Genomic DNA, 60,948 nt, shown 5'->3' with positions numbered 1-60,948 from the left:
TTTTTTTTAACATTCTTTAACCTCCTTGGGAAATTCATGCTTCAGCATTGCATGTGTTTTTTCTTAGTGGGCTCTGAAGAATATTCTCCTAAGCGCAAGGGAGTGATTTACCTCTTTATTGTGTTATCAGGCTGATTTATCTCTTCATTGTGTTATCATTCTCAGGACAACATGACTTCATACACCTAAGCATTAGAAATCTCTCGATACAGTTACAACTTAGCCTCTCCAAGTCAATACAGACTTGGAAACTCCAGCTATTTCCAAACAACACTGGAAGCAATTAAGTGAACACCACAATGGAAAAATCCAAGACGTAGGGAGGGATTCCAGAGGGACAATAAAGGCCTTGCCTTCTAACCCTAAGTTAAATGTATCATTCTTATACAATGCCTGTTAGTAATGAGTACCTGGATCTGAATTTAAGATACAGAATATGGTTCTGAATTTGGGGCACCATGCCAAGAAATCTCCATGGTGCAATTAGTTCTGGTGTTAGCTTTTCAGTAGATGGTTTCTTACACACTTAACTCAGTCCACAACATAGTGAAACTGATGAACTAGGACTTAAACTGATTCCGGCCTGTTATATTTCAGTATGGATAAGTGGGTGAAATCCAGGCATTTCTGATTAACTAACAGACTATCTGGTTTGGTTAAACAAATGCCAATTTATTGCTATAAGTCCTAGGCTCCCTGGATGCCCTGTGAAATCACTCAAACTATCAAAGTCTTTCAGTGAAGCACCTGTCTTACTGTAAACTGGATAATACAGCCAACCCTTCTTTCTTCTGTAAGGGACTTCCCCTGCATGCAAAGACAGGCTCTGGTAGATTGAGCAGACAAGATGAATAGTCGATCCAATGGTCAAGAAGGTGGTCTCTGCATGTGCTGTAGATGGAGCAGATGAGGCTTGTCATCCTGGAAAGATAGCCCATGTAGGAGAAGGAAAACTCTGATCCTAAACCTCCACTGCCTTGTGAGATATCTTCTGGAGAAGAAAAGGCTAAGGAGCAAACCCAACACAAATCCAGAGTGGAGTCCCTAAGGCACCTTGTATGCCTCCTTCTGGCAATTCCTGCAGCCAAGCTGGTGCCAAACATATTGCTCTGCTTTCCTTTGGGCCACATCAGTGAAGCCTAGGGGGGGGGGTTTGCCGCCTGGGCAGCCCAGGACCTCCATGCACACTGTCTAGGCTTGCGCCCTGGGAAGGTCACTTGGGGGCTGCTAACTCAGCATCCCAGGAAGTGCACTCATTGTTTCTCAAGACAGATGGATGGAAACAAAAACATTAGGGGAAATTGCTTGCAAAATGATATATTAGTGCAAAATGGTATACAAAACATGCATATTAGGAGAAATGTGCACTCAAATTCTGAGAGATTTCCATGAGGCCCTCTTTTTAAATAAATAAATCACAAACTGACATGGAAATGTGGAGAAATGAATTTTAAGGCTGGAAAAGAAATGAGAAATGGACACAAACTGAAACTGATGGTTTTGTCCATCCCTAGTCACTGGAGAAGACCCTGATGTTGGGAAAGATGGAGGGCACAAGGAGAAGGGGGCGACAGAGGACGAGATGGTTGGATAGTGTTTTCGAGGTTACCAGCATGAGTCTGACCAAGCTGCGGGGGGCAGTGGAGGACAGGAGTGCCTGGCGTTCTCTGGTCCATGGGGTCACGAAGAGTCGGACACGACTCAATGACTAAACAACAACAACAAAAGTCACGAGTCACTTGGAAGTGAAATGTGGTGGAAACGCTTTAGGAAAGAGAAACATTTTGTCCAGGAAGCAGTTTCTGGCATGAGCCTGCAATATAATGCTGGTAATGTGCAGCCCATCACTCCAGCATTGGTTTATCCTCCTGTCAGGGAACCATATGCCTCAGGACTTCTATAATTCCAGAATGTTACCTGAATAATGTTACCCAGATGAAAAATCAGCCATGGCTGTGGCTTTCAGATTTAAATAAGGATGCAGATTTCCCTTTCTTTGAGTGCATGTCTTTCTCTAAGAGGCAGGCTAGAGCTTACTAAAACTAGAAAAAGTATGCTCTTGATGCTGGAACAGCATTCCTACGAGCCACTTGCTTTATCATAGCTCATTAACATAGCAAACAAAAGTCCCCTGAGGATCACAATCTTGTTCAAAGTTGATGGAGAAAGGCGGCAAATGGCCTTCCACCACTAGAAGTGACCTTTCTGGTTTCTGCAACTCATGCTGATTTAGAGGAGGAATGCTGAACTGGGCTTAGAAGCATTTCAAAGATTTCATGCTGAAAACATTCATTCCAGCTCTATTTGTTGAACTATAACTCGCTACCACATTGGAGTTCAGCAGGAACGTTTCCCAAAGCCCCTGTAGAAGAAATTTATGGTTGTTCAAAGCAGCATTATAGGCCACAAATGTGTGCACTCCACATGTCTTTGTAATCACATAATGACTCATTTCCTTAATCTCCCATTTCCTATAGCCTCCTTACAAGCAACTCATAAACCCAGCTCCATCACTGCTCTCCTGGCTAGAATTGGGCAGAATTACGCCAGCTCCTGCTTCTGGTTGGCTGGCTGGGATTCCCTCTCTCTATTCCCCCCAGAAACGTTCCTTCCATTAGACTTTGTCCTCTGCTACAGTGACACCTACTGATGAGGTAAGAATGCATTAACTTCAGGATCCCCCGGCACCAAGGCCAGCCAGCATGTACTTCCTGACCTCAGCCAGATGTTTCTGTTGTGGAGCAAATGAAGTTCACACCCCATGGAGAGGAGCTTCCAACAGTTTTTTGACATGAAGATGTTGGTGGCCAGCCGGCATGACATCAGCAGTTTCAGAGAATTAATTGAGGAGGGGACAGGAAGCTCCAATGGCTTGCACTTCCTGTTTCTCCATAGTGTTGTCTCGCCCACCATGGAACTTTCTGCATTCTCCTCACACCTATGAGACAGGCACTTGCATATCACACAAGCGAGTGAGATGGAAAAAGAGTAGCAAGTGCAAAACAACCGCATTTCCTGTTCCCTCCATGACAATGTAACATTCAACACTGTTTTCCATCTCTAACCTCAGTGAGGTACTAAAAAAAGAAGAAAAGAATACAGTTTATGGCCTTCACAGTTTACCCTTCAAGACAAAGAATTCTCAAAAGGGATTACTTTATCCCTCCGAAAGGCTGGGGAGTGGAAATGACTGAGACATCTCACTGATAAATGAGACATACCCAAAGATAGTTCTATCAGCATTTATATGGTGAAATGTCTGGAGTGGCGGCAGTCAGCCAGGCACATGCTAAGTGACTTCAGAAAACAACATGGGCTGATAAAAGTTGGGCGTTCAGTCTGAAAGGGCTAGACTAAATTCTAGACCAAACAGATTTCTCAAAGCTATAATGTATTTGAATGCTCAGTCTCAACAAAAAGGAACAATTTTTGCACTGAGATAGATTAAACCTGGATTTAGGCCCAGGCCTGAAGTGCTGCAGCACATCAACATCCCAAGCAAGTCTTCTGTTGGTGAGATTTGTAGGCCGGAAATCAGGGCCTCTGTGAAGTGCTGTCTGGTGAACTACTCATAAGAAGAGCCCTGCTGGAGCAAACCAAAGACCTTGGTTCACAATATGTGAGCATGGTAGCCCTTTCCCACTTGCAATCCCCAGCAAGTGGTATTCAGAGCCATACTGCCATGGAGGGAGTGCATACATCATGACTCATAGCCACTGACAGCCTTATCCACCATGAGTTTGTTTAATCCCCTTTTGAAACTGCCCAAACTGATGGCCCGAATAATACTGTGTAGTAGTAAAGTCAATCATTTCACTATGTCAGGGGTTCCCTAAGTGGTCCGTAGGCCACCAGTTGCTGATGAGCTTCATTGAGGTGGTCCACATCACACTTGCAATTCAAAATCACACAGCATCTACCACTGTGCATTTCAATTTCCAAAGCAAGCAGAAAAAACTATGAAGCAATCCACTAAAACCCTCAACAGTTTTCAAGTAGTCCATGGAAGAAAAGGTTTGGAGACCACTGCAATATGTGAAGAAGCACTTCCCTTTGTCAGTTCTTTATCTCCCACTGTTCAGATTTATTGGTTCTAGTATTATAAGAGGAATGAGGTGGGGCTTCCTATCCACTTTCTCCACATCATGCATATTCTATCGCCTCTACCCTGTTTCCCTCTTACCCCTTTTTCTAAGCTCTGGGCATCTTCCAGCACCTATAAAAACTTAATAAAATGTCAAACATTAAAAGTTTCCTGTTACATAGAGGAAGAGGGCAAGTAGACCTGTGGAAAGGTGGGAGGAGGGGTTTGCCTGGCCACTAGAAGAGTTGTTTGTTCACCCATCAGCACTTGGGGAAGTGTGAAGTGATTGGATTACATGAATTGGTCAAACAAACAAAAGACACTGAGCTTAATTTTGAAGTGGAAGTCCAGAGACTGGGCGGGGGGAGAGGCATGGTATAGGTGTTTTATTTCTGATACGAAGTTGCAGAGGAGCATGAAACATGTACTTTCTATTCATATGAGGTGATAGAACATCCTAAGCAAGCCTCTGCCTGTAGAGCACATTCCTAAGCATAGAATTCTTTTCCTATCATGTTGGTTTTCTATCATTGTTTTATTTAGTATTTTATGGGACCTGGGGTTTATTTAATGTGTGTTTTCTATTGTGAGCTTTAAGCCATCTTGAGTGCTTTTCTCTCTTTTTTTGAGGGCAAAAGGCTGAGTTCATGGTAATAAATCAATCAGTAAAGTCAGCTGACCTGTTGATAAATGAATGTAATGCTTAGTACAGTCAATCCAACTTGGGTCAGCCTGACTCGGGTGGCAGCACCACAGTATTGAATGACAGGGAGTCACTTGGGAAGAATTTCCATAGCATGCTGGCGCATTGTCCTCCATGGTGGTTCTTCCTTGACCCAGCATTGTTCTGGGTCAGCCAGAAGGCAATAAATGTGAAACTATCCTCAGTGATTCGGGAATGCAGGCAAATGATAGGACAGCTGAACAGCATTAAACAGGGTGGGCAGGCTTCGTAGGTTAACACAACTATGACAGAACACAAACTTATTTGTTACATTTTTCATCCCACCCTTCCTCCAAGGAGCTCGGACTGGCACATAGGTTCTTTCTCACCCATGTTATCGTGACAGAATGAGATTTCATCTGCACACAAATTACATGAATATTTCAAAGATATGGTCTCGCTTGACACAGTAACGAAGTAGTTTATCACAGCCATCTTAGAATAGTTGGTAGTTTGTACATATCCAGAATACAATCAGCATTAATATACTAGGAATCCAAAGTGAGGAATCACAAAGCAGGAATTCAAGGCAGTGCCTACTTTTACTGCTGAGGCAATGTCCCGGGAAAACTTGGAAGCCTTGATTGTTGCTCCAGCTTAGATTAACCAGTGGCAGAGTCACCGCACAAGAGGGATATACATTCATTTTGTTAGCAAACGAAATGAATGGGGCTCATTTGCTACATTCATTACTGTGAAAGGGCTGAATGCCAGAATTATGAATGAGTTCCAAATGCCAGATATTCATTTGTTCTTCACCCAGAACTCTGCTTCTGTTCCCCTCTAGTAGCCTGAATACTGTAGGTCAAATAAAGGATGCCGGGAAGGGGAGAGAGGGAGGAAAGAGAGGGAGACTGACACCGTAAACTGTCCAAACATTGAAGCCAATGTGTAAAATATCCTAATAGGCCTTTTTTTCCAAAGTGAACCCTTGAACTTGGGGCCATCCCACGAAGCTGAATGTTGGAAGACTCGGGGCAAAGAAAAGAAAGTACACAGTGCACAGTTGAACTATGAAATTGGCTCCCACAAGACATAGCGATGGCCACCCACTTGGATGGCTTTAAAAGAGGGTTAGACAAATTCACGGAGGATAAGACTATCAATGGCTATTGGATGCTAGCCGCATACCTCTGTTGTCAGAGGCAGTATGCCTCTGAATACCAGTTGCTGCAAATCACAATTGGGGAGAGTGCTGTTGCATTCAGGTTCTGGTTGCAGGCTCCCCATAAGTATCTGGATGGCCACTGTGAGAACAAGATGCTGGACTAGAAGGGCCTTTGGACTGATGCGACAGGGCTTTTCTTATGTTCAGTGGGGAAGAAGTTGGGAAGGAATATAAAAAGGGAAATTAAAGGCTTGTTTGAGTTCCTCCTTGGATTTAGAATGTTTGCAGATTCCTGGTTTATTCATTCCCCATGTCTGTACCCAGTCAGTCATTCTTACCATTCTTATAAGAATTTTCAATCCATTCCATACTGTTTCCTCAAAATGCTTTCTGCTTAGTGAAGTGTACTTTCTTTGGGGATTTGGACTTCACTTCCCTGCTATTAGCATGCTGATGACACCCAACACTATCCCTTTCATCTCAGTCCAGGAAGGCCATGGGTGTTCTGAATCGTTGCCTAGAATCAGTGAGGGGCTGGATGAGGATGCACAAATTGATGTCCAGAAAAGGCAACAGTACTCTTGCTTAGCTAAGCTACCCATCTGGATTTCAGCAACCTTCTCTTGATTAGCCGTGTACTTCCCTCAAAGCCAGGTCTGCAGCTTGGAACTGCTCCTGGACCCAACTTACTTCCTAGATAGGCATAACATGTACACGTGCTAATTGATATAGATAGATGCACGTTTTGAGAGAATCACTATAATTTTAGTGATTTATGGATAATTTTAATTTAAACATAGTAAATCTTACCATAGTTGGAAGGACTGCGATCAGGTGACTTATGTGCCCATTTAATCTGCTTTCCAGATGGGCAACTTCAAGGCCCTTTATGGCCTGCACCATTCCACTATGCAGCAGTGATGCCGGTTTTTGTAGAGTGGCTTGGTGGCATCAACCCACTGTCCCAGCCACTTTTTTGCTCTGTGATGGTCCACCTTTGAAAAACATCTGTAGAAACATCAGCAAACACAATGCTACCATGGGCTCATTATTGGGAGTATAGGACTTCTCAGAAGTTGTGGGGGAGTGGCACCTGGGTTCCCTTTAAAAGTGAGGTGAATGAGTTCTTTATCTTCTTCGGCAGTTGGGCATCCTATTAATATCTGGCCTATAAAATGGGGACTTTCCCCCATCTGTCATAAATTTGGGATGTCTAATTCTTTGACCTCAGTCTATGGTGCTTTGACCTCAATCTATGGAAAACACAGATGTTAAAAGCAACAGAAGAGCACCTGGGTTTCCCTTGGAAAGCAGTGGGAAACAAAATTGAATAAGGAAACGTAATGTGATTTTAATGAATGGATAACCAAACAAATAAGATGTTAATAAGGAAACATTTTCCTTAGAGCTTAGGGACCTTCCACTGGCCAGGCAGATACCTGTGGTACCTCACCACATGGAGCAACAGGCAACAGATCACTAGATTCCAGGTTCTAGATCTACTTTCTTGATTTCTGTTTTTCATTTTGAATATTTCTAAAGAGGAAAGGCTTTCTGATTTGAAGAGAGAGATAAGAAGAAGTAGAACTTTAGAATTCCAAATTATTTAGACATTAATTTGTCAAGAAAGCAAAACATGCCATTTGCCCAAGGTTAATGTGGAATGTTATGCAGAGCAAAAAAGAAAAAAGGTCAAAGGCACAATTAAAAAACAAAGAGATAATTGGCAAGCTGGTAACACTGCTGAGAAGGAGCTGGAGGTTGTGCTAGAAGAAAAATGGATGTTAATTTAGTAATGTAACTCCCACAATCTGGGAGAATGTGGATCCCAGAATTTGCTGGAGGGTTCCGGAAGGGTTTGGAATGTTGCTGTGAATGCTGATGCAGCAAAGTATAAACCCTTTTTATTCTTTTATTGTTTCTGCTCTAAAAAACATAAACTGAACAGAGGCTTCACCTTTTGTGTTCATATGTATCTCTGAGCGCTAAATTCTAGTTTATCTCCAGTTTTCAACCATTATGTCGTAGTTGAAGGCTTTGAGATTAGGAACCCTTCTCGTGCCAGTAGTTTATGGATATTATCTAAATGAGGCTGGTTGTTTTTGTCTTTCTTTTAGTTTTTGAAGATGTTAAGACAATCACAGTGATGCTGGGGAAATTGTGCTATCTTGACTACAGTCAATAAACTTTCTCTTTTCCTCTTGATAAATCATGTGTATAAACACAATTTGAGTCTTTTAAAGTCTCTGTCTTGTTCCTGTGAAAAGTTGGAATTCAGCTCATTCCTACTGGTTGCACTGAAACTGATTTTCAGTGAACTTCCAGTTCATCGCTTGGAAAGCTTCAATGGGAAGAATGAAAATGCCCGCTGTAGTCTTTGCATCTCCTTTCTTATGACACTGACCCCTTCCCCAAGCTAAAAAGAAAGGAAAGCATTATCTCAAAAGAAAGGGAATGGGTGGAAACTGTTCAGTCGTCTAACCAACACCAGAGAGGCCACGTGGATCTTCTCATTGGCTGCAAATGTCAACGATGGTGTCTATTTCTTCCAGGGTTCATCGGGGTTGACTACAAGTCTCATCATTCCTAGGAAGAAATGAGGCTCCATGTTACATTTCTGAACAGTGGAGAGCCCTGTGGGACCTCACCCTCATTGGCACATGATGCATGGAGCATCATTTTCTGCCAGGAAAGATAGAGCAAGCCCCACAATATTCTTCATTATTTGTTTATGATACATCTGTGCCTCTATAACACGTAGTTATCTGGGTGGATGACAATAAGCATGAAAAAAGAGCACGAGGCCATAAAATATAAATCAGCATAAGGACAACAAAACAAAACTCACTGTAGTTATTTAAAAGGCCCGGGTGAACAGAAAGGATGGTGCCAGGTGTACCTTCCTGGGAAGACTTTTCCATAACTGAGGTGCCATCACCAAAAAGGCACTGGTGGTTGGCTGCATCACTTTGTTCAGCAGGGGCAGTTGGAGCAGGGCCTCTGAAGAAGATCTTAATATTTGGTAAGTATATATGGGAGAAGGTGGTCTTCCAGGTAACCTGGTCCTAACCCATTAAAACCACCACTTTATAAATGGGACCTAGTATTTTACATGTTGTTTGCCACTGAGGAGAGCCCCTACAGGCCCTGTGCGCTGTTTCCTGAGTTCATGGGAATCCTCTGTCACTGACAACCCCACTGTTTCCGAAAGTAAGTTTTTTTTCGTTTGTTTCCTAGTAAAGGAGATCTAGCAGGGGCAATGGGACAAGAGCCCCATTTTGAGACAGGCCCAGCTTAATAGGGTTTGGATTTTCAAATACACCCCACCCCCCAATCTCGAATATGTATCCCAAATCCAATGAAAAGTATGATAAAGACAAGAAGCCAGAAGGGACCTCAAATGTTATCGAGTCTAACCCATTGCTGGTTCAGGAAATTCACTGGTGCAACATCCCTGCTAGGGAGACAACTTCTTAAAGACCTCTAAGGACATAGAGCCCGTTACTTTCCATGCCAGTCTGCACCTTATAAACTCTTATACAATATATGTTTTTAAGGTACCTTTAACCCCCCCCCCCAAAAAAAAAAAACCACACCAAGCAAGCCAGAATATAATGCTTCTTAGTTGAGGTTCAAGCTACGCTTAAATAGCAAGGCTCTGTTTTAGGGTGTGTGTTGGGCATTATGATCATTTTATTTTTGGTCATCTTAATCCTTCTCTCTCTCTGCATTAGCCTTGTATATGCCAGGAACTGGAAAATTAATATCTTCCCATGGCCCGCAAACTAGCATTCTTTACACTGACAAGGTCCTTGCAAGTTGCGATCTTTCCTTTCGGTTTGTGCCAGGAGGAAAAGAGCCGGGCTTGCTTAAAGTCCTCCAAGGGCTGCTGTTTTATTTGATTTCATTGTGTTCCTCAAATCGCGCACATCGCCCTCAACGATACGAACACAAAGCTGCAAGCAGCCCTAAAATGGGTCAGCCGGATGCAAGCCTGGAAAACATCCACACCCCGAACACTTGTTCTCATCGGGAGTGTTTTCTCCCAGCTACCCTGGCACTTGCCTCTCAATCAGGGTGCGGTTTTGAACACAGCACAGAAGATTCCTCAAACAGTTCTTCTTGCTCGGCCTGCAGCCAAGTACAAAATAATTTATTAAACAGCCCAACCCCCAGCATATGGAAGGTTTTAATGCACCGAAATTTATGGAGATGCCTGTGCACAAAGGCACACACGCCCAGAGCTTGTGGCTTTATGGGCTGTGGACCTGCTCCTGCATGAAGGCAGTATGCCCTCGGTTACCACAATATAACTTTTTTGGGAAGAGGCAGGTAGGACTGCTCACAGAGCAACACAATCCCTCTGAAGCCATCGCATGGCATACTTGACAGATTTTTCTGGGTGCACACTGTTTTTGTATGATGCCCATCCACGAATGCCTTCAGAAGGGAAGAAACAACAACACATCTTTCTCCCGGAGCATCAGAATTCAGGTACCAGCAGTGAAAGCAAGAAAACAGCCCCATTCACACTAGGTAGGGAAATAGATGCTAAGTCCTCCACAAATACCTCTGCCCCAGATTCTATGCCTTGTCTGAGGCTTTTAGAAATCCTCATTACACAGCCCAATGCATTGTTGAGTTCCTCCTCCAAAGTGTTCAAGTTAACACTGGGTAGTTTTATAAATGGTGGAAATTGGAATAAGTTAATAGACCCATCCATGGACAGGAATTTTATGCTAATTGAGATTAGAAGATGCATCCAGGCACATTTCCAAGAGGCTGGTCTAGAGGATCTATGGTAAATGTTGAATCTCACAGAAAAGGAACTTTCCTTTCTCTTTTCACTACATCACAACTGATTCCTCTTAGACTGTTTCCTAGTGTGCAGCATGCTAGTATTACAAGAGGTGCACAATAAAATTCATTTTCGCTATAAAAAAAACCCTTTATTTTCCTTCATTCATTCCTTAAAATCACTTATCCATTTATCTCCAGCCCACTCTTGAAGAACAGTGATGAGTTGCTGTTTGTCCCATGAGTTGTTATGGACATCTGAGTTCATGGCCCCCAATTTCTTTCATTATTCATTGAAATTACACTTGTTTTTGTTACATTCAGTTTTGTTACTTCCCCCCTCCCCAGTTTACTTTCCTTTCCTAATATTTTAGCTTCTGCATGTGGTGGTTGTGATGGCAGAGCTGTTTTCAGCAGCCACCATGTTCATTCCTGGAATGCCCTGGAATGTTGTAATGTCCAAGATATTGTGGGAAAATGCAACAATGGCAGGCTGGAGGTGGTTACCAAATCAATTCCACTGGCACTGGAGAAGTGAAGCCCCTCTGCCCAAAACTGAATGGTAAATGAGTACAAATGAAATAAAGGAAATGAACCCATTTTTAAAAACTTTTGGCATTTGTATCATTGTGAATCAAAATGATGCTGGGTTTATCATGTAAACGCCATCTAAAGCAACCTGGAAATTGAATGTTTCTTTCCTAGATAATGAGGTGCTTAAAATCAAACTGCTAAATAAAACCAAACAGTTCTTTGAGATTAAAGTTCCAGGGCTTCCAGATCTTCCAAAATAATACTATGGGGCCCCTTTAAAAGATGCATCAGAGGGAGAGTAATTGCATATGAGTCTTACAAAAAGAAAAGGTATAATTCAAAATGCAATCAAATTGGGGGAGCAGAAAGCTGAAAGCTGTAAAAGTCAGTGCTGCTGCATCCTCCCTTGAACTTCTGAAGAATGCAATAGCAAGAATATGGAATTAATAAAATTTGTACAGATAAAGGCCAGGTTCCTTTGCATGAAACAAATGTATGGCCGACCTGTTAGCTCACAAATGGAGGTAAGCTTGATGCTCAGCACATACTTCTCTACTGAGGATCACTGATAATAAATAGCACACCAAAATAACTGAGCTTAATAATGTACTTAGACCCTTTTATTCAAAATTATACACTCCTGAGAGAGAATCAACACAAGAAGCAATTTATGCTTTCCTGAATAAAGTTCAGCTCCCACGGCTATTAGAGGTGCAAGCACAGATGCTTCAGAGGCCTCTGCAAGTGGAGGAAATAGAAAACACAATTAAAAACGACAAAGCTGGTAAAGCACCTGGGCTGGAGGACTTCGCAGCCAAATGGTATAAAACCTTCAACGATCCACTGGTCCCACGATTAGATGTCCCATATAAAAGACTTATGGATAAAATATGTTTTCTTCTTGATAAGGCTCACATCTCAAGAGTAAACTGGACAAGAATCAGGCTAAATGTGACAATTAAGGATACATCTCACTAATGAGTCATGATTATTGCCATTTTGGCAGAGAGGCTACGAAAGGGGAACTAAGGTCACAAGCATAAACGCTCTTACTAGGGTAATCCCCATTAAACACAGTGGAAGTTACTTGTGAGTAAATGTGCCCCACATAACTGCAATCTTATGCTCACTTCCTTGGAAGTAAGCCCCACTGAATTCAGTGTAAACCAGTTTGTAAATGAATAAATGCATAGCAATTTAGTGGAGGATAACAAGAACAACATCGACCAGTGGATTGATTTCATTACTATATGCAAAGATAAATGAGACCCAGCTGTTATTGTATTAGGCAAACACTCACTGTTAGTGTATTAGGCACACACTCGCACCCCAACACTGAGAAAGTTAAATAGAAAGTTGCATTCAACACTGCATGAGAGTAGTTTCACTCATGCATTAAGATTTCCTTCTCTTCTTCTCCACCCGTGACCTCCATCAATTTGCTCTAGAAGGCCACTCAGCAGTTAACAACAGATTTTAAGGCTGCACAAGAGCTGCAGGAGGGAGAAGAAGAAGGGGTTAGAGATAGGATGACAATTCCCAGGGATCCCTAGGGATTGTTAAACCACTCTGAGAATTATAGCTCTCTGAGTGGAAATAGAGGTCTCTTAACAATACTCAGCACCCTTTACAAACTACAGTTTCCAGAATTCCGTGGGAAAAGCCATGATGGTTTAAAGTGGTTTGCTGCAGCTTCAAATAGATAGTGCAGATGTGGCCATTCTGGCCCCCATTCACACCTGGGAATCTGTATTCTGCATCAGCTGAAGTTTCTGAACCATTGTCTATGGCAGTCTAATATAACTGTGTACATCTACTGAAATCCCATCATCCCTCATATGGGTCAAAAAGCCCTGATGGATTTGCATCCATCATACATTGCTCTGGCTTCTCCCTCGTCTTCCTTCTTCCCCTCCCTGATTTTCTTTTCTTCCTTCTTTGTCCAGTTATATGAATGCATCCCCAAGTTCTCCTGGTCGTATTGTCTGTCCAGCTTTTTGTTGGTTTATTGCAAGCGTAGGAATGAAATAAAATATGGATTTTAAAAGGAAAACATTACAAGAGCACCACACCACAGGCTCCCTTGAAAGAACCAATCTAAGATCTAAAATATTGTCTCTGCCTCTTCTCACAGCCTGTGGATTTGCTCAGCCTTTCTGTCCCCATTGTGCTCATATAATAACTTTGTGAGCAGGCCTTGCCTCCATATTCTGCAGCTGGAATGAATTCAGGCAAACTCAAATATTCAGGCAAACTCAAATATTCAGGCAAACTAAAAGAAGAACTGGCCAAGAAGAAACAAAGAGTTACAAGTCACTGGTGGCTTTGCTAATTTCATCCAGCTTGATCCTTCATGTTTACTAGTCAAAAGGCTCCTAACAGAGACAGGAAAACTGTGCCAGAGAGGGAGGAGGATGAGATGACAACGATGGAGAGGGGCTTCTTATTTTTGTTTCAGACAGTATATTTTGTCTTCTAGGCACTATTCAAAATGTTTGCTCTCACCTTAGGTACCTTGAATGCATCATACTTTAACAAAGACTGCTCCCTACCATTATTCCTTGTCTAGACAAAGAGGGTGCTTTTCACAGTCCCTTCCATGAATCAATACAGGGATGCTATGCATGGCAAAGAAAGTGTCTCGCTGGTGCTGGCTACTTCATATTGCAGGACCTAGTTCAGTCTGCTGTGGATTCTGTGAGGGGATGTTGTGTTTACTATGAGTAGCAGAGTCCTTCTTAGATATGTCTGACATTTACTACGCCCCATTTTTTTCCATGGGAATTTTTATGCACGTGCACCCCTTCCTCTATGCAAATCAACAGTGGTACCTCTCTTTCCCATGGAGGAAGAGCTGCACTCAGAGCAGCTCAGAATCTCCATCACAGATTGAAGAAATTAAGAGCATAGTGCATCCATGCAATGCCCATCTGGAGGCCTATGCACATCTGTAATATTTATAGCTCTTATCTATAATTCGGGGAACATTTTAAAAAGCTGCAGTTTCATACCCTAAGCCTTCGACACAGGGGAAGCTATAAATCTCATTAACTTACTACCTGTATCTTTTCCACAGTTTTCTTGTGCGAAGGTTTACTTTAGCAGAGTTAAACAATCCCCTTTGTAAGTTTATGCAGCGATCAGCTTGTTGCTGACTCATCTGAATTCTACTACTAAAGATGCCCTCCTGGTTAAAAATCCCTTTGAATCCCTCTTAAAGAATACACACATGAATCTGATTCATGTTAATATAAAACTATTTGGGTTGGTGAGCAAGGCAACCTCTCTTCATGCTTCTGTAGCTGCAACATACTCTGCTTCTGTGGAAGACAATGCTACACAGTTCTGTTTATAACTACCCCATGAAACAGGTCCATCCCACATTTTTCACCAGTTATGTGGCTAGAAACTTTCTTTTTCTTTAAATACTAAAATGAAATTCTGGAAAAGCAGTCTTCCTAGCCCTGTGTTGTTAGGTAACGAAGTCTGCAGGATATTCAGAGCCTTGTAGACTTCTAGATTCCTCAGTACCTGCCCATTATGATGTCATGACATGGTGGCACAAAGGCATCACCTGATTGCTCCTTCCCATAACCTTGATGTCAGTAATGTCTCTCATTTCAAGCATCATGTTTCCATGTTGCTTTTTTATGGATAACCCTGCAGGAAGCATTAAAAATTACAGTGGGCCAGTGGGAAGACTGTGGCCTTGGTTTCATGATATCCCCGCAGTAAAGAGAACACAAGCAGGGTGTGTGGGGGGGGGGTGGAGAGAGAGAAGAGAGGGAACAGTGTTTAAAAGTGGCTATTTCCTTCCTTTCTCCCAGATCCGAAACAGACCAAAGGGATGAAATATGCCAGCAGCTGGAGCTAATTTTGAGGTTATTTTACAGCAAGAGCTACAACACAATAAAGCACTAACCCTGAATGTGGCTTTGTGCTTTGTGTCTGACCTTCTGAAATTGTTCTGACTGGAGCTTCTTAGCCTCGTTGTGTCATGTCTGCTCCCTTGCCGTGCACACATGATAAACCCCATGTCCGTTTCTGGTAGCAAAGAATGCTGCAAATGTACACAAAGTGCTCAAGAGGTTGGTTGGGAGACAACAGATGCAGCAAATAGCTTGAGTTGTGTGCACACACAAATCAGATTTCAAGGGTAGCTGTTTGTGATATGACTGTAAATGGTTCCCACAATCTTGTTCGCTCTGGATGATGAAATCTTACCTACCTTGCACAAATTTTGTCAATGCAGAGCACGCGTGTGACGTCTCAGTGGCATGTGGGCAGGTTAAGGATTGAAAAAGAACCATGCTGGAACAGACCTAAACTAGCATCTCTAGCGGTGCAGTTTGTAACCATGGTGGCTAGTCAGATGCATCTGGGAAGTCCCAAAACCGGAAGCTGAGCAGTTCTTTTTTTTTTTAAAAAAAGAATATTTATTACCTTTTCCAACAATTTAAACACTACAAAAAATAAAAACCATACAATACAATACAATACAAAAAAAGAAAAAGCCCCACTACATTACACTAACAAAACACTAACATTAAACTAACAAAACAAAACAAACACAGTTTAAAACACATCAAATAATTTCAATATCTTATCTTTCATTCACTTATTTCCGCGACCTCCTCACACCTCCCTTTTTGTATTCCACTTCTATTAATTTTTCCAGCAATTCCTTTCCATCTTCCTCTATTTTTAATCCTATAATTATCTTAACACATTCTAACCTTATTTTCCCTTTAATACTCTATTAATCTATCCTTAATTCCTTATAACATTTCTACTAAAGCCATATAACTTCCTTCCAACATTTTACTAACATTCATTAATTTTACAGTATTTCCGTAAATAGTCTTTAAACTTTTTCCAGTCTTCTTCCACCGACTCTTCTCCCTGGTCTCGGATTCTGCCAGTCATTTCTGCCAATTCCATGTAGTCCATCAACTTCATCTGCCATTCTTCCCGGGTGGGCAAATCTTGTGTCTTCCAATATTTTGTGATGAGTATTCTTGCTGCTGCTGTTGCATACATAAAAAATGTTCTATCCTTCTTTGGCACCAATTGGCCGACCATGCCCAGGAGAAAGGCCTCTGGTTTCTTCAGGAAGGTATATTTGAATACCTCTTTCATTTAGTTATAAATCATCTCCCAGAATGTCTTAATCCTTGGGCATGTCCACCAAAGGTGAAAGAATGTACCTTCAATCTCATTACATTTCCAACATTTATTATCGGGCAAATGGTAAATTTTTGCAAGCTTGACTGGTGTCATGTACCACCTGTAAATCATTTTCATTAAGTTTTCTCTTAGGGCATTACATGCCGTAAATTTCATACCTGTGGTCCATAACTGTTCCCAGTCAGCCATCATTATGTTATGTCCAACATCTTGTGCCCATTTAATCATAACTGATTTCACCATTTCATCCTGAGTGTTCCATCTCAGCAACAAGTTATACATTCTTGACAAATGCTTAGTTTTTGGATCAAACAATTCTGTTTCCAATTTTGATTTTTCCACCTGGAAGCCAACTTTTTTGTCCGAATTATATGCCTCCATTATTTGGTAATAATGAAGCCAATTTCGCACTTTATTTTTCAATTTTTCAAAGCTCTGCAATTTTATTCTGTCTCCATCTTGTTCCAAAATTTCCCAATATTTCGGCCATTTGGCCTCCATATTGAGTTTTTTCTGTGCCTTCGCTTCCATTGGTGACAACCATCTTGGGGTTTTCTTTTCTAACAAATCCTTATATCTTATCCAAACATTAAACAATGCTTTTCTAACAATGTGATTTTTAAACGCTTTATGTGCTTTTACCTTATCATACCACAAACATGCATGCCAACCGAATACATTATTAAAACCTAAATCCAACACGTCAGTGTTTTCAAGAAGCAGCCATTCTCTCAGCCAGCAAAAAGCAGCTGATTCATAATATAGTTTAAGGTCTGGCAGGGCAAATCCACCTCTTTCTTTAGCATCAGTTAATATCTTAAATTTTATTCGAGGCTTCTTGCCCTGCCAAACAAATCTAGAAATATCTTTCTGCCACTTCTTGAAACAATCCATCTTATCCAAAATTTGCAATGTTTGAAACAAAAACAACATCCTTGGCAGCACATTCATTTTTATCACAGCAATTCGGCCTAACAATGATAACTTCAAATTTGTCCATATTTCTAAATCCTTTTTCACTTCAGTCCAACATTTTTCATAATTATCCTTAAATAAATTCACATTTTTGGCTGTCATATTAACCCCTAAATATTTCACTTTCTTAACCAATGTTAATTCTGTCTCCTCCTGAAACTTTTCTCTCTCATTCACAGTTAAATTTTTCTCTAAAACCTTAATTTTCATCTTGTTCAACTTAAAACCTGCTACCTGTCCAAATTCTTGAATCAGTTCCAATACCTTTTTAGTACTAGATTCTGGCTCCTGTAAAGTCAACACTAAGTCATCAGCAAATGCTTTCAGTTTGTACTGTTTAATTCCCACTTGTATACCTTTAACCTCTTGATCCTTTCTAATCATATTTAACAAAACCTCAAGGACCGAAATAAAGAGGAATGGAGAGATTGGGCAACCTTGTCGTGTCCCTTTCTCAATCTTGAATTCTTCTGTCGCCACATTATTCATGATTAGTTTTGCCTTTTGTTCTGAGTAAATTGCACCTATACCATTTTCAAAACCTTGGCCTACCCCCATCCCCTGTAGATTCTTCTTCATAAAACTCCATGAGATGTTGTCAAAGGCTTTCTCTGCATCCACAAATATCAAAACTGCCTTGGTATTGATATTCACTTGTAATTTTTCTAGAATATTAATTACATTCCTCGTCTTGTCAGACAAGTGTCTGCCCGGGAGAAAGCCCGCTTGGTCTTTATGAATTTCTTCTACTAAAACCTTTTTTAGTCTTTTAGCCAAGATGTCTGCAAAAATTTTGTAATCCACATTAAGCAGCGATATGGGGCGGTAGTTCTTAAGCTGTGTCTTTTCAGTCTCTGTTTTTGGTATAAGTGTAATATATGCTTCCTTCCACGACTCTGGTGCCTTTCTCCCTTCCAAAATTTCGTTACAGACTTCCTTCAATGGTTGTATTAGCCATTCTTTCAAAGATCTGTAAAATCTTGAAGTCAAACCATCTGGTCCTGGAGATTTACCTAATTGCATATTCTGGATGGCCCCTTCCACCTTCTGATCCGTTATTTTATAATTCAACATTAGCTGTTTTTCCTGAGAAATTTTGTGTAGTCCGTTTATTTTCAGAAATTGATCGATGTCCATTTCTTTCTGCTTCTCCTGTGTATAAAGTTGTTTAAAATATCTCTGAAAACACCTGCTGATCTCCACTGGGTTCTGTATATTCTTTCCTTCCACTTCCAAATTCGTAATAATATTTAGTTTTTGTCTTTTTTTCATTTGCCAGGCCAATAATTTTCCACACTTATTTGCCGATTCAAATGTCTTTTGCCTCATCTGTTTGATCTTCCATTCTATTTCCTGATTCATCAGCTTTGTATATTGTACTTGGTATAACTTTATCTCTTTCAGAATCTCCTGTGACTTTGGTTTTGCTCTCAGTTTCTTCTCTCCTTCCTCTATTTTCCCCAGGATTTTATCCTTTTTTTCATTCTGAGTTCTCTTCTCAATTGCATTCTGTTGTATTAGGAATCCCCTCATAACCGCTTTGCTTGCATCCCAAATTACTCCTTTTTCCACTGTAGTATTCATATTTATTTCAAAATAGTCTCAGAGTTTTTTGGGCTCTTTGCTCTGATCCTCTATCTGGTGATCTTCTATCTGTTACTCTTGACTCTTTTCCAAGTCCTTTCTGCAGATCTTCTTCGTATTTATCCAAAAACTTTACTTTATCTTCTACTGATCTTATTTTTATTTTCCTTCCTTTGAAGCTGAAAGATAGACCTTGGGGAAACTCCCACCTAAAGATAATTTTGTTCCTTCTCAGCAGGGCAACCAGATCTCTGTAGTTAGACCTTAGATCCAAAAGATATTTCGGGACGTCTTTAAAAATTTCCACTCTTGACCGTTGTACTTCTAGGTTCTTCTGATAATGCCAGCCCAATAGTCTATCTCTCTCTTCTTTCGTTCGAAGGGTAATCAAGCAATCTCTTATTCTGTTCTTCTCTTTTTTCCCTCCTCTTCCAAGTCTAAAGGCCCTCACAATTCTAAACTCTTTTTGGCCCAAGTCCAAGTCCCATAAGTCAGCAAATTCCTGTGTGAGAAAATCTGTCAAACTTTCCTTCTCAAATTCAGGTAGGGCTCTGATCCTCAAATTCATCTATTTTTCTTTAAGTTCAATCATAGCAAGTGTCAACTTATGTTCCTCAAGTTGCCTCTGTAGGGCTGGGACTCTCTCTGCCTCAAGTTCTGTTACTTTACATTCAGCAGCAACAGCTTTCTCCCTGGCTTCTTCCGCAGTCTGCCGTATCAAAGTAGATTCCTGTCTCAATCTCTGGATGGCTTCTGTATTGATATTCACCTTTTGTCCCAAATTATTTATACTTTCTGTATTTAAGTCAATTTTAGTAGTTGAAGCATCCACTTTCACATTTATCGCGTCTGTTTTCTTGTTAAGCTGTTCCAATGAATCATTTATCTTACTTAATGCAATCGCCAAGGCTTCTTCTGTCGACATTCCTCTTGATTTTGAGTGAACTGATACAGAAGCAGCCGCAGAAGGAGCAGGTAGACCTGGTGTTGAACATCTCCTGGGTTGCTGCAAAGTCCTCCCAGACCTTCAAAAAATCCGAAGTTAGTATCAATTTTCAGTTACTTTTACTCCTTTTTAAAAAGCAACCGGAGACAGTAGAAACAATGTATTTCTATTGTAGCTAACTGTCAATAAACATTCTAAGCGCTGTCAGTGTATATTCCAAAAGACGTCAGTCCTGCTAGCAGCTCATTTCCAGGGTCCGAGTGGCGGTATTTTAACACTCTTCACTCTCTCCTGCAGGCATATTTAGTCCACAACTTCCCCCCCCCTTCTCCTGCCTCCAAGGGGGGGATTTAATATTCTTTGCAGATGGAGATTCAGTCTTTTACAATAGGCTTTCCAAGACTTCAGCTTGCAGCCTCATTGCTTCAGTCTATTTACAAAAGGGGAAGGCGGACTTCCTGTATTAAACCTCCCCGTTACGATACCAAATTAAACTTTTAAAAATCCAGTTCTCCCGCCTCAGCTCTACTCACAGGTAGTTACTTTAAAGTCAAATTGTCCACAGGAAAAAGTCAGCGCTCTCTGGCAACAGCTATGCGGCTTCGCTCTGTGGAAGAAGCAGTCAATTCGAAGCACCGCGCTGCTCACCTCACGTCGCTCCGGACCCCCAAAACCGGGTTTCCCTGCGAGTAGGGGAGGCGCAAAAGGTGCCCGCTGAATCCCACGCTCACAGGCTTCTCCCGCCTGTGATTTTTTGCGGGTCTCCGCCTTCGCCGTGGCGGCCAGACCCAATTCCCACGGGGCAAATTCCTCCCGATCAGAGGAATTCTGCCATTACCGGAGGCACCAACCCGGAAGTCTTCTGAATCTAGCAGTTCTTTGGGGCTGGTCAATGCCTGGATGGAAGACCACTGAGAAATCCCATGTACACAGAGTTCTATTATGGAATAAAATCAGGCTATAAGCATATTTAATAAATAAGTTGTTTTGTGGATCGTAGTTGTTGTTTTTTTATTCAAGTGCACCTAATTGACACTGCAGCATGCACTGTTGAGCACTGAAGTCTACTTTGTCAGCTGCATCTGTTTTCCACAAAAGCTTATGCTGCAATAAAACTGTTGGTCTTTAAGGTATCACAATACATTTGGTTGTGTTGTGCTCATTTGTTGTACAATGTATGCCATTGTAATGGGTTGCTTTGAAGTCATTTTTGCACCAGGTAAAGTCATTTTTAGCTGCCCAGTCCTGTCCCCCCCCCGCCGCAAGCTGTCCCCTATTTTGCGCAACCTGTCCTTTATTTTGCTCGACCAAAGGTGGCAACCCTACCCTCTGCTGATGTCCAGCTCTGTAAATTAACATGGAACAAAAAAAGGTGATGGGCAATCCAGTGGCAGCATCCCCAGAAACAATCACAGGAGGTGTCAGATTTTTGTAAAACTCATTCATAAGGCATGTTGGAAAAGCTGACATGCCCATGAAACAAAATGTGTAATGTTTCACATAATGAGTGGCCTGTTTTCAAAATCCACCCTGAGCAACCACAAGCCACAGAATGCCTCCTTTAAAAGGAAAACTGCTGGGACAGGCTGATGAGGATCCCTCAGCTACAGTAAAGGGCAGAGAAGAACGTCCCCCCCAAACAGTAGTTGTGATCAGAGGCCGTTGCCTTGCTCCTGCTGCTATACAAAGTCAAGCAGCACCTGTTCAATCTTTCATCTGTGGGCAATGATTTGTTGTTTTCTCAAGACAATTGAATGGTGCAACTCTGCATAAAAGCTCCTAACATGTTTCCTTCCCTTTCTGAAGAGCTAATCAGAAACGCTCCCCTTTCCCCCGTGGGAGAGGGAGGAGGGTGTGCGCTAGAGGAACAGGTTGGAACTGTTAAAATAATTGGCAGCCCTGGATTTTTGCAGATCTAGCTGGCCGCACGTTAAAATGGGGGAGCTTTTAAGGTTTAATTATTTATTTCAGGCTTTGCCATAAAAATTGCCCCTTTACGACATTAACAGTTGCGAGCGAGCAGGAGTTTTCCTCATTAAAAGGAGGCCATTCCTCTCAAAGGCTCTGGTTATATCATTGTGGGCTATGGGCTTTGCCAATAAGGCTATTAAAGTGGTTGAGGACTCACGCAGCAATCTTAGAAGGCTGCTTCCCCAGTTGCTGTGGTAACGTACAAGCAAACTTGCCTCAAATCTCAAGGAGAGGGTGGCTTTTTTGTTGTTTTTGTTTTAATGCAGAGCTGCAAACACATGAGATGCATCAAGAGGCCTAGTTAGGCAATTGGCAGTAACAAATGTTTGTGGAAGGTATGATGCACAGTAGAAAAGGATAGGGGTCTCTGAAACAGAAAACCTAAGGATGGCAAGTTGCCACGTTCCAACACTGCCTGGCTATGTGGTGCAGAACACACCTCCATTTTGTTTCCTGTAAAGATTCAGTATCAGCCTAGGCCTCTCGAAGAAGGAGAAAGATTCATACAGCAAACCTTACACAAGGCTGGAAGTAAGTGAGCATTATTATGGGCTCGTCCACACTTTCGCTTGTCCCATGCCTAGAAAGCATGGATCTGAGTGGTTGTCTACTTTCCAGGCATGTGTTTGAGTGGTTTTGCATTTGGCCAACCTCTTTCTCCTGGAAAACCTGCTCTTTAGCAGAAAACTTTATTGCCATTTGTTCCGATTCAGCGCTAAACCGTCGGTTTCTCCAGGGGAAAGTGGTGGGGCAAATGGAAGCATGTATGAGCCCTGTGTCTTGCCCCTTCAATGACTGATACTCAGGAAGTTCCTGAAAGCTTCAAGGTGAAAGGGTAATGGAGCTATCAAAACTGGATGGACCACTGATGAGATGGGAACAAGACCGATCGATCCAAAGCAGTAGAACTCATCATGAGGCATCAGGGCTTGAGTAAACTCAGCCATGGAAGCAGAACCTGTGACTCTCTAGATATTGCTGGAGTGCAACTCCCATCACCCCTGGCTATTAGCCACGCTGGCTGAGGCTGATAGGAGTAGGAGTCCAACAACATTTGGCGGGTCACAGGCTCCTCACCCCTTATCTAGAGACCAACAATAGTGAACTAAAAGAAACTCCAGTTCTTTCTCAGCTATTGTGGTTTCCAGGGCCAGCCCTTACATTAGATAGCTGCTTCAGATGACAGAATCCATGAGCAGCAGGCCTCCACACTCACTCCATATGGTCCTCCCAAGCCAGCTCCTCAGCAGCAACAATCCTGGCTTGTTTCTAGCCTGTGTTGTCTGGTTGCCTCAGCCAGCTGGGTTTATACAGGCATGAAATAAATAAATAAATATTAACTATTGCCCTGTCTTAATGTCAGGAGCAGATGAGATGTGGGAACCTATGACGGAACCTTCCAAAATTTCCCTTTTCAAAGAAAAAGCAGAGTGGATTGGATCAGGACTGGAGCATTCAGGGTGGGCTAATCTTCTCTCTCCCACCCTCCATCATTTTCCTCATCTAAGTCCCCATTCCCACCCAGCTAGCAACTGCTATCTACCCTGTTGGGGAAACTATGTGGATACCAACATGATTTTTCCAATAGGAAAAGGTGTATCCCCTTCCCATCACTTCAGGACAATTCAGCCTCCCCCATGGCTGATATTTATTTGTTTGTTTTAAGCAAAAGAGAAAACACAGATTTCTCCTTGTCTGTCTTTGCCTTGGGTTATACTGTTTTTTTTGTACACAAATTTCAGTTTATTTGAGCTGTAAGAATCCAATAAAAATAAATTTTATTTTATGGTTGCTTGCTGTACTAGTCATTGCACTTTTGTAGAGTATTTTTGTTTTGTTTGATTTCTGTTTTTAAGCATGTAGTTATGACGTTACTGGAGGAAAATCTGTGCCAATTTATAGTTCTTTCATCTTTTTTTTTAAAAAAGAAGAAATTAATTTGGCTTTTCAGATTCTATCTTGTCTCATAAATGCTCAAAAATGGAAAGGCAAATAAAGAAAACCCTGTTTTTTAAAAATTATATTAAAAATGTAGTCATGACTCATGATTTTCAACCATTTGGAGAATGGCAAAGAAATTTTCTCGAGCAATGAAAAGTTTTGAAAACAAGGTCAATTCTATGGACAAATATTCATGAACGGATGTTCTCAAACCACATTTCAGCTGCTAGCTAGGAAGTATGTAAGCCACAAATAAGTTTTAAAAGATGTTAAGACTACATTCCCAGACCTACATCTGTCATTCAGAATCTCCATCTACTCTACCTTTATTAATCTATAGAAATTTTGTGTATGTAAACTATTCCTCCAAAAAAAGCACTTTTTAAAAAACAATGTTTACTGCAGAGATGGGTCCAGAACCACAGGAGTCCGATGCCATCTGACATTCCCCACAGCTTACAAATGTTTAATGACAGGAATTGAGGTTTGGTTTTCCTGCTCCTTAATTTTAATGAGGAAGCTGTTGTAACAAACTGTTGGTAGAGGGGTAACCAACATGGAAAAAGGATGCTTCAGAGTAGTTAACAACTGCTAATAAAGAAAAGATAACAAGGCCGCCCGTTCAAAAAACAGGGAGGGTGTGGCAACAGGGCTCATGGCAGAGGAAAGGATGCCTTCCATTGGTTAAGTCTCACTAGAGTGTGCATTCTGTGCCAAGACTGGTGAGTGATGATGTCCAGTGACAAGACAGAGAATAAGCCCTTAGTAGCTCCTGTCCCAGGCAGTTACTGTTGCCTGAGGCAAGACGTCCTCCCTATTCCCATTCCCTTTATAGAACCTGGCTAGTCTGTCAGAGAGATCGAACTTTAAACACTGGTGAAGGGACATCATCTTGCACTGTACATGAGAGCCAGATTCTAGCTCTAGGGATGCTTGATAAAATCAGTTTCTGCTCATTCCACTACAAACAGGCCTAACCCCCACTCCCAGACAAACGTGCAGGTCAGAATGTAATTATTCTTGAAGTGTCATACACCTTGGAATTTTGCAATCCAGCTTTCAGGTCAAAACCTTTTTTTCCAAACCAAGAGCAAGGCAAGTTTAGAAATGTGTGCATTGATATAAAATATATGATATTGTGACAAAAGAGGAATGTATTTAAATACGTCATTTTGGGACAAATGATGCCCTATTCAGAGTAAACCCATTTAAGTTAATGGACATCCATTTACTGGCTGGGTGTAGAGAGGTGGTGGGAGGTACCAGCTGGGGAACACCCAAGGGAAGGAGGCTCAGAGCCAGGGGATTAGTGGTGAGATGACAATTCATGATCAGAGGGAGAAGAGGAGGTGACGGAAGTTGAAGAGGTAACAGGGTTTAGTGAGCAGAAAGTCTCTGTGGAAGAGAGCAGGCCAGAACCAGAGGCAGAAGAGGAGGCTGGAGAGAAAGCAGTGGCCAAGAGGCAACAATGAGCTACACTGGTGAGGAAGCCAGGCTGACTCCACCTCCTGCTGCAACCAGCTCCACTCCTGGTCTTAAGAACCTGAAGAGGTATGAAGAGGGCAAAGCAAAGTCAGGCAAGACGACAGAGCCTCAGATTGTTTGGGAAGGAACCAGAGGAGGAGGAAACTGACTTAGGGAGCTGTGAGAAGGCAGAGACCTTTTGTCTTCACAACTGCCTCATGGGGGCAAGTTCTACGCTTTTTTTCCTTTGAATAAAGAGTTAACTTCATTGAAGCTGTGTGAGTTATTGCTGACCTGTTCCTGATGCCTGCTTCTGACACATGATGAACTCAGGTCCATCAGTTTCGATGGGACTACTCTGAGCATAACGTGGTTGGAGACAACCCACAGTTTTTGGAAGACATTTTAAGCAAGGGAAGTGGAAAATACCACCCATTAGACTATCAACTAGCATTATTTGTTTATTTTAAAGCATTTATAAGCTGCTTAATTTTTATTTTAAAAAAATCCTAGATGGCCATGTCCAACATCTCTGCAACAGAATAAAATGGAGCATCCCATTAATGATGGGGTTCCCTTATGGCACCCCTCAGCAGAAGCAGCTTAGGAAGTTACTGTGCTTAGAGAGTCTCCCTGGCTCGGCTCTTAAGGAGGCAGTATACACAAAAGAAACCATGTTCCCTTCCCTTTCCAGCACTTCCCCCTTATAGCTTGTTTCCTGTTCTCAGACATTTGCAACAATGGTGAGGGCCCGTTCCCATGGATGCAAGGAGTTTATGGGGCGAAGCAGGACACACACATTTGTTGCAAATATGTATCTCTCCTGCTTTGTCCCATAAACTTGTTGCATCCATGGGAACAGGCCCTGACCCAGCCAACGGACTGTGTGCTCTCCTCATTACTGCTGGGTCTTTTCTAAGCCTATTTCCTTGTGTGACATCCAGGTGAGCTTGCTATCCAGAGAAGAACATCTGGAAAAGCTCTTTTTTCTCTTTGCTGCTGTGTTGTCTTTGCCTTCCCTTCCCAGCCCAACTCCAAAATATTGTCCAATGCCACCCAACCTGGGGGGAAAAAATCCTCCAGAGATTTCTGGATATCGATCCTGCCAAATTATCCACACAGAAAGAAACAAAGCTGCTGAGAACCTGGATATTTTTCTGGCATGGATATGTGTAGGAAAGCAACATCTGCAAAATCTAAAAGACTGCTGACTTGACTAAAGTGCTGAAGGGAATGGACATAGTGCTTGGTACTGAAACTCAAAAATTGGTTTGGAACTAGGAAATGCAGACTGAAATACAAGTTCATCCCTGAACTGATTGTGTGGTCTTGGAAGATATACTCTCAGCTCCTGTTCCCCATCAGTAAAATGGGAGTATTTTTAAAGTTTGCTTTATTTGGTCTTCTCTGATGCTTTATAATATTCCATGTAGCTTACAATTTTATTTTATTTTATTAAAAAACTCATTACACACCTTGTGGTAGCAAGACTGTGTCTGTGTGGACTCATGGCTGCAACCAATACAGTGTATATACAGTCTTCTGTCTTTGCTATCTACCTGCCCCATCCTAGATGTGTCCCAGAAAGTGGTAGTGATGCTGATGTTGAGAGAGTGGTTCTGTGCCTCTAGCTCACTACACCAGATGCTAACAGTGACATGGATTATGCATATAGCAGTGCTTTCCTATCCACCCATCCATCATCTAAACCAGGGGTGCTCGAACTTTTTAAACAGGGGGGAACTTCACTGTCCCTCAGACAATGTTGGGGGCCAGACTATTGTTTGGAAAAAAAATATGAACAAATTCCTATGCACACTGCACATATTTTATTTGTGGTGCACAAAAAACAGGGAAAACATCCTCACTAGATGAACCTTGGGGTCCCTTCCAACTTTACAATTCTATGGGTCTATGAAGCATTCCAACACTGGAAGCAAAGCAGAATTTGCATTGCAGCACCCTACCCAAGGGTGGGGAGACCTCTCTTTTGACCATATTTTAGCATCTCCAATGTCATATGTGCAGAATTTTTCACATCTTTATCCACTAGCCAATCCTCACAGTTAGGCGCAAAGGTCGCGCCTTGAGAAGGCCCTGGTTGGTCTTGCACAACTTCAGGGCTTCCCCCGACAAAGAAAATGGGTCTTCTTTTGGGACAAGACCCACCCTTTCCCTGGCTGAGCTCAGAGCCGGCCCTGCTCCCTGGAAGTGTCACGTCCCCTTCCTTGCCACCCATCCCCAACAGCAGGGACCTCGGGCTCTTCGGGCTCCCCCAGTGGCTGCACATGAATGGCGGGGAAGGTGCCCAATGACTGATTCAGCATCGTGGCTGAAGGTGGGGGCTTTTTGGCAAGCCAAGTTGGGGCTGGGCAGCTGATTCTGCAGCCAGGGCCGCCGCCACTGCTCCATTGATGGGTGGCGGTGGCAGCAGCGGTAAGGAGGAAGAGGTTGCACACTGCTCACCCGCCTGGGTCTGCCCCGGTGCCACCTTTGATGCTGACACTGGAGAATTGGATGGGAGACAGCGATACATGCACCAGGCGTGCCTTGAGCCAACTGAGATGCCGGGCGCCTGCTGGAGGAGGTGGAGGAGGTTGGTGAGCCACGATTGCCGTACTTCTTTTTGCTATAGACCCATTAGACAGTGGTGGGTTCTGCAATTGCTGGGCGGGCCGGGTTCCAGACCCTGGAGGGCCGGATCTGGCCCATGGATCTATCTAAACAAATAATCATGGGTACCAGTGGAGGATTCTGTTAAATTTCAAATATGAGCTTTCAATCAGTGATTTGTGTCAGAACTAGGGCAGGGTGAGAAAGTTTCTTGTCGCCCACACCACCAACCTGAGACTGTTCAGATTTCCCATTGACTGCTATTTACATAACAACACAGGTGCAAATTAATTATACTCATGCAATTTTCACCACAAAGTGGTACCTATCGAAATGGTAATTTGGCACGGATCTCTTCCAGGACTTTTCCAACTCTGTAATTCTACAGCACCCCTACAAACCCACAACTGCAAAGGGGCAAGGCTATCCCGATTCATGACTTTCTTGCCACAAAGTTATAAAGACTCTGGCTCCCACTACAGCTTTTCGGTGTGTGCTGCTACCGTGTCAGAGGATGGGAGGTTCTGCACAAGACTGCAGGCAAGACACTCAGATTCAGGCCTCACAGTGTTTGTAAATTTGGCCTTGTTCCTACATAAAGATATCCTGCTGTGGAGGTTGTGTTTGCAGATCCCATCTCTGTGGTGATAAGATCTGCAAACCTTCTCTTCTTAGCTCTAATCCTGGCAGCCACGAGTTTTTATAAGATGGAAAACAACAAAGCCACTCAAAGTGCAAGGCAAAAAAGAAAGAAAAAGGAAGGGGGGAGCTGCAGCAGTAGCATAATGTCGATTTTCTCCAAATAGTATATAACAATTAAGCTTTTAAATACCAACCCCCCATCACAAAGTTTCTAGACCAAAGCTGTCCAAATGGAGGCAAGGCTATGTTGATTATCAGTGGTTGGCCCAACCTCTACGACTAGCTAGAATAACCAGCACTGTGAACAAGAAATAGCAACAAGAAAGGAGAAGCAAAAGTGGAGAATGTAAAAGTTTGGAGTTCAGTTCATAGGGATGCTGCAGCAAATGCCTGAATCCAGATTGATATCTGGGCCTCCCTACATTCTGGAAATCAATGCAGCAAGGTTTGGAGCAAAGCACTTGGAAGCAATAGATCAATCTGCCGCTTACATCCCTCACAATGCAGAAGAAAGAGTAGTCAACCATGCACAAGGGGATGTTCCTGGAGTGGCTGCCAGCTATTCTGTGGTCCTATCTTTGGAACTCTCGATCCCATCCTGTAGTCAGCTGCTTTGCCTGAGCCAGACTGTGTCCTGGCCTGGATTAAGCAGCCATGGAAGAGCCCCTTCTTCCACAGTTAGAACTATTTATAGCACGAGAAGCCAACTATCAGCTTAAATTACAGACACCACTTTCTTCAACATTCAAGAGTAATTGGATCCAGGTTTTTCTTAGGACTCATCCCTTTTGATTTAACAGGAGCTCTCAAATGTACAGGACGTGCTTATCGAATCTCTGGGGATACACGGGTTGCAAATCATTACAGCATGGGATTTTGCCTGCTTCCTGCATATGGTATGGCTGGAGAGGGATCCAGTGTCATCATTTCTCCAAGTGTGCCAGCAGCACACTGTTCTCGGAAGAACAACTTCAACGCTATCATAATGGCGGTGGTAGCCTTCTTCAACTATCTGAGGAGCTGTCACCAAGAAGAGAGCAAAGCAGCAGGATTCAAGCCTTCACAACAGCTGAAAAGCAGGGTTAAATCCTGCTCAGTACATTTCTATACATATCCACTCAGAAGCCAGTCCCATTGAATTCAGTGGAACTTATTCCCAGGTAAATCTGCAGTCTTTGTACCCATTTACTAGGGTGTAAGATTCATTCAGCTCAGTAGACATGTATAGGAATGCCCTGTAAGTCTTTCTAGCATAGGGGTAGCTAACATTCCTCCCTCCCAGCCCAGGGCTGCATTCCCAGTTAGTCAGTCCATCAGGGGCTGGGAGTTGTTGTGTGGCCACTCCAAACAGCTGCATGCACCTTCTCCCACAAACCTTTCCATCCACTCCAGCACCATATTCACCTTATATTTTTGTTCTTTTTGCTGCCACTGCAGAAAAAAATTGGGCAGTGGGACAGTTCAGATACCTAGATTATGAATTAGCCACCCCTTCTTAAGCATCTAGGGAGCAGGGGAGAGAAACATCAATTTAAGCGGAAACTCCACTCCCTATCAAAATGGGAACTCACATTTTGCCTGCTGCATTTGGTTTAAGTTTGGAAGTCACTATGTTCTAGCAGCTAAGGAAAACTGGATAGATGTTCCTGACATAGATTTATTTTGGTATATCCAGTTTCTGGGCTTTAGTTATCAGCACCAAAATTAAGGCCAAATATTTTAATGCACTGAGCAGTCATCAGTCATCCCTGGTTTATCCTCCCCAGCAGTCAGATTTTTAGAAGTACTCAACTGTGCTAGGAAACCGAAATAGATTACCTCAAAAAACATTTGTTTCCCTGCAATCATCTGTATTTGCTGGGTTTCCTGGTGTTCCTTTCTTCATCACACACTGTTATTGTTTACTTTGCCCTTTCCCTTTTGTACAGATGTGTGTATTTCTCCAAAGGAAAAAGGGTATATTACTGTATTTCAAGCAAAATGTGGCTGGAAAGCTACAAAAACTGTATTATATGGACATTTTCTAAACTGGTTTTCTTTTTAACTTCCCCAGAAGCTGCTATATGTTTTGCCACACTAAACATAAGCACATAAGACCACTCTTTTGAGGTAATGTGGCTGATTGGTGCCCGTCTATTCTAAATGCTTCAGATGACGCACATGGGAAAGATGGCAACTAGGAGGTGTGCTACTTCCAGATACATAATCTCCTTCCAATGATCATGTTGCATCCTCCAGTAGGAATGGGAAAATCTCTGAGTTTTGGTTTCCTTCAGTTGCTCATTGTTTTACATTTCTACATCAGTTTGCAATTTATTTGTTTTAAACCCTCATGAAAATTCACCAACATTTTGGTGTGAAATTCTTCTAATATCCAGTTTTGCCTAATATACCATTTTTTTACAATGCATTTTCCCCAAATATAATGCATTTTAATGTTATTTTCACTAATATATGCCTTTTATGAACATTGTATCTCAATCTATGCATTTCTAAAATGGGGTTGGAAAACTGCATTGCAAAATTCAGAGAACGGTGAACTCTGAATAGTGTTTTTTGAAAAGCACAAATTGCAGACAGGTTAGCATTCAAATGTGAAATGAATTGAATTTGTCCCCCATTCTGATCACCCAGTAAACTTTTCTTCTCTGATTTAAGTTTCTTTTTTAAAGTTGCCAGTTTCAAAAATCTTGGCATCTTGCCTGAGTGCTTCCAGGTATGTGTAGAAATTTTCTCTGAAGAATTTTTTTTTTTTTTTGTCAAATTACAGAATAGCAGAATGCCCCCTGCAAATATGTCCAGTACCTGTCTGTTATGAAATAAACTCTCCCTCACCTGGCTGGACATGCTATGGAATCCAGCCCCTTCCCTATTAAGAGCCATCAGGTTTACAACTGGGACCCCACATTTCTGTTAGAGCAACCCAGGGTGATAAGTCTCATAATGGAATATTTCCCTAGGCCATTGGCTATGCTTGCTGGGGCTGATGGAGTCCAGAGCATCTGGAGGGCACCAGGCTGGAGAATGCTGCTCTAAGTAGACAGTTCCTGGATACTAGAATGACTCTACCCAGCCAAGCTGACTATTGGCCCACTTCAATGGAAAGGGCTATGAAGGCTTTCTGTTCAGATTGGGACTTCAACACTATTTAGCAGCTCTGCATTGCTCTGACTCCTAGGCTAATCTGATCTCAATTCCTGGACCCCACCTCTGCTCTTATTACAGTTTGACCTTCTAGTTCATGGCTCCCACTCAATGTCTACCTCCAGCTCAGCTCTGACACACCCTATCTCAGTAGGGCAGACACACTTACCTGAACTGCTGCCAAGAGTGTCTCTCTTGCTTACAGGGAGAGGATGAAAGGCAAGGCAATGGGAAAGGCAGTGTGGTGCAAATGCACCAGTAGAGCCAATCTGGTGTTCCTGCTGGTGGGCTTGCACTCTGCCACCATCCTCTTCAACTTGCCCCTCTCCCTTCCTCCCTGTAAGCAGCAGTGACTCACCTGCCAGGAGGTCAGACAAGTGCTTCTATTCCACCATGGTGTCCACCTCTGCCCTAACAGCCTGTCTAAATTGGTGGTGGCCTTGATGGGTCTGTGATCAGATTGCAGTCCACCACCCACTGAAGACTCAGCTTGACAAAATGAAAGAGTCATGGACTCTAGTTTGGGTGGGTGGCTTGCTTCCACATGAAAGCATTCAACTTTACTGAATGCATTCTGCAGAGTTGTCCTTAGCAATCTTTTATCAAGCAACAGATGTGCAGACTTTTGCATCCACAGCATATGCTCTGCAAAAGCAACAAGTTCCACACAAGACTGTCAGTGTGCTCTGACAGTTCATACTTTACTTAGATTTCTTCCCCTGGCTTTCTATCCTCTGATTCTGTCATCAAGCCAAGAGAGGAACATTCTGCCAGGGCGTGTACAGTTTTGGCTGGTTGGCAGACTTAGCATATTCTGTGGTAAATGATATGATCTACATACAACCTGATTGATAGCCATGTTGGATGCCTCACCAGCCATTTATCAACATATTATTCATTAATATCATCTGTGGCCTGGCACATTTCATTTTTTTTAATTTATTTTTTTTGCCTTGAACACATGCTTGAAGAAGAGAAGTTCTGTGTGACTTGAAGGCTCACTTCCAGCATTTTGAATCTTAGCCGACCTTGGTGAAAGGCATCCATTTGCCCTTTCTAGAGTTTTGTTCTGCACAACAAACCAACATGGCTACTCAGATTCTGATCTTATTTATTTGTTTATCCAAGCAGGAGATCTAAGCATGGCAAGAATCAAAATGATCTGGCAGGTTTCCACCTGGCACACGATCCTCTTACTTAACATTTTCCCCACTCCACCCTTCCAACTGAATCATACTAGCAACAAGAGATCGAAAAGGTCTATAAGGTCATGAAGTCCATACAGATGCCACTGTGGGATTGTTGTTCTCTGTATAGAGATTTGGCCAGTCCAGCCTTAAGTGACTCAACCTGCGGGGTTTCCATCACTTCCCTTGGGGAGATTATTCCACAGGCTTCGCGGACCTCACGGTTAGGAATATTTTCCTTTGCTCAATTTTCATCCTGTTTCTCTCATTCATCCCTCTTCAGCAACTCCCTGAGTGATGGACCTTCTTCTTTCTTGGATGATCATCAGAGAGTTACATGGTGTTCTCTTGTCCTCCAGCTAAGCAGTCATGAAGCCAGAATTAATAAGCCTCTTTTCAAACCTTGTGTTGATATTGTGTGTGTGTGTGTGTGTGTGAAATGGAAATAACAAATGTCAAACCAAAATTAAAATGGGAAAAAGCCCCAAAACCATGCTCACTCCCAAACCGGTAAACCCTTTGCCAGATTTAATCCCTGAGTTAATTTACTATGGCTAAGTAACAAAATTTCACAAGTGAAAAGTAAAAACACAACTATTGGCATATAAAAAAATGCTTACTTGAAAGGATTCAGGCCTAGTCTACCCAACTGAAGATAGATGAATCGATGATTCCTAGATTAAATGACTTTGGACTGCAAGTGAAGGACTGCATGCTTGACTTCTCCCCCCGTTCTCCTTGGCTGCCACAAAACATTTCTTCTGCCTCAGGCAAAAGATGGTGCCCCACCCCACTTTCCATATACACAAACCAACCAGACCAGCTGTTGAATCTTACTCCAGTACTGGTGATGGAGGAACAGACTTCCTTGGAGAGGACAGGACAACCCTCTGCCGCCTGCCTTCTGCTGTCCAGAGTGGTATAGTTCAGAAACAGCTTTTTAGCTGCCACAAGACTTCAGAGATTGATCAGGCATATGTGCAGAGAGACAGCCCTGAAGTAGTGCGGCCCCAAGCCTTTTAGGTCTTTAGCTGTCATAGCCAGCACACTAAACTAAGCCCATTCCAGAAACGTATTTCTAGCCAGTGCATCTGGAACATACACATTTCAAAGGACCTTCCCTCAGCCTGGTACCTTCCTGAAGTTGTTGGACTGAAACTCCAGCATTGCCAGTGGTCAGAAGTGATGGAAGTTGGAGTCCAGCAACAATGGAAGAGCACCAGGTTGGAGAAGGCTGTAGCATGGGGAAAGTAGCGCATCATAAAGGAACCCCAATTCTCCATGGCTGTGCATGGTGAGAAACAGAGGTGTTTCCAAAATAACACCTCAAGAGATAGAGCGTGTGAACAACTGTGCTCAAATAAACAAATTGAATTCTTGACAATTAAATACAGGGATGTGGTCCATCACTTATATTAACATACTATAAAATAATGAAATTGCCAAAGATCTAGCTATACATATATGTTCATGACAACATAAGTGCCTAATGTGAATCGGATACGTGCATCTGGCATGCTCCTTTAAGCTACCATCCTGGTGTTAGCTATAGTGTACCATAGATCATGTAACTAATATCTTCTGCAAAAATAAAAAAATAAAAAAATCTCCTGTGCTTCTGTAAAACGTGAGAAATGGGGGAGCCTGCAGGATGTAGCATTGTTGTGTAGAGCAGACGAGCCGTATTCCTAAATGCTTTACAGATTGTAAACTATGCAGATGCTAAGGGCGAAGGGGAGGAAGTAGCTCCATCTGTAGTGTTTATAGCTTCCTTCCTTGCCACTCAGTCTCCTCCTTTCAGGGAACCGCTCCCACAAGGGAATCAGTTGTGGTGTTTTATGTCACTCTGCGCTGCCTGTGCATGAATATATGTGCCCACATTTTCACATATCCTTCCCTTGCAGGTGTACAGTTGCAATCGGTGAGGTGTGATAACTAAATGTTATACCTTCAGTCATGTGAAGTCTAGGAAGCTTCCTTAATCGGTCAGACTGTTGGCTCATCTATCTCAGTATGTCTACACACTGATTGGCAGCAGCTCTCCGGGGTTTCAGATACGAATCTTTCCTTGCCTGGAACTGTAAGGGATTGAATCTTGATGATATTCAGGTGCTGAATGAAGCTGTGTTTGTTTAAAAAGACTTTCTTTGGGGTATGACCCCGCCGTTTAGTTCAAATTAATCATACATCTATAGGCATGTATATTTCACAATTTTTACAGTTCATAGAAATGTTTATAATTGTTTTCAGAGTTTGTATTTTACCTTTTTAAAAACTTGTTGCACACTCCTTTGAAGGTCTCAGGCAATATATGTATGTGTGTGTATCTATCTATCTATCTATCTATCTATCTATCTATCATCTATCTATCATCTATCTACAGTGGTACCTCGCAAGACGAATGCCTCGCAAGACGAAAAACGTGCAAGACGGAAGAGTCTTCCGTTTTTTGAGTCGTTCCGCAAGACGAATTTCCCTATGGGCTTGCTTCGCAAGATGAAACGTCTTGCGAGTTCTTGCAAGTTTCTTTCCTTTTTCTTAAAGCTGCTAAACCGTTAATAGCCACTAAGCCGCTAAGCCGCTAAGGCGTTAATAGCCACTAAGCCGCTAAGCCGTTAATAGCCGCTAAGCCGCTAATAGCCGTGCTTCGCAAGACGAAAAAACCGCAAGACAAAGAGACTCACGGAATGGATTAATTTCATCTTGCGAGGCACCACTGTATCATCTATCTATCTATCTATCTATCTATCTATCTATCTATCATCTATCTATCATCATCTATCTCCATCTCTATATCTATCTATCTATCATCTATCTATCTATCTATCTATCTATCTACCATCTATCTAATCTATCTATCTACATACTGCTTGATTATAGTAAAACCTCAAAGTGGCTGACAAAAAGAATAAAACAGGGAAATTATCACTATTTTTTAAAATACTATTTGAGATATTCAAAAAATGTTAAAGATCAGTGATAAGCTAAAAACCACATTCAAACACATGTCCACAGTCTTCATGTCTGGATAGGCATGCTTAAACAAAAGTGCTTTTAGCTGGCCCCAAAAAGAGAGCAGTGAAGGCATCCACCTGATGTCAATTGTCAGGGAGTTCCGAAGTGTGGGTGCTGCCATGGTAAAATATAAATTTCTTACAAATGCGGAATGAGCCTTATGTGGCACCTGGAACAGTGTCAGTTCCTCAGATCAAAACAGTTGAGTGGGCATATATTGGTTAAGATGATCTTGTAGGCAAACTGGTCCCAAGCTGTTAAGGGCTTTACGTATATAATAAAAGTAATGCACACAACTTGGCCCAGTAGCAAATCAGCATACTCTGAGCATACTCTCAGGTCTCTGAGCATAGGTGTTATGTGCTGAAACGGTCTCACTCCTATCAGGTACCATGGCACACAGTTTTTCACTAACAACAGCTTCCAGATCAAAAGCAAGGGATGCCCCACATAGAGGGCTTTGCAGGAATCAAATTTTGAAGTAACCAATGCATGAACTACTGTGGCCAAACTTTCCCACTCTAGGAATGATAGTACCTGTTGTACCCATCACAGTTGATAGGAGGCTACCTGAGCCTCCAGTGACAAAGATGGAGAAGCACCATCAGGCTATAAACCTGCCATCCAGGGTAGGCCATTGAATAAGTTTTCAGATGTGGGAACCACTCACTCACATTCCCTCTGTCTTGTGAGGATTCAAGGTCAGCTTCTTTTTTCCTCATCAATCTCACCACTGCATCCAGGTTCAGCCTCTCAATTCAGATGTTGTGGAGAAATGGAGTTGGGCATTTTCAGCGTGTTTCTTCTAGAAAAAAAGATGCTGGTACTGCATACCCATGAGTACCCTCAGAAAGTAAGGGAGCAGGTGACATGGTGGTCTAAACCACTGAGCCTCTTGGGCTTGCCAATCGGAAGGTCAGTGGTTCGAATCCCCGTGATGGAATGAAACTGTTCCAGTTTCTGCCAAAGTATCAGTTCAAAAGCACACCAGTGCAAGTAGCTAAATAGCTACCACTGCAGCAGGAAGGTAAATGGCATTTCCATGCACTCTGGCTTCTGTCACGGTGTTACATTGCACCAGAAGTGGTTTAGTCATGCTGGCCACATGACCTGGAAAGCTGCCTGTGGACAAACACTGGCTCCCTCGACCTGAAAGCGAGATGAGCGTCACAACCCCATAGTTGCCTTTCACTGGACTTAACCATCCAGGGTCCTTTACCTTTACTTTATTCTCAGGAAAAAAAGCACTGAGTGTCATCAACATACTAATGGCACCTTGACTTCAAACTGCTAATGACTGTTCCCAGCAACTTCAAATAGCGTTAAAGAGAAGATGGTGCCCTGAAGCACCCCACAACATAACCAGCAGGGGTATGAAAAGCACTCTGGGATCAGGACTCAGTCCCATAGGTAGGAGTGGGACTAGTGGAACACAGTGCCTGCAATTCCCATTCCCTGGAGCTAGTCCACAAACATAACTGAAGGTTTTGATTCTCTTCATAGGATTAATATTTGGCCTCTACAGGAGTTTTAGATCATGAGATTGTAAGAAGAGCTTAGGGGATCAAACCAATGAGTCATACAGTACAGTGTTTCTGGGTGCACAGACTTTCATAATATATCTCTGTGATGTGTGCTTGGTTCTTTAATGCTTAGTGCATAAAGAGATTTGGTCCTGAACCAGCTAACATTAATTTTAACAATGCCCCATTGAAATGAATGTGGAAAGCTCACCATGATTAATTTTAGCTGCATTGTGGGAAGTGTCTAAACTCCCTAAAACTATAGTCAAGGAAAGAACCAGATATTTAAAAGTGTAAATTTTGCAGCTGAAACATGTCACATAAGGACTTAAACCAAAATAAGATGACAAAAGAAATAATTTGGGCAAGAGAAATCACAAAGAATGAAAACCAGATTTCCTTTCTAAGTCTGAATTTGCGTTACAAACGCTCATTGTTTGCTCAGATGGACTGGTGAAGATATCCAAACACCTGGTTCTGGTGGGTGATCATTTTCTCGGGTTTCTCTCCCTAGCAACAAGCCCAGCATGTGCTTTGGCAAACCTGGAAACCCTGTAGGGGTGTGCTTGTCAATCAATTGTGAAGAACATGCAAGAAATTGCAAGTGAGAGGATGTGATACAGCATTGGATGCCTGAGTCTGTACAGTGAATGCAAGAAAAGAAGTGGATATTAGAAAGGGAAAAGAAGGGACCAATACAACAATGCCACACCACGCAGGCTATTTCTGTTGACATCCAGGCCTTTGCTGCTTGGGCATCTCATTTGTTCAGGAATGGAGCAGGGCTGAAATGCAAAAGAATTCATTTCAATGTACACAGGGGGCACTGGGGACGCGGGTGGCACTGTGGTCTAAACCACTGAGCCGCTTGGGCTTGCCGATCAGAAGGTCAGCAGTTCAAATCCCTGCGACAGGGTGAGCTCCCGTTTCTCGGTCCCTGCTCCTGCCAACCTAGCAGTTCGAAAGCACCTCAAAGTGCAAGTAGATAAATAGGTACCGCTCCGGCGGGAAGGAAACAGTATTTCCGTGCGCTGCTCTGGTTCGCCAGAAGCGGCTTAGTCATGCTGGCCACATGACCTGGAAGCCGTATGCTGGCTCCCTCGGCCAATAAAGCGAGATGAGTGCCGCAACCCCAGAGTCGTCCGCAACTGGACTTAACGGTCAGGCGTCCCTTTACCTTTACCTTTTTTAATGTGAAATATAGTCCAAAACATTTGGCGGACACCAGGTTGTGCAAGGCTACTCTATTGCCTCTAAACTCAGAGGCTCCATGGCAGAGAAGAGGCTTTCTTCAGTGGAGCTGGGGTGGACTGAGACCAGGCAGGATGAACTCTGAGTGGGTGGAGCCAAGGGAAGGTGCGATGGGCTTGGCCTGGCACAGTGGGTGTAACTTAGAACACTTACACTTCTATGAACCTTTTCATTTGTTAGGGTCATTCCTGGAGACCTGGTTAAAATTGCTGTCCGTGGGAAGTCTTGATTGGCAAACACCCAGAACTCAATAGCAACATTGAAATTATGGAATTTGCTCTGTGGGCTCATTAGGCTGCAGGTTTCAAGCAGCTTGTTCAGATGCTTTTGTTCTGCCCAGCTTTTGTTGTTTAGCTACTTTGGGCATTGTTTTACTGACTGCATTCCTTTTAATTCCTTTAAAGTACATAACATTGCTCTGTCTGTGTGTATGCATGGAAGACTGAAAGAGCTATGCTTCTAATGTTTTCTGCACTTACAGACAAAATTTTAAAAATGACAGCTGAAAATAAAAAGCAACATTGCACCTTAGCAAGCATACAGGTGTGTGTCCTACAGACATGAAGGTCTCAGATTGCAATGTGCATTGTTATTATGCCTGTGATGCCATTTTTGTGCAGTATTCTAAGTGGCTGAAGTATGAATATTATAGCTTCTGGGTTTCCCTTTGTTTTCAGAGTCCTTTACCCCGCTGCCTTAGCAAATCACTTGCAAAATGCCTTGGAGAGAAGGATGCCCAGGGCAATTTACATCTTGGTGTGGTTTTTTCCTTGTGTGCATCTCCCCCTGCTTTCTCACTGTGTGTGTTTGCACTCACTTTATACCATCTGCGGTGAGGTCATAGGAGCTGGTCAGCTGAGTGCATTTGCAGTAGAAGTGCTGTGTACTCAGGTGCAGCTTGCTCCTCTGAAGTAATCACTCAGCCCTTAGCCAAGTCCCTCACTGAGGGGAGCTGCTCTTCTCTTCTATAACACCTTGGCGTTATTCTGTTCTCATGAGGCCAAGTAATAGGCAAGTCAAAAGTGCACAAACATGGAATGAATTATCTCTGCTAAAGTGTTCAATTATGCCCAGAAATCTCTCTTTCTTTCTCTCTTTCCTTTTAAAGCTATCAAGATTATTTTCCTTACAGGCAAGGATTTTTCCTAGTTGTTAACGAAATCATACATTAACCCACCAACCCCAAACCATTGAAATCTCCAATCTGCCGATCTTGCTTCATCTCAGAGAGACCCAATGCAACATTTCTTTAAATTAAAAAGTCATGAGGAGACATCTACAATTCCTTGTGCATTTACAGTTGACTAAACTGCAGAAAGCTTCCAGTTAGAATCTCCAATCACTGTGTTATGAAAGTGTTAATTAGCTAGCACTGAGAGCCACCCAGAAAGGCAATTTCAAGAGTCAGGGTGGGAGCTATTTGCTGAATGATAACACCACATGGCTGAAATAGTGCTAAGGTTGCATCACTCTTTCCATGATAAATCCCAAGTCCACTTGGACTGAGAGTCTTCAGCAGCCTGAGAATGAATGATATTTATTTTCAAATATTGTGTGAAATAGTTGGAGGCCATTTGGAATCCGAGAGCCACCACTAACAAGAAATGGTGGGTTCTTTCATTTATTTCTCTGTGCCTTTGTAATAAACCTGATTTCTTTCTTTCTTTCTTTCTTTCTTTCTTTCTTTCTTTCTTTCTTTCTTTCTTTCTTTCTTCTGAGCCCAACTAATTGCATAGGCAATACACCCTGCGGACCTATAGGGAATCTGTGGCCAGACCAATGTTGCTGGACCACAACTCCCAAAATCCCTGATCATTGGTCAAGCTGGCCAGGATTGATGAGAAGGTGTCAGGGGGCCGTACAGCAAGACATTCCAAAAGTATCTGCTAAGTGACCATAAGCATTATATTCACACATGCAACCCAATGCAAGCAGAATGCTTCTAGTGTGGTAATGAACAAGAGAAGGTGGAGCAGATCTAGTTTTATTCAACCCCCCTAAGTTCAAGAGATGTGGACCCCCTTAGCACAGGAAAAAAGTGTTGAATGCTGATACCTGCAAGCATCTGCCACACTATGATTTCTAGCAGAATCATCCTTTGGAAGTGACAGACCTTGTCATAGGAGCCAACTCCTAGGGGTTGAGGTCCCTTTGCCCCCCCCCCAGTAAAATATTTGAGGGAGCTAGCCCCCTCCCCAGTTGATGGGCATTGCCATTCAAATGGTGCACATATTCCATGTCGTGTGATTGATTATGTGGGGCAGGGCTTACCTGGACCCCCCAATATTTTATTCAAGTTGGCACCCCTGGACCCTGTATTGAACATTGGGAGAGAAAGAATTTGGAGGATATTATTCTTTGTAAAGCATGTCACATCCAGTTGGCCCACAGTACTGCTAAGCAACTCAGACAAGAGCAGGTCAGGACCAGGGAATATTACCAGGGGAACTTACCCAAACCTCTTGCTTTTGAATTGCATCTCATTTGAATGAGCTATGTACCAGCAAATGTACACATAGCAAGCCAATAGATAGCCTGCCTTCTGAAAACCTCTAGGTTCAATCCATTTATGATGAATGTGTCACCTTAAATACTATGCTTCTGTAGCAGAGATATCTAGCTTAGGTAGCACTCAAACCAGAAAATATTTTAGCTGGAAAAAGCCAACCCATCCCATTGGTACTGTGAGGTGTGGAATATGCTTCTGTGAATGTTTTAAGCACCTGCTTGATGTTTCATGAGTAATGGCATTGATTAAGGGAAGGGACATAGCTCAGTGGTAGAGCATCTGCATTACACATATAAAGTCCTAGGTTCAATCCCCATCATCTCCAGATAGAGCTGCCTGAAGCCCCAGAGAGTCATTGCCCCTGGGAATATTGCACAACACAAAATTATTTCAGATCATAGAAATCTGCCACTTTAGGCCAGACATCAAACAGCATTGTCTCTTGGTGTAATCCTTGCAAGAGCTCTGAAGGTGTGTCCACATTGCAAAGCTAAGAGGAAGTGACTTGCCAAAGACGAGTTTCCTGACAAATTTAAGATTCATGGTGCATAGCCAATGGTTCTATTTGCCACACACCAATTCAATGAAATGGTTGCTGTGGTATATATGGTAGATATAAGCTATATATAATTATAACTATGCAACTTTTTTTTAATTATACAATCTTGGAATTTTTCATTGGTTTCCATGGGCAGCTCTCATTCCCAGCCCCAGGATATATTAAAACAGCTTCTCAGTAAGAAGCAGAGAGACCTATCCAAACAATTGTTCTATCTACCATATATTTGTCTTTATCCTGCTGTTACACCCAGTCATCAGTTTGTTTATTTTCCTCTTAGCTTCTCAATATTCTGTGTCACTGAATTATTATGGAGCAGCTTGTAGGGGAATTTCCACTCCAGGGGTGGTGGTGTAGGGGGTTCCCTGAGGGGGAATTTGTGCTTGAGCCTAGGGATGGTAATTAAATTACATTCAGTTCACATTTAAAGGTGAATCTCCCTTATTTGGACTTTCTGAAACAATATGTGAACTGGAACACGAGCATCCTTCTAAATTCACACTTGTGTGTGTTTTGCAATGCAGTTAGCCAGCCTAGTAATGTGCACAAAGTTGCCTATACTGTGGTAAATGTGCACAAAATGTATCTAGTAGTGAAAATAACTTCCAAAAATAGCTTATATTGGGGAAAATATGCCTTGTGGTAATGTGTATGCTAGGCAAAGTTGCATACAAAATATTAGGAGAAATTTGCACTGGAATGCTGGCAAATTTTCATGAGGACTTTACTCATCATCATCATCATCATCATCATCACAAATTGATGTAAAGAACTGAGCTTGCTTGGGGGGGGGGGAATAAGAAACTGAGAGCAACCAAAATCGACAGACTTAGCCACCCCTACTTCCTTGTACGTCAGAGTTGCCCTGACCATGCCAATACCTCTCTCCTCTCTTGTGTGGATGGTGCAGTTTTGCCTAAACAAGCATGAGTTCAGGAAGACTTGAACTGGCCCTGGTATATAGATAAACATGGCAAACATATAGTGTGAATGGCAGAGGCACCGCCCTAAAAAGTTCAGAGGCCCCATTGAAAAACCCTGATTGGCTATGATTCCATACTATGCACCCACTACATATTTCAACATGCTTGGCTGCCCATTCATACCTGATGTAGGAACCACCCTTGTAACACCAAACATCTGTGATGGGCAAAATGAAAACAAAGCCTTCCCTGTTCATGGTTATTTATATATTTATTTAAACATGTATCCTGCCCTTCCTGCTAATGGAACTTAGGATGGCAAGCGAACAAACAAACAGCAAAACAGTAGAATTAAAAAGTGAAATGAAATCATCTTTAAAACAGTTAAAAACATCTATGAACATCAATAACATCTAAGACCATTTTTTAAAAGAAACAAAACAGCCACATATTCCCACAGCTAATAATGCCAGTGTTTCCAGGAGCAGTCTCTTTCAAACATCAAATGCCCAGGTGATAAGGAATGTTCTTAACTTCCTCCTGAACATTAAAAATGAAGGAGAAAGAGGTGTTCCACAAATGAGGAACCACCACAAAGAAGACCCAGTCTTGAACCAGAGCCAACCGGGCAGCAGCCAGCAATATACGCCCATCAGTATATGCTTAATATATCCTCAAAGGGAGACTCCATTCATCTGGACATCAGTTTTCATCAAGACCCTCAATAGTTATTCCACAAAACAGCTCAACAAAATCCAAGAACCTTGAGGTGGTGGGGGAGAGGGAATGATCTAAGATCAGCCACATTATCCCCCTTGAACCGAAACAGGAATGACTCATGCATTGGAAAAGCAGCTCCTAATTACTTTCAGCACTTCTAGGCTTACCATGTGGGGCTATAACAATAATGCAAAGAAAAACATGAATGTGAACGCCATGCAATGTGCTGCATCAGCCAGGCCAGATCAGGCGATCTAGTACAGCATCCCATCTCTGCTGGGGGTGAAAACTCAATGTTTACAAAGCGCAGAGAATTCTTCCATCTCCACCCCATGAAATGCAGATGTGGGATAACCTGCTTTCGTGGAGGTCTTATCTGAATCCCTATTCATTAGAGATTAGCATGCAGTTTTCTGCTTTCCTCTCTCCCCTGGCCTACTAAACTCTAGTATTAGCCTCTCCAGAGGCCCTCCCCCTCATCATCAATATAAATCTTTAATCCTTCTCTAAGGTTCCCTTCTCCCCCAAAAAAGCTTGGACTCTCTCAGAGGCAGGTTGTACTTTAAAGACCCCCCACTAGCCATGTGTGTGCGCGTGAGTCCATGTGTGTCACAAGCCTGTGTAATCAATGCCCTCCAGCTGTACTTATTTTATAGTCATCCTGATTTCACATTATGAATTGAAATTTGAACTTCATAATGAGGTTTATCTGGCAAGCCATGCACATTTTTGGATGGCCAAATATTACTTTACTAGCGTGCACTGAATATCAAGACAGTGAAAAACAGCAAAGAGGGGGGAAGTGAGTCAGCGGCATGGTTCTGTGTGAAAAGTGGCTGGGAATGGATGGATGCATGAATATGTCTGCGCATATCTTAAGTTAGCCCACTGAAGCTCAAGGCAGGTAACAAAGCAAGAGACCTGCCTGGCTGGATCAGAGTAAAGATTCATCCAATCCAACATTCTGTCTTTGACAATGTCCAACACAAACACATCATTAGAAATATAAAATGGATGTGCTTGTTATATTCACATGCCAAAAGGTAATGCTTAGACAATAACTTCAGGCAGTTATTAATGCTGTAATGCGATTGGGTTGTGTGTGTGTGTTTATTTGTGGGGGTACCCGCCTACTCCTCCCTTATTTTGTAGATCCAGCGGTGTCCAGCCAGGTGACCTTAGGACACTCATGTTGTTTGCCAGGGTGAGGAATCTGTGACCCATCAGATGTTGCTGGACTACAACTCCCATCATCCCTGACCATTGGCCATGCTGGTTGCAGCTGATGGGATCTGGAGTCCAACAACATCTGGAGGGCCACAGGTTCACCACCCCAGGTCAACCCCAACATCTGATGACACAGCATCTATATTGTTTTTAATGTCTGTTGGTTTTATTAGTTTTTTAATGACTAGTTTATAATACTATATGCAAAGAACAAAAAGTTTTCCTTTTTTTAAAAAAAATGTGGTATATAAATCTTATTGAATAAATGAATTCCTCTGAATATACCTTTCAGCTTTCAGGCCTATGATACAGGTAACGTCTATGAGTTTGTCTAGTACTTTTGGAAAACCATCTGTAGTTGAATGGCCATCACTCCATCATGTGGCAATCATTATTTTTGAACATCATCATTTATTAAGTACTAACAGGAAAACTAAGGGGTGTACAAAGGTTTAACACAAGATCTAGCTCTGCCAAAGGCTTTCAAACTAATAAAAGTTAGATTGCCTGTACAGTACATTGCATGGTATTCTTTTCTCAGAAGAAAGAGCGGTTCATGGGTCCTTTCCATACAATTCATCAAAGCATTCTCCAATTGCATTTTAGCTTTTGTGTGAGATTAGACTCAATTTTACATCATATAGCCAAAGGCTTTGCAAACTCTCATCTACTCATACCACAGATTTAATCGTTTACAAACTAAAATATACATTTTGTGCTGCTTCTTTTTGATGACAAGCAGGTGTATCTCATCTGCATGTATTTTTGCCTACTTGGGATTTAGTTATTTTGTTCCCTTTCCCTTTTTTTAGGAGTGAGGCGACAGTGTTGTTCTACCACCCATTTACCTTCCTTTTGTTATTTCTCTATTCTGATAGGCAGTTGCTCTCTGGCCTTTCCGTACCTAAGATTCTTTTAACCAGCAATGTGATGGATTGAATCTGAGGCTTCACACCTGCCTATTTTGTGCTCCAACACCTTCCCAAATGGTCTCTGTATATAGCTCAGCGGAGAAGATAAGTAATACAGAACCTCCATAGTGGTTCATTATGGCCTGGAGATCTGAATTAATTGAAAGTAGCTAGGTGTTCTCTTACTACCTCTTTTCCTGCTTTGGGCTGCTGCTCCATCTCTTCAACTCAGCTTCAGTTTCCTAATATCAGGAAAATAGGAAGTTGCCTTATACCATGTCAGACCATTAGAAGCTTTCTCAGCTTTCAGAAAAGAGCATCTCCTGGTCCTACCTGGAAATGGCAGAGATTGAATTTGGGACAATTTGCATGCGAAACCTGTGCACTAGCATTGAGCCACAGACCGTCCTATGTTAACAAGCATTGACTAGCTGAATGCGAAGTGTTTGTGGCATATATATGTATGATGAAGGAGATGGTTGTGCTCTCACTCCTCCACTACCAGAAAACTGTCCAAAGAGCAGAGAATGAAGTCTAGGGATTCACAGCCATCATAGTGTGTGTGTACGTTTTCCTGCCTCTCCCCTTTCCAAATGTATGGGAACATGAAACTTGAATTTGCAAGGAAGTGAGAAATCACCTGGTGTCCTTGAAAGCTGCTTTTTCAATCCCTAACATCCTTTCTCCTCTAACCACCTGCTCCAAAGTCACAAATACATACCAAAAATGTTGCAAAAGGAGGACATTAAAAAATCATTTCAGTCTCTTCACAGCCCACATGTGTATACAACATTTTGCCTCCTGTGCTTTACTGAACTCCGTTTGACAGATCGTTCAGAATGTCATAAGGTTCTCCCTAAGCTAAGCTGTTCGACATCAGGCAGGGAATACTTCCGCCGTTTCCTGAGCTGCTCACTCTAATGTTCTTCTTTGGTGGATCACAGGTATGGTGACGTGGAGGGCAGATATTTATATGGCTTGACCTTTAACTTGACCACTCATAGACCAGGGATTAGGCAAGTACATAGAAATCATTTATTCCAACTCCTTCTGACGACTGAGGGAGAAAGCAGGGTACTGTTTCTGGGAAATGGTCGGTTCCTTGAAACATTGGATTAATAGAAGTTGGGAGTGCATTTCCCAGGAGCTGGCTGGATCACATCCTGCTTGACATCCTATGGAAATTTGCATGGTTTGCTTCCTTTTGTATGCATGAAGGGGATCTGTCACATCCTTTCCCACCAACTGTTGCACCTTTGCAAAGGGGGAAAATGAAAATAAGGGGAATAGCACGCATAGATATATTTGGGATATGCATCAGAAAAGGCACAGTGACGTTCTTTTTTAACTTTCCAGAGCAAAGCAGGATCTGTACAAGGTGGCATGAGTCAAAGTTGGGACCCCTGTAAACTTTGTGGTGCCTCTGTGATCAAGACATTTTTTAAAAAAATGCTCCAGACAAGGATCTGTTGAAAGTGAAAGGAATGGCTTGTATTCAGTGAAATAAATGTTCTAGTGGAATCACTTCCACTTGCACAGTGGGACTTTCCCCCTCTCTTCTCCCTGTGAATGTCCCATGTTCTTCCCAGATCTGCTCCAGAGGGTTGGGGAAAAACCCCAGAACAGATTTAGGCAACACATAGACTGAGGAGGGAGAGTATGGTGGGATGGTGCGGGAAGGAAAAGCAAACACCAGAGTGGGGAAAGGGCAGAGGAAGAACTCTGTTATGATGGACAGGCCACGCAAGTAATAAAAGGGAATGACTTTACCATCCAGGAGTAAATTACAAATTTCGAGCATGACCAGTGGCCAGGGATTATGGGAGTTGTAGTTCAGCAAGATCTGGAGAGCCAAATGTTCTCCACGCCTGCTTTATAAGTCAAAAACCTACTCCTTCTTCTGACATCCCAGCCACATTTGAGGCACCCTAAACCTTTTTCTTTTTTCTTCTGCTATTGTAATGAATGGCATTGTTGTTGTAAATTGATTGTTCTGTTTACTGAAAATGGCAATATATACATCTATTTTAAAAACAACAGTAGCACCTTGAATTGATCCCAGAAACTAATGGGTGGCCAGTGCAGTCAAGCCAGAATTGGTGTAACATGCTTAGATCTTCTAGTCCCAGACAGCAATCTGGAGTTTCTGAACCATCTTCAAAGGAAGCCTCATGCATAACGTGTTGCAATGAAAACTGTGTTGACAGCCCATCCACCCTTTTGGTTGTTTTTCCTCCTGTTGATTCAAACTAATCCGTGTCTGAATTACATATTTAAAATGTGGCAAACTTTCAAAAGTAAGTTGAGTCTGGATTTTTCACCATGTACCACAGTTTATTGTATTAAGGAACTGTCAGATAAATGCCTATTGGAAAATTCACAAATCTGGGAAGAACATAAGTGAGCCGAGTTCAGAAATTTGCTACAAAGAAGTTTGATTAAAAAAAATGCTATTGGGCTGAAACAGTAGACTTTCATATCCCAATATTTCAGTATCTATAAGTAAGAAGCAGTGACTTTTATTATTGCCAGATATGGCTCACTCAGAGCCCTCATGGAATTTGAAATGTTATGAACTAAACAACCCATTAAGCAAACCCTGAGTCATTGATGCATTATTGATCTAGATTAAATAAAACACCCATAGCAGAACAGATGGAAAGATGAATTGCATATCAATATGCAAGAGACCAAATGGAACTGGTTCCGGAAACTTCAATATACAGTGGTACCTTGGGTTACATACGCTTCAGGTTACATACGCTTCAGGCTACAGACTCCGCTAACCCAGAAATACTACCTTGGGTTAAGAACTTTGCTTCAGGATGAGAACAGAAATCATGCTCCGGCGGCGCAGCAGCAACAGGAGGCCCCATTAGCTAAAGTGGTGCTTCAGGTTAAGAACAGTTTCAGGTTAAGAACAGACCTCCGGAACAAATTAAGTTCTTAACCCGAGGTACCACTGTATTAGTCTTTAAGTGGTATCTGACACCATGAAAATTAAGTTAAATATATGTTAAGACACATGCTGAAAATGTGGTTCAGATTGTGCTAATCTGACCCATATATTCTGAGCATGTCCAAAAATCAGAAATTCCTGTGCTCAAATAGTAAATGAAATTGAAACAATTAGTGGATATGAATTGTTTGTGAACCCTTGAACCATTCTCTTTGAATATATACAGTATGTAATTCCTCCTGATGACAGAGAAAAGATCATACACTTATTGGCAGCTGCTCAATTGTCTATTACCGGTAGTTATAAATATTAAAAATAAAGTTAATCCACCATCTATTGAGGACTGGCTGTTAATGTTTTGGGATCTGGCACATATGATTTATCAATACTATAAGAATCAGGGGAGAGGGGTAGACCATGATCTATTCATATGGAGGTGGATAAGGTAGAGACTGTAATACGGTACTAGGAATAATCAGAAAAATCTTGCTGTTCTTCCCCTGCCCCTGCCCCTGCCCCTGCCCTCTCCCCCTCCAGCCTCTCTGTGTCTCTGGAATTCTAACTTATAACGCTAATAACTGGTTCTCTTTTACCTAAATGAATTTTGTTTTGGAAATTATATGAACAAGCAAATCTGAATGTGTAATTACTATCATTGTTACCATTATTTTGTTAATTATATGGAAAGTTTGGTGAATGAGCAATTCTGAACGTGTAATTACTATCATTATCGCCATTATTTTGTTAATCATTACATGGAAAAACTGGCGAATGAGAAATAAAATAACAGCAACAACAAAAGCAGAAAAAAACCCAAAAAACCCTGACCACCATTCTGTGTCCTCCACAATGCATTGTTCCAGGACTGGTGTTGGAGGATATGAATGGCAGCCATGACTGCCACCCACCTGAAAAAAGGTGGGCAATATTTGTAGACAATTCTACAGTGCTCTTCTTTTTACAGGGTTGGGGGACGAACAGCAAGAACAGGAAAGATATCAGAAACGTTTTCAGAAAAAAAATATAATTTGAGAAATTTCAGATTACTGTCACGATAAATTTATTGTGTATTTTAATTATGCATGGATTTTTTTTTTTTAAAAAAAATAAAGACTGCTTACTGTGTTTGGTGGCAGTGGCAGTTGCAGCTCAGTGTGGCTGCAGGCAACCCAGGGAGGCCAAAAACTCCCTGAATGCCCAGCTGGCAATGTCATCAGGCTCAGTTGGCTGCAAAGAGTGATGGAACACCTCATCAATCTGAGTTGGCCAATTATGGCCAGGTTGCAGGGCAGGATTTTGGGGGATGGACCTGGGTCAAGCCTGTCTTCACTCAGATCCATCTCCAAACCATTTAAACCAGCTTCACGTGCTTCCCCCAACATGATGTACATCATATTGAATGTGGGTTCTTGCTGGTTTTGACTTTGCATTTCACAATATTCTATGGATGCCAGTGTACAAAATGCTGCATGTATTTATTTATTTTAATCACAATTTTTCTCAGTGAAATGTACAGGAAAGACTCTCATCCCTGCAAGCATGCATTATTTTGAAAAAACACACCAAATGATTACAATGGTTTATTGGAATATACTCAGTTGAGTGTTGATTTCATGCTCTTTTTTTCAGCTCATGGTCAACAGTGAGTGAGTTTCCCCCCCAAACCTCTGTCTATAGATACATTATTTACACAATGGGTCCTGCATGATTGGCTGATTCAACTCCCCTCCTGCAGCCTGATTGGGCTGCTCCTGCGAGCCAATCAGGTTGCTGATTCACTTCCTCCTGGAGCCTGATTGGGCTGCTCCTGCAGACCAATCAAGCTGCTGCCTTCTAGGATCCTACGCGCCTATTGTTCTAGGATCCAAGCTCAGTACATAACACTTACATATGCATTTCTTATTCATATCAGTACCGAAATCCAAAATTAAAGTAAGAAGTGACCTCATTACCTTTCAGACTAGAGATTGTGTATATAAATGATTCACTCTGTGTCACTATGTAACTCTATAACACAGGGCTTTTTTTTACATAAAGAATTTAGAATCTCTTTGTCAAGGGCTAGAGAAGGAAGCAGAGAAGAATAGTGGGAAGGCCAGCAGGGATGGGTGGGCTGTGGGAATGGGTCCCACTGCATCCCACTGGATATTTCTGCAATTTCTGAGCCCTTAGTGAACCTGCCCTGACATTTTCAGGCTTTTCTGTCAGCCATGAGACATTAGTATCTTGGTTTTTCAAAACCAGTTTGATCCGTTTATTAGATTCTGCACCAGACCACAGATTCTAAATTGCACACAGATGAATGAATGACATATAAATGACTTTTATCTTTCTACTTTGTTTTTAATTCCCACTCTGCTATATGTTGTAATAATTTCTCCAGTGTCCCTCCAAATGCAAAGCAACACCCACATTTTTATTTTGTTTGAAACAGCACTAGACAGCATCAGTGAAAAGGAATTTCATTTTGAGCATGTGCAAAGTATAACCTCCCTCTCTTTTGGAATTTCACTTTTTTCCTATTAAAAAAATGAAGCCAAAAAATAAATAAATTGGCCTTCTCTTTTGAACAGAAAGTGTGCTGGGGGAGTGGTAGGGGAATAGAGTGTCAGCTGTGCCAAATTTGCCTCTGTGTTGATTTCCTGCAGGCAGTTTTGGAGTCCACCATCCCACCAGACGTTGAGAGCAATTAATAAATACTGATGCATCACACAGATGTTTTCCTCTGGGCCCCAGGGCTACGACTCCAGATGGCCACCATGTGCTTAGCAATTCCATGCTGTCTCCTTGCGAAGCCCAGGGTGGAGGTGATTTTTAATTAGGTCTGATGCCTAATTTAGACAGGTGTAATTACATGAGATGATGATTAATATGGCCTGGTGGTGACATTTCTCTTTGGCTGTGTTGTGGTAGCCTTGTTGGTTAAAATGGGCCTGGAAAATGACAAAGGCCTGCAGAAGGATCATTGATATCCTCACCCCCCGACACACATACACAAAATACTGACCAGTGTACATGTCATGCTTCCCAGTACGCAAAGAACCACAGATGCTTTTTCTCTGTAGGAGTCTGATTAGATTAAGAGACAGCGTACAGTCAGAAATTTGGCAGCACTGTTGCAGGATTGTACTCACTGAGCTTTAATTGCTGCTGTAAGGTTGATAAGAAATTCCAGCCTATATCATCTATCCACTCTTTTATTTGACACTTAACAGATAATGATAGAGACAGGTTGTATTTTAGGGAAGGGGGCAGAATTAAGGCTGAGCTTTCAAAAGCATCTGTGTTTCTTCAGCTTGTATCTCTCAACCATCATAGATAATTGGCAAGTGCATGTTTCATTTTGCTTTCCCTGCAGATTCTTAAAATGATAAAAACCAGGGTGGTTTGAGGGGAGTGGGTCAGTCTGCATATCTAAACTGACCTTAATATGCAACAAAAAAGTAGCTCACAATTCTGGCATCGAGTCTGCTGCTGCTGTTGGTGGTTTTTTTGGTTTTTTTGTACATATATAGAATTTATCTATTAGAAGAAAGAGATAAGACAAGAGTTACTCCTTTAAGCTTCAGAAGAAAAGATGTAGGGCAAGATCCATGGGGAAGTCCTCCTCTGGAAGTCTCAATAAGATAATGGATCTGCATGAGATGATGCTACAGATAGAGGAGCCCTTAGGGAAAACTACAGAGGACTTTTCTTTTCCACATGACATCTGCAGACCCTCCAAGTGTTCCTATTCTCCTGGGAAAGTTCCAGATTTACAGAAGCCATCCTGGTTTCTGATTTGATCCCAGAATGTCCCACTTTTCCTTAGGTCACCTCAATTCTCATCAGGGAAATGTTGGAGGGTATGGAATAGGACGTCCTTAGTTTCACAGGGAAAAAAATGTTGGAGGGCAAATTTCTATTTTCATCTATTTTCATTTGAGGGTATGTTATAGCACATCCCTATTTTCATCAGAGAAATGTTGGAGGGTATGCAGCTAAAGAAACCATCCAAATCATTCTTGAAATACATCTAAAGGCCCTTTTGTTAGGGCTGCCATACGTAAGGGATTTCAAAGGCAGAATGACATATGGGGGGGGAATCTTAGGCAAATCAATTGAAAAATTGCTCAACAATTTGGGGGTCTTCCTTGAAAAAGCTCAACAATTTTTGGGGAGTCTTGGTTTTTACTTTCTGTTGCAATATGAGCTTTTTTGGAGGGATGAGGCGGTGTTAAAATCCAAATCCTGATCACAAGTCTTTACACTGAATTCTAAGGCTCAACACATTTATCATCAACACACCACCTAATGCAAGTATTAATAGAAACATCTGTGCCTTATTACTGACATCCCAGTTTTGGATAATTTCATATGCAAGGCATGCCAATTCGAACACTACAGTTTCACCTTCCTTCGCTTCCAGTTACCAAGCGTTCATAATGAACTTTGGGACTCAGTCCTAACACTTCCTACACAAGTAATTAAGGACTTTCTTTGGTCAGAGTTAAGAACTGTCGGCATCAGTGGAACACAAAGTGCTTCACTTTGGCTGGACTGCATCCTAAGTGCTTAGAAGAATGATGCTTATTCTTCTGTTACACCTGGGCTTTGTTGCATGACTTTGATCCAGTACAGTTAGCAATGTTATTCCGGTGTGGCAAATGGGTACAATCCTACAAATGTTGAGGATCAGGGCACAAAAGGTTTTTGAACCTCACCTCTAAATCCTGGTGACTATTCTGAGCTATAAGAAGTTGAAGTTGAGAGGTTAACACACCTGGTGAGCCCACATCACCTGATCCTTAAACCCTTGTAGTCTTATTCAATGGATCAGAATGGCAGTCTTTCACAATATTTAAACTTAGGAAGCAAGTTGCCCATTACTAGCAGGTCAGATAATTTGTCTACCCAGCAGCTTGGTCTACCTGACAGCAGCTCTCTGGGTCCCATGTCTTTTCCAACATCCACTGCCTGATTCTTTTACCTGGATAGGTCAGTGATTGAACCTGGTACTTCCTACAAGCAAAGCATGCATTCCTCCAACTGAGCTAAGATCCCTCCCAGAACTTAGATGAACATCAGTCTGGGAATGTTTAGGTAAAACCCACAGATGCTGAACATATGAAATAGATTATGAGTTATTCCATGTTCCATCATTCAATGGTTTTATGGAGAAATTCTTGGTTTATTTTATAACATGGATTTTGTTTTAGAATGATTGCTCTCACTGGGGACTTCATTAGGAAGAAAAAGACGTTCTCACAGGAGCTTTTTCCTGTGACAAATCATCTAAGCGATTAAGAACAAGGGACAAGCTTCTCCACCTAGAACAGGTCATGCACTCTCTTATTAGCCTTTCCTCTTTAAGCTATGAAAAGGAAGCTAAAAGTGACTAGAACCCCCAGGTGTCCCATAATAAGTGAATTGGTAGTCACAACACACATTCAAATGGAGGAAAGTTCAGTTTGTGATACAATGACAACAACAAAGTTAACAAGGTGGTGGTGGGGATATCTATACCCAGGGCAATTTTTGTAGCAAAAAGGGTGCTGGAAATCACTATGAACACCTCCCTTGTTCACTTAGAATGGCAATGGCGACCACCTGAGAGGTGCTGGAACTCAGTTTCCCCTAAGTCCCAGCTGAAGAAAAGCCCTGTCTATGTGACACCTTTTTTGTGAGGCTCTCAGTAGAGAAAGATCCAAGATGAGATGTCATGCCAAACTTTCTTCTTACTCAGGGGATATCTTTTTTTCAAATGCAAAATTGATATCATCCAAATTACATGGAATTGTAACGTATAGAAATTTAAAAGGATGTTCAGTTACAACAGAACAAATGTAGGATGCCCGATACATGGATACAGCAACATTTCACATAATTAGAGGACAAGACAGCATGCAGGAAAAGAAGAATACAGTTTTGTTTTTTAAAGGAGAGGGATCACACTCCCACTTAAATTGAAAGTTGTATTGCTAGCATACTTAAAAATTATGAGAAGGGGAAAGTGACAAATATTTTCTTCCACCTACACAAAAGTTAACAGCAGGTGATTAAGTCAACTGCTGACAACTGGGTAACTGCCATAGCAATTCGCCATGGCTTCTTGATGGCTACATACTACCTCCAATATCAGAGGCAGCATACTGGGGAATGGCAGCGGAAGAGTGTCTTGCTGGAGGGCCATTGTGAGAAAAGAATGCTGGACTAGATGAGTCTTTGTCCTGATCCAGCAGAGTAGAAGGGGGGAGAGAACTTCCTCCATTCTGCCTGCCAAAAAGCATTCCCATAAGCAGATGGGAAGGAGTGCAAAGGGTTCCTGGTGAACCCATTTTGGCAAGGGAAAAGAGTTGAGTTCTTTGGCTATTGTGAAAATCAAAGATAGAGGAAAAACTCAGATGTCAAGGGGATAATTTTGTGTTGGTGGGGATCATTATGGATCACCAGCTTTCTCAGTCCAGTCCTGGAAATCATAATCTTTAATTCAGGGTATGAGGGCAAGACCCCTGGCACCAGGCAGTGACACCATCATTGAACACCTGGTCCTAAGGGCCTTTGAAGGGGCATTGGCTTAACCCACATTGACCCCCAAATGGCATGGAGCAAACTCCCCAAAGGATATTCTACTGTATTTAGCAGAATCAGTTGATAATAATGATAAAAACTTGGGAAGCCTGGATAGCTTGGTTGGTTAGAGCATGGTGCTGATAATGCCAAGGTTGCAGGTTCGGTTCCTGTATGGGACAGCTGCATATTCCTGCATTGCCGGGGGTTGGACTAGATGATCCTTAGGGTCCCTTCCAACTTTACAACTTAATAATGATAATGATGAAGATGATGATGTTTCTCTGAAATTTATAAGCATTTTTAGGCCAGGTTCTCCCCACAAAGAACACAGACACTGATTTTTCAGATCGTTGGCCTGTTGAATTCTTTAAAGAAGCATGATCTTTTAAGCTTCCTGAAGTTTGGGGCTGAGGTTTTGGCAGCCCTTCGATGAAGATGTTCTTACACTGTCCAAATGCTACAGTAGAAGGAGATGAGATCATTCTGCTTAATCCCTAATTCTAAACCACTCTGTAAAACTGCCCAAATTGCAGGATGGTTTACTTTGTACCTTGCAATCAACTTCAGGAAAGAAAAACCCGAGCAGACGCTTGCACTGTTTGTGCCGTGCATCTGTGGCACATGTTGCAAGTTCCTCCTGGACGCTTCACCCCACCTGCGGACGCCGCTGTCCCTGTGGGGAAGCTTTTGCGTTAACCAGAGGAAGTTGCTCAGCTTTCCTTCAGATGTCAGCAAAGGGAAAACACCATAGGGGAGACTCTCTGCCATGTGAAAGGTCAGTTGCGTAAGCTCTCTTAGAAGGGCAATTAAGTGATTAGATGACAAAACAGGATGCGTCCCAAGGATCCACATCAGCTCTGACCTTGGGACCTGGGAGCGTCTGGGAAAGACAAAATAACAATTATTGAAAACTTTAGAAAAGTAAACAGAGTGCACACCCTCCAACCCCTGTGCCCTACAAGGAAACAAAGATGAGTCAGCAAAGTATATAGCTTTTTCCTGGCCCTCTTGCAGGGATGGCATGTTCAGCAATAGTTTAGCTTCTTGACGTCAAGAAAACAAACACCACCCAAAACTGAATTGCACTGAAGTCCATGATCGTATCCTAGCATTTCCTCCTCCTTTCTAAGCAACTGGAAGAAGCATGATGGTTGTCACTGACTGAGTTGAAAGCAACAGATTAGGTGGCCATGCCTCCTACATTATAGAGAACAGTCCTCTATTTGAAGGGCTCTCAGAAGTGAGTGATATATTAGAAGGAGTCCTCTGCTTGAAGGGCTCTCTGGTCCAAGTCTAGTTGAAAGAGAAAGAACCCTAAGGACAGAAAATAGCTGATGGGTTTGCCCACCAGCGTTTAGCCCCTGGACACAGGCAAAACAGGTCACCTGGTCACACTCTTATTTCTTGCTAGGTTGAGATGTATTTGTATTTATTTTTAATTATACCAATCATTTGTAAATGTTATCTATGCATATACATGTGAGTCCTCTTTTCGTGATGGGTATCCTTTCTTGACGATGCATACAGCAGATGTTAGGGTTGGAACAAGGTATATACAGCAGATGTTAGGGTTGGAACAAGGTATATACAAACTGAACAATAGTCAGGGTATGTCTGCTTCACTTCCACACCATTCCTAAGGCGTTTCCAGGTCCCGGGAGTGGATTTTCAAGGGGCAGAAGGGGCTGCAGCGGGAATGGCAATGGGAAGCTAGGAAAGTCCTCATCTATAAATGGGAGGGAAGCTAAGATCCAGGCCAGGGGCCACCCGTGACAAACTGGGATAAGCGGAGCAATGGCATGAGCCTTATGTCTTGGTGGGACTGATGAGAGGGGGGAGGGGGAAGTAGAAAGTGGAGGAAATGGATAGTGGAGAGGGGCCTATCAGGCTGGCCATCTTGATTAGGATTCTGGGAAGCTGCCAAGTGGACTCCCAGGGCAGAGGTCCACCTTGGTGCCATTGATTGCAGCATGCACAGGGCTCAAGAGGCAAAACCTATGGCATACTGCATCAGCTCTAAATTATCATCAACCATCAATGCTACATAAGGGTTATCACATTTTATCATGCAACAGCCTTGCAAGGTAGTGTGGTCTAAGACTGCAACTTGTCTGGTACCACTCTGAGGTTTTGTGGTTGAGAAAAAGCATCTGAGCCATGACAAAACCTTTAAGATGTGTTCAGGAATAAATTATCTTGTATAGAATAAAAATAAAAATCAGAGATGTGTAAAGACTTCTGTGGGTTGTTAGATTTTTACGGTGAGCCATTCACTGCCTCACACAACTGATGCCACATGCAACATCCTCATTATTTCAGCATGTGTTTAAGGAACACATTAGATGTGACAGAGGCAGCCATTTGTTATACATGTGTCTGCCTTGTTGGTGTGTGAAAAAGTGGGCCACAAGAGTTTAATTTTGATATGACCCAAGAGTCACATTCTTCATCTTCAGGGAATGAGGGAAAGGAATCTGAAGCAGAAAGGGAAGGGCGCACAGTACCAGCCCCAGAAGGACACACCACCCCCTGCCCTGAGAATGCAGTACTACCATCCTCTGACTCAGGGGACTCTGCTGCAGAAGAGCCAGGAATTTATGAGGTTCCCCTGCTCCATTGCAGTAGGAGACTACTAGGAAAGGTTGACCCCTTTAAACAGAGCAGCATCTTGCTGCACAGGTGATGATTCCAATTAGACTGCACTGGCTGCTGTTACTCTATTCCTGCTGTTTCCATGTGGCTCTTGCTAGAGCAATGACAGGGGTTTATATATATATATATATATATATATATATATATATATTAATAATTTTTTATTCATTTTTCAAACACATAATAAAAACAGAACAAGAAAAACAGAAGAAAAACAAGAAAATCAAAACACAAGCAAAAACATACAAAACAATTAAACCAATATAACTTCAAAATCATAGTTTCATACCCTTCTTTCTTTTGACTTCCCCATACCTCCCCATCCCTGCATCCTTGTTTAGTGATTCTTTAGCAACCCTTTAGTCAATTGTCTTAATTCCCTTTCATAAAATTTCCTTTAGTTTTTTAGTTACTGCTGCAGTTCTCTGCCTCTTACCCCCTGACATCTTAACATTCCTCAATTTTGCAATAGTTTTTGAGATATATTTTAAATTTCTTCCAGTCCTCTTCCACTGTCTCCTTCCCCTGGTCGCGGATTCTGCCCGTCAAATGACAGGGGTTTATATCCCCCATGAAGCTTGTTCCACCTTGGCCTACACCCTGTTTGGACCGTGTTTTGCTACACTGCAGTACCACAACAAATTTGAACAACAAGCTGTTTGGGAAGGAAGCCGTACCCTTAAGGCGAGGTGGCTGCCTCAGGCATCTGCTTTGAGGTGTCATGAAAAGCAGCAAATGACCAAATTATTAATGCATTTTGAACACCAAGGGGTGGGGGGAAATCCTTGTGGAATTTTCTGCCTCAAGTGCCAAAATAGCTAGGCCAGCTTTGGGTCTTCTAGCGTTGATTTGGGAGGGAGAGCACCACAGGAGTGTCCGGCGGAGAGTGTTGAGCTAAAATGGGAGTCCCACAAACCATGTTACATGAAAACAGGGCAGGTATGTGAACAACCAAATGTGGCCACTGTTAGAGATGTCTGTTTTGGTTTCTCTCAGTTTTTCATTTTTCCAATATTAAGTCCAGTTCTCCACATTTCCACATCAGTTTGCAATTTTTAAAAAAATCCTCATGAAAATTCATCAGCCTTTTCGTGAAATTTTTCTGTTAATATAACACATGATGGTTTGCAATTTTGCCTAATATACACATTTTCCTAAGCAATCTCCCCAAAATAATGTTTTTCTGTACATTATTTTCACTAATATATGCATTTTAATATACACTTTATTCCAGTATATGATTCTTTCTGCACATTACTTGGCTGGAGAAATGCTTTACAAAATTCAGAGAAACTTTGAAGGAAGATTGCATTTCAATAAATGCAAGGTCGGTAGGTTCACTTTCAAATGTGAACTCAGCTGAATTTCTCCTCCTTTCTTAGCCGCCACCACTATTACAGTTTGGCCCTAAGAAGCCAGCATTCTTTGACTTTTATCATTTCAGAGGAAAGACTGGACAAATACGAATGCCTCATTTGACTAAGGCAAGAAATCCACGTGGAGCTTCCAGTATTCAGGAAGCAGGACAGTTGCCATCTGCACATCTTCCTGACCTTCCCTCTTCCACACCTCTTCACTTCCTTCCCTTTGCTTCTGTACATGGAGTGCCCTTTAGTGAGCTCCATCCCTTCCTTTGTACTCCACCCCTTAATCCCAGCCAAAACAAATCCCCCCAATTCTGCAGAAGTTAACATTTTGCAACAAGCTACATTTAAAAACAAAACCCTACTGAGATATAGATGTTTCCTATTTCCTCCTCTTTAGGGGGTGGGGATGATGCATAGGCCAGCATCAAAATGTTGAGAATTTCAGACCAAAGTGCCAGAGGTAGGTTCAAGTTATCATGCGTGCTGTAAATGTGAGAATTGTTTTATAGTTGCTATTAGCTATCTCATTTGTGTTTGGTGTTTTGCAGGGCAGACTTAGAAGAAGCCAGACTCCAGTAAGGGCCAGTTCATACTATCTTATGTGTAGAAATATTGTGCATGTCATGGGACCATGCACACTCCATCATTGTACATACTATTTTTTTGCAGGTGAAAGGATTGCAGGGATTAGTTTTACATCTGCACTGTGGCATAACATGGATTTGCCCCTTCTCTCAGCTTCATGGCATCAGTGAGACCTCTACTCTTGACACTTGATTGTCGTGAACCAGGGCTGGTGTCTTTAGTACATGCCCCTGACAGTTCAGCTCTGAAGGCTGAAGAATGCACTGTGATGAGCCTTCCTTTTACATTAAGTCTGTCCTCACTTTCCTTGTACATGGTGAGCAGCAATGCACAACCATAAAAGAGTGGATTTAGCAGGGTGAATTAATGCCTTTAGTTGCTCTGATGAAGCTGTGTCAAAAGCAATAAGCTGCACTGTTTATCATACACTAATTTGCGTCAAAACACCACTAACTTCACATGCAGCTGAGGATTTAGCCTCTGAGGATTGACTCAGACAGCTATACCTGGACTTTTCTCTGCTATTGACCTGTAACATTTGGCAAAATGATTTCCTTTCCCACGTTGATTGCAAGGTTTTCCCATAAGCCAGTTAGGTTAGAGGCTACTGCTGCATCCCACGTGCACCTTTCCATTTTAGTGGCTTGCCCTGACCTTTGCAAATAGTGGTCGCAGTCTCCCATGCACACCCTGACTGTTCCCCTTCGATAATTTATGGCACACACTGAACACCCATTTCCTCCTCCACTTAACTCTCCCGCGTGTGTTCTTGTTATCTCAGCTGCTTGACAGATCTGCAGCACAGTCTAGTCAGTGTCCAGCCTAGTAGTCATTCTGATCTTTTCCTCTGATGACGCGCTGCACAATGTTAGTGATTCACCCTCAACTTTGAAATCTGGCTCCAGAGAGGCGCTTGGTTATACTGTAGAGTGTGTGCCTCGAATTTCTCATGCCCTTTTCGGCAAAGCCAACAAGTGGAAAGCAGTCATTGCAAACTCTGGGCATTCAAAACTATTTCTGTTCGACATTGGTGTGTTTAGATTTTATAAATTTTAATGACATGATTGGAAATGTCATTTTGTTGCATTTTGTTAGAATTTTTGATGGTTAGAGACTTTTAAAAGTCCTTGATCTTATTTTTTTTTTAATTGTAAGAAAATTGCCAACTTCCCTCTTCCATTTGCTCCCCATCACCAGTGTTTGATATTTTCCCCATTCTACCTGTGGTTACCATGTGGACACATGTAGAAATGTGTGCTTGGAGAATATTTCTGACAGTCCCTGTGGGCACTCT

At 42.2% G+C, this 60,948-nt stretch overlaps 2 long non-coding RNA genes across 2 annotated transcripts; both read right to left on the bottom strand.

The window, feature by feature from the left end:
• Positions 1-7,247: 7,247 nt before the first annotated feature.
• On the bottom strand, positions 7,248-14,992 carry LOC307212470. Its single transcript, XR_013837003.1, has 2 exons — positions 14,639-14,992; positions 7,248-8,502 (listed from the first exon to the last, which is right to left on the bottom strand). It is a non-coding gene; the product is annotated as an uncharacterized lncRNA (long non-coding RNA).
• LOC307212462 lies at positions 11,841-13,914 on the bottom strand. Its single transcript, XR_013837001.1, has 2 exons — positions 13,125-13,914; positions 11,841-11,985 (listed from the first exon to the last, which is right to left on the bottom strand). It is a non-coding gene; the product is annotated as an uncharacterized lncRNA (long non-coding RNA).
• Positions 14,993-60,948: the final 45,956 nt, after the last annotated feature.

The sequence above is a fragment of the Podarcis cretensis genome, assembly GCF_951804945.1.
Source record: "Podarcis cretensis genome assembly, chromosome: 1".
NCBI classification, from domain to species: domain Eukaryota; kingdom Metazoa; phylum Chordata; class Lepidosauria; order Squamata; family Lacertidae; genus Podarcis; species Podarcis cretensis.
The sequence above is the reverse complement of the archived record's forward strand: the minus strand, read 5'-3'. Positions and strand labels throughout refer to the sequence as shown.